Source organism: Carettochelys insculpta, chromosome 2 (assembly GCF_033958435.1).
Source record: "Carettochelys insculpta isolate YL-2023 chromosome 2, ASM3395843v1, whole genome shotgun sequence".
NCBI lineage: Eukaryota > Metazoa > Chordata > Testudines > Carettochelyidae > Carettochelys > Carettochelys insculpta.
In genome coordinates, this window is record NC_134138.1 from 237,801,541 (window position 1) to 237,873,428 (window position 71,888).

Below are 71,888 nucleotides of genomic sequence, written 5' to 3' on the forward strand. Positions count from 1 at the left end.
AGTTGCTAAATGTGTTCCTGGGGAAAATTTGGTTGTAACAGACATCCATGGAACCCAGCACTGCACTCATTTGCCTGCAAACTCGGAGGGGCAATACCGACATCTGTGAATTCTGTGGGTGCAGGCAGACCAGCATCAGAAAAGATACTGACTTCTAGAAGTCCTAAGTTAGATTTGGCCCATATGCCTTCTGAGATGTGTGGCTACAGTGAGGGACTGGAGAGGAGCTAAGAAAAATTTTGGAATAGTTATAGCCCCCAAAGTCCCTCCCTAGCACCACGCCTGGTGGTGACTGAGCATCAGCAAGGACATAAAGAATAAAATGGCGAGCGTTCTTTGAATTCAGAAGACATCATTCCCTCTTTGTAATGGACTATTTTTCCAAGTAGATAAAAATAACGTACTTTAAAGACATGTTATGGTTCAGTGTTATTGCAGAATAGAAAAGCATTTTTGTTCTCTTTGTTATTCCAGAACAACTGGTGATGGACAACAGATGAGAGTTCACTGCAGCAGAATTCAAGTCATTCCAATGAAGTATGATTTTGATAATATTGCTGGCAGCCCACAGTATCCACAAGCAAATAGAGAGTCTGAGAGAGCCACACGGAGGGTCAAGAAGAAAATACAGCAAGAAGACCTATTCCTTGCTGTTCTGAACAACAGATTAACACCACTGCATATAGTCTAGCTCAGCTCCCAATGGAAAGACAGCTCAGAGTCTTTTCCAAAGTTTCATACATTCTATCTCTAAAGTGGCCAGACATGAAAATAATGGCTAAACTGGAGAAAAAGTGTGGGAAAAAACCCCTCTTACAGACACATTTACAACAGATGTCACTCAGTCAGAGAACTGCCGCATCCAGAACCTGGTGACTGTGTTCATGGCAAACTGGATGGAGATGCCAGCTCTATCCACATATCTATATCACAGACACCACCACTGGACCTACGCACATAAGCCATACTGTCAGGGGCTCATACCCCTGCACATCCACTGATGTGATATATGCCTTCATGTGCCAGCAATGCCCTTCTGCCAGGTACATTGGACAAACTGGAAGGTCCCTGGCCAGAGGATGAATGGATGTAAATCAGGCATCAGGAATTGGAATATACATAAACCTGTAGGGGAACAATTTAACCTCCCTGGACATTCAATAATGGACCTGAAAGTGGCCATCCTGTTAATATGGGATTTTATCACAAGATTTCAAAGGGAGAAAAAGAGGAGCCAGTGCTCAGCCAGCTCCCCATCCCCTGCCTCCCCAGCAAGTACTGGCACAAAAAAAGCACTGTGTTTTGCAGTTGCACCTGAAGGAAACTGACAAGGAGCATTACTTCAGACAGATCTGTTTTTCTTAAAGTGACTTCCTCTAGCAGCAGATTGTTGACATAAGTGTGGTTTTGTAACCATCCATTTCCACAAGGGGTGGTTCTCTTCCCTAGTCCATAATTTTGGTCACCCAAAAAAAAGTTTTCACATTACTAAAATTAGTCACACGGGTGACTTCTTTTTCCCAGATCTAGTCATTTCGGTGCAGATGCCTCACAAATCCTTATGAGGCCATACGGACTTGTGACTTCCTACCATGCCAAAAAAGAAAGGGGAAGAGAGGGTCAAATTGGTGTAATGCAGGAGACCTCTATTAGAAATATGTATTGTACACATTTAAGAACCTGTAGCTGCACAGGGTTTAACCTTAGATACTAACCGGAAATGTTCTAGGGCATGATTATGAAATTAAAGGCATGAGTGAAACAGAGAGACCAGTCAGTAAACAGAATTGCCAAGACTTTACTGTAATGTGTCTCAATGTTTGCACTTCTGATAGCATCAGTGCCACTCACCCATCCCAGCATTTTCAAATCCAAACACTCTATAGAAGTTGATTTCCCTGTGCAGGAGATAGAGAGTTCATGAGTCTCCTACAAGAACTGGGAGCAAGCTATCCATTTTCTTACTAGATGGCTTTCAGCACATTCACAGGATTTAGTGACAAGCCAAATATTGATTTGCTATCTTAAATTTTGCATACTGGGGTATTGGGGGCCTCCAATTCCCTTCACATTGCAGTAGCTATAAACCTTACCTCCAAAAATGTATTTAATGTGAGTGGAATGTCGGCTCAGAGTGGGGCCAGACAGAGTTTGGAAAGAATTAAATATATCAAATACAATAAGAGACAAAAGGAGGGAAGAGGAAAGAAGAGCAGAGCAGAAGGTTATAGAGACTGTGAGGACAGGAAGATGGAGGGAAGACCAAAGAGTGGAGAGGAAAGTTGGCAAGGGGAGAATGTTCATTACAGCGTCAAGATCAGACACAGCAGCTTCTGGGGAAAGTAAGGGGATGGGCTGTGCCTCTCCAAGGAGTGTAGGGCTGCAGAACCTTTGTACAGTTTACAACACTTCAGTCCATGTTGAATGTGTGTGTGTGTCCCCTAAGAAACTTGAAAAACTCAGCAAGTAATTTAGCAAGTATGGGCCTTGGAACTAATGCAGAGCAAAAGCTGCAAGAAAACTTATTTCAAAACACTAGCTTCAGGAAGACAAGCCTTGCAGCACTCAGGCTCTGCGTTCTCTGTAGAATGAACACAGACAATGAGCACCTGGGTTGGAATACCCAAATTAGTTTAGGTTAGGTGTGAGCAGCCACACTGCAGAGCCAGACTCAAGTTACTGCAACCTCAATGGTTCTGTGTTCCTGGCGTGTATTGCTAGGACCCCGGGGGGCAGATGCCATGATTCTTTCCCAATGGATTATAAGTAAATATGTAGTCCTTTTGAACATATGTGGGAAATTGTGAGAAGACACTAGAAGGCAATCTGCATTTGGGTAACTTAGCCTGGGTGCTCACTGCAAAATGAATGGATCATCAGCCTAAGGTGAAATCAGAAGCTGCGATTAGCCTTCATCCTAGTGATGCCTGCTAGTCTGGGTTGAACAATGTACATTTGTTAATCAAATGAAGCACCCCTGCCAGCACAAGGTGACTCCTTACCTCCAGCTCTTGCCCCAGCATCCTGAGAACAAGTGAAACTAGTTCCAGCCCCTTTCCCCAAAACCCATCTTCAATGGCTATGTATCTGTATTAGCTTTGGGATCTTGCATTAATCACTCCCTTGTGATTCTAGATTCTACAGGGATCCTCAGCTGGGGTGAAATAAGGTGCTGGAACTCAGTTCCGGTGCGCTCCACCAGAAAAAAAGCCCTGCTACAAGGAAATCTGTCATCTAGGAAGGAAGACGCAAATACATATAACCTTTATTAAACATCTCTGAACATTCTGTGGTCCCGTGTTATCTGGCCCAGCTCAATCAAATGTTTTGGAAATTGTGCATTCAAGGGCTGGCTCACACACAGAGATACCATCCACAACATCAAATACTGTAGACTCAAGATAAATCTGTGATATCAATCACAAGAGGATTTTGTAAGTGTGTTGGTGAGAAGTTAGGGGCAACACTTGAGTAAGAACCTAACGATTTTTGCCGTGAAGACATAGCCCCAGAGTGACATAAAGTTTCACTATCATCATTTTCAAGTTTTTCTTTGTCGGAGCAAGAATCCATTGACAAGTCAAGACATCCGTGCTACTGAGGTAAAGAAGGAGTTTCATTCTAACTGTTCTATAGTATCCATGAGGATGTGCGTGAACACAAGCTTGTGTGTGAACAATACAAACTGACTGGTTAGAAGGGCAAAAGCAGCAATATATTGCTTCAATGGAAAACAAAATGTTGTAGGTGCAATCACTAGATCTTCCTCCGAAGAGCAGTACATTCTGCGGTTATTCATCTTTGTACATATATATGTGTATTATATATATGATATCAAATTTGATCTATAAGATACCAACATTTGACTAAATCTTACTATCTTGCTGTCAGTTAGAAACTATGAGTGGTCTTCAGGAAAGGGGCCAGGCCGGGGCAGAAGCAATGTTGAGGAGAGGACATTCTAATGATGGCCCTTGGTGATACTACAGAATCATAGACATGTATGGCTGCAAGAGGATCTTGAGAGGCCATCTAGTCTAGCCCCTGTGCTGAGACAGAACCAAGTATATAGAGAGCACTCCTGGCAGTTGATATGGAGAACAATCACTCACAGTCCTTTTTATAAAAGCCCTTTACATATTTGAAGATTGTTATCTGTTCCACCTTCATTCTTTTCTCAAAACTAAACATGCCCAATTATTTTAACCTTTGCTTACACATCAGGTTTTCTAAAACTTATATTATTCTCTTTGCTCTTCTGTCGAGTCTCTCTAAGGTCTCCACATCTTTTTGGTCACAGTACTGCCTCTGAGGCCTCATCAGTGCCATAGATAGTGAGACAATTATCACCTATGTCTTATACACAACGCAGCCCAGAATATTAGCCTTTGTTTGCAATTGCGTCCCATTGTCGGCTCATCTTCACTTTGTGATCACCTTTGTGAATCCCCAGATCCTATTCACAACCAGTAGCTCCCCATTTTGTAGTTCTGTTTTTGATTTTTCATTACTAAGTACATTTGCATTTACCTTTACTAAATTTAATCTTGTTGATTTCAGATCAGTTCTAAAATCCGTCAGGGTCATTTTGAACTCTAATCCTGCACACACATACACCCACAAAGTGCTTGATAACTACATTCTGACTATAGTCTTTTAACCTGTACTGGAACTGCCTTTTAATAGTTTTGTGAAGACAACATGTCCCTCGTTTGCCAAAGGGATTGTCACATAGGACCGTGTGAAAAGCCTTAGGAAAAGCAAGATAAATCACTTCTACAGATTCTCCTCATCCACTAAGCTAGTAACCTCATCAAAGAAGGCAATTAAATCCCACTGGCATAATTTGTTTTTGGCAGATCCATGTAGGTTATTCCTTAAAACATGATTATCCTATGAGTGCTTACAAATTTATTTTTCTAATTTGTTCCAATATCTTTCCAGCTAACAAAGTTGGGCTGACTGGGCCATAATTCCCCCAGTCATCTTAGTTCCCCTTTTTAAAGGTAGGTACTATATTTACCCTTCTTCAGGCCTTCTGGATCTCACCTGACTTCTATGAACTCCCAAAGATCATCACCAATGGTTCCAAGATTGCTTCAGCTAGTTCCGTAAATATCCTAGGAGGAATTTCATAGGGACCTGCCATTTGGAATACAACTTATTTAATTAAATATTCTTTAACCTGTTCTTTCCCTAATCTGTCTTGTGTTCTTTCTCCCTTGAGGTAATATTCACTATTCTCAAGTAATTTTTAGTTAAGACTATCACAAAGTAGACATTAAACACCCCTGTCTTCAGACATCCATTATTAGATCTCTTTCCCCACTAATTATTTTTCCCATTTTCCTTTTTCTTTATCTTACTTTAATGTATTTAAAGAACCTTTATTGCTTTCTATGTCCTTTGCTTAGGTATAACCTGTTTTGTGCCTTAGTCTTTCTGACTTTGTCTCTATGTGATTATGCTGTTCTTTTGTACTCATCTTAGCAATATGTCCATGCTTCCGCTCTTGGCTTTGTCTGCAATAGAGGGTTTTGTCAACAAAACCTGGGAAGCATCCAGATTCCCAAGGCCTTCTCTTGACAGTAAATTGACAAAGCACAGCACTTTTGTTGACAGTCATATCCCGGTCCCTATGAGGCACAACGCCTCTGTTGATAGAGATCTGTCAACAGAAAGCCAGTCTGGACATTCTGGGGGGCCCTCTATCGACATACAGGGCTTCCAGGATACCGGTCAGCCCTGGTTGCTGTGCTTCTGGTTGTCTGTTTTGTGGAGAGACCAGCCAGGCAGTCTGGCTGCTCTCTGTTGACAGAGCAGACTGCTCTTGTTATCCGTTTGGCAGTTTGGCCATGATCTGTCAACAGAAGTTTTCTTGGAAGATATATTCCGATAAAAGCTTTTGCCGACAAATCCATGTAATTTATACATAGCCTTTGAGTCACAAAAGAGCTCATGATGCAGCAATACTGGCCTTTTACCTATTTTTTCTATCTTTACTTTGGAATGGGATGGTTTGCTGTTATTATTTCTTTAACCTTGTCTCTTTGAGAAACTGTCTGCTCTCCTGAATTCTGTTTTCCCTTAGATGTTTTTTTCCCATGGGACTTTGCCTACCAGTTCTGAGATTTTTAAAGCCTTGCTTTCTTAAAGTCTGTACTTATTTTGCTTCCCTCACTCTTCTCTTTCTTAAAATCATGATCACTTTCATCCAAGTTATCTTCCACCTGCAGATTCACAACCAGTTCCTCCCTGTTAAACAGAATCAAGTCTGAAAGGGCTCCACCCCTGCACCACCTCCCCGTTATTTAATTTACCTCCTGAAACAACAAATGTCTCTAGTACATTCCAAGAACTTATTGGACATTTCGTCTTTTGCTATATTACTTTTTCATCAGAAATCTGGGTAGTTTAAATCCCTCATTAGGACCCCGTCTTGCTTTTAGTATTTCTGACACTTGTTCCAAAAATGCCTTATCAATTTCCTCTCTCTGATTTTATGATATCAACCTTCTACCATGATATCATCTTCCAAAAGAAGAAAAGTAGACATGGCTCTTTCGAAAGTAAACCCCATCTTCAAAGAACCCTTTTTCCCATAAAAAAAGAGAAGAAGGGTTATTTCAAAGATGGGGTTTGCTTTCAAAAAAGCCATGTCTACACTGCTTTTCTTCTTTCAAGAAAGCTTTTTTGAAAGAAGAATATGCAAATGAGGTGTCAGATATGCAAATCTACACCTCACTTGCATTTTTATTTCCTTCATTTGTATGCCTCTTTCGAAAGAGGAATGCAAGTGTAGACACAGGCTGTGTGTTTAACGTGCTGTCATCAAACATTATTTACCCATCTAAATATAGTTCATTTTGGCATAGTCTTAATATGCATTACAATATGTCTCTGAAATTATTTGTGTAATCACTAGCAGCACATCACATCCAAGTTCAGCCCTACTGAAACCGGCATAAATCTAATGACATCACTAGAACAGAATTTGACCCTATATCTTGATCTGTTCTGGCTGTGGCTACACTAGCCCCTCCCTTTTGAAAGGGGTATACTAATGAGCCACTTTGGCAGATACTAATATGCAGCACCTCATTAGCATAATGGCAACCCCATGCGTTTCAAAAGTGCTGCTTTAGAAATGCACGCTGCTTGTGTGAACAGGGGCCTTTTGAAAGGACCCTTTGGATTTTGAAAACTACTTCTTCCCAAAACCAAATGGGAAGAAGGGGTTTTCAGAGTCCAGGGGTCCTTTTGAGAGGCTCCCGTCTACATGAGCAGTGTGTGTTTTGAAAGCAGCACGTTTGAAACACATGTGGCCGCTATTATGCCTATGAGGTGCTGCGTATTCATGGCAGTGCCTCATTAGCATCTGCCGAAGTGGCTCATTAGCATACCCCTTTCAAAAGGCAGGGGCTACTGTAGACATGGCCTTCCTACAGCTTATTCCTTAGTTGAAAATTATGATCCTGTTTAAAACAGTAAGCAAGAGAAAGGGAAATGTAAAACATATGTGGTCATGAACAGCTGGCTTCCGAAAAGGATGTTTTTCAAACCACCCCATAAAACTTCAGCACTTAACTCCTTAGTATGAGAGATTTCCAGCAAGAAGGGTAGTATTGAAAATAAAATTTTCAGGAGTCAGTTGCAGGATGGATTACAAACAGTGAGCTAGATGTTTAGTTTGATTGCCTGGTCTAATTTTCAATATAGCTCCTCTTCACAGTGTAATTAATGTTTTTATTACAACTTAAGCTTAATCATTATATTTTAACTTCAAAGCTGCCAAATATACAGAATAAAATACCAGCTGTAGTTACAGCAGCACACACACACATTTGTGAGAACTAATAAAGCACAGAAATTGAGGGGGAAAAGCTACCAAGTGGCCTCCTGCTCAAATATAATTGTCATAATATATTAACAAACTCTCTCCAACATCTACATCCTGCCAAGTCAGGTGGCTTCAGAAAATTAAGAAGGAAACGAATGGGAAGGCATCAAAGCCAGGGTGAGATATGTCTTTCCCTAAATTATGCCAAAGTGACCGCATTCAAACATACTAGTATTGCTTTTCAGAACAGACCTAAAACCAGATAAAGGTACAGGTCGAATCTCTCCAGTCTGGCACCTTCAGAATCTGGCAGGCTCTAACCAGAGAATTTGCCAGGCCACAGGAGGTCAATACTACCTAGCAGCATTACCAATCCATAACTGCTGACTGGGCTCATAGAAGATATTTAGTGGTAAATTAGAGCTAAATAACAGCACAGAACACTGAAAGGCAGGACTGGTGGCTGTAAACAAATTTTAGGGGACCACAGGAAACTTGGCCAAACTCATAAGTGGTTGCCCAGCTAACTAAAATCATGTTAGATTACAGAAGTTGCCAGGTGAGAGAGAGCGCTGGCCTATAGAGTTTCAACCTTGTTAAAGAGAAGGAGAAAACACCAGGCTACACATGGACTTTGCTGAATAAACTTTAGTAGAAGATAGACAGATGCATTACGACACCTCTAAGCAAGTATGGCAGAGACTGACAGCAGTTGACAGGCTTCATTTATTCAGACATCTTTATGAAATAAGTCAGCCAATTCCATTTCAATCTCTCTTTTCTATTGAAAATGCAGTCACAAAACACAAATAATGTGTTCGATTGTATGAGGAGCTCAGCATCTACTGCTATCATTAATTGTTAACGATGCTCAGTACATTTCAGAACAAAACACTCACAGTATCAAACACCTTCACCACTGCACAGTAGCTTGCATCCCATTGCAAAATGTACCCCTCTACACCAGTGAGGGTAGGGCCCACCTTCACAGCCTAACTCCATCCCTGCCACTAAGCTTACGAGTTTTTACTGATATTTTATGCCAATTATTTTCTGCCATTTGATTTGGTGATGATGCTGTTCTAGTGGAACTTCCATTTCAGGGTCTTTGGTTTCCACCTAAAATAAAAAATACATACAGCTTCAAAACTTCCCATCAGACAGCATACATACCGTGAATGCAGTTTCAGAGGGGGTTGTAAAACCTAGAAATCACTTTTATGTAGGATGGCAATTATTTGATGGAGTGTGGAAGGCTGTTGAAAAGTCTTGCTATCAGCAAGGGCAGTTTATCAGTGTTGATGTAACGCTGTTGGTCCGAGGATATTTTAGAGCCAAGGTGGGTGAGGAAATATATTTTACTGGAACAACTTCAGTTGGTAAAGTTGGTCCAGTAAAATGTATCACCTCACACACTTTTGATCTCTAGTTCCTCTGTCCACAGCCTGCACTGTTTTATTAAACAGGGGCTAATTCCCCTTCCCACCTCTCTAATTTATTAGCTCGTGATTGGCATCAATCCCAACAGAGCTAGTTTGGCATAGAATACTTCTTCAAAGTGCTCACTATCGCAAACAGAAATGAACTCACACGCACACACACACACACACACACACATCCCACAACAGGGAGCCTGTGTTGCTGCTCCAGCCATGTGCCTCCCCCATGAGGTTGGAGTGCCACTGATGGCTTCCCATTGTGTGCATGGTAGGGGTGAGTCCTGAGCCTTGAAGGCCAGATCTGACTTGAGGGAGGAAGAAGTTGCTCTGCACCCAGCTGCTCCCCCCAACAAAGGGAATGGAAGTGCTGAAAAGTGGGAAGTTTTTCCTGCTGCTCCCACTCGGCATCCAACTGGAGCAGTAGGGGGCCAGGTAAGTAATCTCCATCCTCCTCCTACCCAGACCCCCACCATCAGCCCCCCTCCTGAACCCTCTGTCCTATCCAGACCCCCACCCTCAGCCCCCTCCTTCCATCCAGACCTCCAACCCCAGCCTGGTCCGCCACTCTACCTCCAACAGAGAGCCCCCATGCCCAGCCCCTTCACATTCCCCTACCCAGAACTCCAACCACAGTCCCTCCTGTGTCCTCCCTCCAAGCCAGCTGCCCCACTTTCAGGCCACTCCTGCACCCAATCTCTTAGCCTAACCTTCATGTCTTCTCCTGCATCCGCCCTTGTGACCAGCCCCCCTCCCCACCTCAAGGCTACTTCTGCATTACCCTTTCTGCCCAGACCTTTCCCTCTTCGACACCCCGCCTCCTACCCAGACCTTGCACTTTCACCCCATCCACTCCCCATCACAAAAGAAGAGGTAATCTGGTCGGTTGGAAACCCTGAACCTTGGTCCTCCCACTGCCTGTGGGGCTACAGGGTGAGGGGAGTGAGATGTCTCAGGCTGGGATCATATCAGTAACGAGTGGTGGGTTTCTGTTTGTTTTTCGCTTCTCATCTGTGTGTGGCCCCAGACTGATTTTTCTAAGGGTCAGTGACTCCAGACCCAAAAAGGTTCCCCACCCCTACAATAAATAGCATCAAAATCTTTTGTTTTTAAACAAATTTTTACTTTATTTAAACTTCCGTGATATATGTAATAAGATCTAAAGATACACTCCTCTTGTTATACTTGTGAATTTACGTTTTTATGTTCCAATAGCCTAATATGAGTAATTTACTATTTAAGGTATTTACAGACAAGCAAATTTTTGTCATCATGGGTGGTTGACTGCTGGCCTTTGGAAAAGTCAGTTTTGAGTGGTGTGGAACAGGGGTCAAAAAGTTGGAGAACTACTGCCTTACGGTGTAGTGGAACTCTGACAAAAAAAAAAAAAAAAATTGTTTTCCTCTCCTCTCCTTAACCTCAAAATACTGTACTTGAAAGAGAACAGTGACATACTTTATTGTTCTAGGTCAATGGCCAGGTTGGGCCAGAACAGTGATTTATTTAGATGAAAGTAGCTGGAAAAGTCACACTCTCTGCAAAGGAATAAACTGTTCTCTGGCCTTTAACATTTGAAAGTTCTCTGCAGATTTGTCTTTGGCCTGCATTACCATTTGTTAAACACACTGCTAAATGTTGTTTTCCTGTGTCCATTCGCATAGCACACCCACTCCAAACTGTTCCCATTTGGGAGTTTTACTAATAAATCTTCGGTGAAGAAACAGACCAAAGCTGGCCAACTTTCTGGACTTTGCATATACTAATTACTGGGAAATTCCCTCCATGTCAAAAACACTGGCATGTGTTCTTGGGCCAAAGCCTCCCTTATACTCTGCTGCCTTGCCAGAAAGCACAGACAAATTAAAAGGCTTTGCCCCTACCTGGGAGGGGGAATTCAGAGCTAAAGCTCCCCCAAAACAACCTGTTTCTCAAACCAGTGGACTAGCCCTTATTAGGGTCGCCAGATGTCTGCCACAAAAATACCGGACACCAGCAGCTGGGGGGAGGGTGGTAAAAAAATTATTTTCTTCATTACTTGCAAATTGGTTCATTAGATGCTTTATAAAATCAGTTAATTATATGGATAAATAACACTTTAACCAGGAAATAATGTTGCGACCGATTTACAAATAACATTGGAAACATTTCAGTATTAATGAAATCAACTTTATCTGCATTTAACTTTTATTTGAACAAAATTCCACAACATGCACAAAATTCCATCCAATTCAGCACTGTGAAACTATCCAATTCTTTACCAGATCACAACAGAAAACTAATTAAAATAATTATTGACTTTAAAAAACAACAGAAATTATGGATGTTTTTCCCCCAGCACCTCATTATCCTGGGGAACTTCTCGCCGGAGGGTGCTGTGCAGAGCAGGACTTTATCAGGGTCACAGCAGAGCTAGATCAGTCCCTGGAGGACATGTCCCTCTGTGGCCAACAGCCAGGCTGCCCAGCAGTGGTGTCCCGACCGCTGTGTGCCGGGAGGTAGGAATGGGCGACAGGGGCAGGATAACTGCCCCATGCTCATGTCTCTCTCTGCCCCTCAGTCACGGGGTCACTGTAAGAGGCCCAGGCGCTGCAGAGGGTGATGACTGAGGTGAACAAAAGCAGCACCACAGGTGAGAGTCCCCTGCCTCGTGGGGGAGTGCAGGAAGCCAGGACTTTGCTGGAGCTGGCCTCTGGAAATGCACCCAGGCTCAGCCAGGGACCTCCTCCACTGGCTGAGGCCTTATAATAAATTTGAAATACTGGACATTTGTGTCCAATATTCTTTGATATTTTTGTTTTAACCGGGCAGAGAGCCCAAATACCAGACTGCCCTGTTCAATACCGGACACCTGGCAAGTCTAAGCCCCTTAACCTCCTGCACCCTCCAGCTCCCGGGTGAGGCTTGGGAGCCAGGCAACTTGCTGCCCTCCAGCCGGGGCTGGCCACGGACACCGCACACCCTGCCACTGAGGGGAGAGGAGCTCTGCGGAATGTGGGGCGGATGTGCTCTGGGAACACACCGCGGGCTGCACTTGACCTCTTCTGGGCGCAAGCAAAGCCCCGCCCTGGCACCGGCTCGGCTGCTTCCAGAGCTGCCGGCCAGCTGCCCCGCCGGGAGCTGAGCCAGGCCCCAGCCGCGCGGCCCCGGTGACCAGCAGCGCCGCGGGCTTTCTCCGGGGGCTGTGCCGGGAACCTAGCGGCCCGCACCGAGCCCAGGCTTGCAACATCCGCCCCTCCCTCGGCCCGCCAGGAGATAAATGCCGGCCAGCCTCGGGCCAGCCCCACAGCTCGGCCGCTCCGCTCCCGCTGCGAGACACCGAGAGGGTAATCTTGGACACTGGGGGCGCTGCTCTGCCTCCTGCCGGCATCCCGCGCTGCGACGGAGGGAGGTGAGTTCTCTCGCCGGCCGCAGCTCCAGCGGCGGGGAGCGGCTCGCGCCTTGTTTCCTCGGGTGCGCCCTACTCCAACTTCTCCAGCGTCCTGTGGGAGTTTGCCCCGCTGTGCTCCCGCTGCTCGACCTACGCAGGGCGGGTGCCGCGTCCTTTTCTCTGTTACGGGCCCTTTATAAAAACGTCCCTCGCAGGCGAAGGAAAGCAACGTGCTGTGACTTTGTAAACTCGAAAATGGACCGGGGGCGGGAAAATGTCAGGTCAGAATTCATAGTTGAAACTACCCCGCAGAATCTGATCCCAGGTTTACCAAACCAAAGCCGAGCAAACCTTAGCACTTGGAGCAGAGACACCCCCTGGGTAGTTGATTGGCCTGTCGTTGTAACTCATCAGTTGTTGAAAGGATAACTGGATACTGCTCTTTTTTTTTTCCATTTGCAGATTCAGATATGGACTTCAGTGTTACTGTGATCAGAAATTGCTGTGCTGCTATTAATATATTGTTTAAAATGTATGTTTTATAACCTGCTTGTGTTGATAAGCAGGTGTCTCTGCTGTTGCAGAAGGAAAATAACTTTTCCTTAATGATTTTGCACTAGGCTGTTAATTCAGAGAGCACTTTAGGCTGTCAGAACTATTCTTATTTTTGATTTATGGAAATTTCATATTCCCTGTAAACTGGCAATCGTATAAAATGTCACTCAAAATACAGAATTTTTTTTCAAAGTATTGTTCTCATAAAACAATGCATTCAACTGGGGCTGTAATTTATTTTTATTTATATATTTTTGAGATGTGTCCTTTTCAAAGTTCCTGGATGTTTTGGTGGTAATGATTCAGACTAGCAGAAACTGTAATGACTAAAAAGGTTCACTCACTGCACCAAAATAGTTTATAGTCTCTGTGAAATCAAATTTCTTAGTACTTCCTTCTTCCAGAAGGAAAAGTACTTAGTGGGTTTGTATAGCAGTGGGTCAGACAGAATGTTCCAATTACTCCAATTCTTAGAACACAGAAGACAGACAGTTGGCTAAAGAAGCTCACTGAGTGACACGGAGAATTACATACAAGAGCATTGCAGAGGTCCTGACATTGCAAAGGGTGATATAAAGAAATAAGAGATCTGTGCTTTCTCAACCTACTCCTTTTTACTCAAATTCCTTTTCTTAGTTAATTTAGATATTGTCATTGGACAAATTGGAAGGAGAGAGCAGCTCCAAAACATAATCTCTATTAGAAATAGTAGGGGGGGTTAAACATTATTTTCATGGTTTTTCATATTTGATTTTCAGGAATTTCTCTAGTGACAGAAACATAGCCAGCATGTTAGTCTGTATTCTATCAAAACAAAAAAGCAGTTAAGTAGCACTTTAAAGAGTAACAAAATAATTTATTAGGTGATGAGCTCTCATGGGACAGACCCACTTCATCAGGAATTTCTCTGGATGACATGATTTTTATTTCCATTTGGAATCAAATTTTAATTACATTTTGATTATTGAAAATTAACATTTTTCCCCAGTTTTAGGCTATCCCTCTTCATACACACTTTCTTTTCCTTTTTTCTTGTTTGTGACTGAGTGAAATAAAACAAATGTCCAGGAATCATCCGATTCTACTGCCACCAACACTCCCTTTTTGCCCACTAACTAGTCAAAACTTCTCCATTTTTGGAAGAGTTACCCATTGTCAAAAAAGTAAAATTCTAAATTTACAAAAGTTATCACGTTGGAGAAGCTCTGAGAAGTTGAAAGCTGTGGGAGGAGAAGGAAAACAGGAAAAATAAAAATGTATGGGAGGGTAATCTTGGACATTATTCATGCTATTTTACTCAGTGCCTAAAACGTAGAGATAAGAGGGGACGGACAGACAAAATGTTCAAATTCTTTCAATATTTCAAAACTGATAGAAAATTTCAATGTTAAACGTTTCAAAATTCCAGGCGCCCCCCCCCCACCACCAAAACTGATGTTTCCCTATAGAAACATTTTTTTTTTTCCAATGAAAAAAAGTTTCAGCCAAAAATTCAGTAATACTCATTCAACTTCCTGTTCTCTTTGACGAAGCGGGGCCAAGGATTTTAAACCAACACCACCCATCTGAAAATTAACCATACATTGTATTTAAAATGCATGTACATCCACTTAGGACTAATTGTATATTAGTCCTGCTTTACGTGAGTTCAACATATGCATTAATTCTATTAACATGAATGTCGAAATCCTGGGTAGGAAGCGGACCGCTGGAGCCTTGGGTGGCATATGGCTTCCCCCTGGTTTCCCCCAGCTGGGAAGCTGCTCCTTTCACGGCTCACTGCTTCCTGGGGCTGAGGGGCTTCCCCCAACCCCCGCCTCCCTATTCTACCTCCTCTCCTCCTCCAAGCCCCTGGGGAGCCAGGAGCTGGTTGCAGTAGTGCCTGGTCAGTTTCTTGGCTCCCCGCAGCTCAACCAGGAAACTCGGGGGTTTTACCATAGGCTTGGAAAATCTGCTTTGTGGTAGAGGGCATGTAATGAATAGCTTAAGAAAAATTCCACTGTGGGAGACTTACTATCTGTTTATCCACAAGTGCCATAATAAGTATGAACCTTCATTGATTTATGCACTAAAATTCCATTGACTTTAACATAAGTTTCATATGTGTACTGATGATAGGCCTGTGCCACTACTGTTTTTTACTTTGCATTGCAAATAAGTGTGAATTGGAGTAATAATGGAATTGCACCTGACATCATCAGTCCATGAGGTTGGCAAGCTATCCATAATGTTATTGTGGAGATCTAACTTTCAGAGTGCTGTACCTCTACTGTACCTCCACACCTCCTGGGGAGCTTAGAGATGCCACCAAATTGCCAAGAGCAGAACAAACCATTTAAGCTACTTGTCTCTTAGGGTATGTCCTGACTTACCAGTCAGTGTTGATCTTCCAGGGTTCGATTTAGCGTGCTTGACAGTCGACCCTGGTACTCCTTGTGAGTAGTATGGGAGGTCAACAGGAAAGTTTCTCCCATTGAGCTGTCTCTATGTGGACAGCATGATAAATCAGTCTTAGATATGTTGATTCCAACGACATAATTGTCATAGCTGGAATTGCATATCTAAGATCCGCTTTAAGGTCTAGTGTAGACCTGCCTAAGTCAGGCTCATCCCTGGTTTAATTCCACTTATTTCTTTTCACTTGAAATTTGTGAAATCATAAGAGGTGATCCTTTCAATCTAAGAAGGTTGAAGGTTTAAACTATGCTAATTGGTGGTCATGGGAGTCTGAGTATGGTTGTCGCAAAGAAACAGTGAATGATATTAGAGTATGACAAGATGGCTGAAATGAAAACTTGCAAAGGCCTTGGTTTATGTGCACAGACATCTTTATGACTGATCTCATTTGATAAGGAAAGGAGGAAGAACAAAAATTTAAGGTGATCATAATTCAAACACAGCTGCTTGCTTGCTTTCACTTACCTCCTTGTCTTTTGACAAGTGGTGAATATTATGTGTATATGTAAAGCTATATTTTGTCTTAAATTAAGTAATGGCATGTTTTAAGATATTATTCTTTTTCTAAAGACTCTCTTCTCAATCTTTTTATCAACCAAAATGACCATTGATTGGGACATTCTTCTTAATAAAACACTTTGGCTACATCTACACTACAGAGATCTTTTGAAAGAACTTCTTTTAGAAGAGTGTCCACACAGCCCCCGCTCTTTCCAAAGAACAGGCCAGGCACTGAAAAATCAGGCTCCATGAGGACTGCTCTCTCAAAAAAAGGACTGTGGAGTGTCTACACACGTTTTCTTTCAGAAGAAGCTTTCAGGAGTGGGGTGCTTTTCCTGAAACAGAAAAGGAAGAGTGATTTTTTTGAAAGGAGCACCACACTCTTTTTCAATTTACTTTTGAAAGAACACTTTTTGCATCTAGATGCTCTGTGGGATCTTTGGAAAGAGCCCCCTTCTTTCGAAAAATCTTTCATAAGAACATGAGAATGGCCATTACTGGGTCAGACCAAAGGTCCATCTAGCCCAGCATCATGTCTGCTGACAGTGGCCAGTCCCAGGTGCCCCAGGGGGGTGGACCGAAGACAATGATCAAGCAACTTGTCTCCTGCCATCCATCTTCAGCCTCTGACAAACAAAGGCCAGGGATACCATTCCTAGCCCCTGGCTAATAGCCTTTTATGGACCTAACCTCTGAATTTATCTAGCTCTTCTTTGAACTCTTATAGTCACAGCCTCCTCTGGCAAGGAGTTCCAAAGGTTGACTGTGCGCGGTGTGAAAAGAAGGTGGGGAAGCTGCAGATGGAGGGCCAGCATTGGCAGTGAGGAATGGAGGACATTAACCTCGCCTGGCCTGGCAAAATCCCTTGTTCAGGACCACTAAGGTCCTGAGGGTGCCAGACAAGGTAGATGCAACTTGTATTGCGGAACAACACCTTCAGTCTATTATAATTGCTGCCATCTTTATATGAAGATCTACCATGATTTAGGCTGTGAGGTGTCCAAAAGTATTTGCGTATACACTGGCTCTTTGTCAACAGTAAAGGGAATTCTGTTTTAGAAAATATATGCAGGGAAAATGTCAAGAATTTCAAATAAAAATTAATTTAAACCTGCCACTTCCTAAATTCCAAAGTAATTAAAGTTCTTCTGTTCCAAACATAGAGATGATCCCCTCTTCCTTGTGTTTACAAATAACAAGCAGTCCTGTAGCACCTTAGATACTAACAAGTTTATTAGGTCATGAACTTTTGTGGATAAAACCCACTTCCTCAGAAGAACCCATGAAAGCTCATGACCTAAAAAAAATGGTTAGTCTCTAATGTGCTACAGGACTGCTTGTTATTTGATGCTACAAAGTAACATGGCTAGCTGGTAAGTAGAGAAAATGTCAAGAATTTCAAGTAAAAATTAATTTAAACCTACTGGTAAGCCAGCTGTGGCCTGACACCCAGGAATTCAAGAAAAGTAAAAATGTCTTACCCTGCTCACCTTTGCACTGACACTGCGCAAAAGTGGATATGGTAAGACATTTTTACACAGCCCAAGATTTTTTGCTCTGCTGGTAGCAGAAATCTTTCAAGGTTTGCTTGCTAAACATTTCGATTGTGTAACAAAATATTGAATAGTGACTCAAGGCAGTAGTCTCCCTCTTCCACGTTCCTTAAAATTGGCATAACATTTATTTTCATATTACACAATCAAGAGTTTCCTTAATGGTAGGGTGTCCATCCATCCCGTATTGGGCGAGACGGTCCTGTATTTGGGACGCCAAAAAGGTGTCCTGACTTATTTTTTAAAATGTCCTGTAATTGTCCTGTATTGGGCCCTCCCCCTGGCTGACCTCTTCCACCGGCAGCTGCGCCTGGTTATAGAGTCACTTCCCTGAGCCTTGAGGAAGTGGTGGGGAGCGTGGACAGGTGCCCTTTCCTGGGGATAGCCAGTGGCTGCCACTTTTCCAGGAATGGCTGGTGGCTGCTGTTTTCCCAGAGCGTGCTGGTGGCTGCCACCTCCTTCCCAGCTCCCCAGGGCTTGGTAGATCTGGGAGGAGCCACCCCTCCCCCAGTATCTCTGTCCCATATGTGGGATAGGGAGGTATGGTCACCCTACAGGGGGCATTGCCTACATTAGGTTAATAGAGGATGTAAATATGTATTATATTAAGCAATACCAAAAAGTTGAAGTCTAGGCTGTCTGGGCATCTTTACAAGAAATGACTCTTCTAGTGTGATCTAACAAAAGATTTGTCAACAGATGTTGCAATCAGATCTGTTGGACCAGTGCATTCTCTGATTCTCCCCAGTGCAGATAGCAAGCCAAAAGTATTGCAGCTGGTTCAACCTGGTTCTCTCACTTTGTCCCTTTGTGAGCTGCCTCACATTTGCAAATGTCTTCAAAGTCCCTGCTTTCAGCAATAGTACCTGGAAAAGGGTGCCTGGTTTGCAAAATGTCCCACACTACGCTGGTACAATCACAGTTGTCAGTTAAGCTGTGTGTGCACATACCAAAGTGGATTGTCAAGAATGATGTTGCTGCGTGGACACATCACATTTTTGCAAGGCCCAGGAATACATGTAACCTTTCATAACCTTTTGATTTCATAGGTATGCAACATTTGTTCACGCAATCTTTTCAGAAACTATTTGCAAGGGTGACTGTTTGCTATTGCTTGAGGCTTTTGTTCTTTAGCAGTTATTTTCCCAACTCTTCTGTCTGCAAGTAGTACAGGTTGTACTTACTCAGACGTGCCACCCTTCACAAGGCATCTAAAACACTGTACACAGCTGCAAAAATAAGTTAGAAGGAATGGGAGCCAAATGATTGAGAAGAGGAAAGAGGGAAGAAAAATGAAGACAGCCAATCTGACAAACAGCAGAAAAGGAGCAAAATCCAAATCCAGACAGGAAAAGGTGATAAAGGGACAGGGCTGCCTAAGGAGGCTTCATACCAAGCTTTGAAAACTATAGACGTTTGCTGATGAAAGCAGGAAAGAGGGATCATAGAATTTATATGTTGCTCCTCTGTCCATGTAAGACAGAGCTTTAAGGTGGATGGAAAACAAGGACAGTCCAGAGGATCAACGGTATCCTGAGGAAATGGTTAGATGGTGCCTCAGGCCTCAGTTCAAATAGTTGTACTAGATGACCAAATTTCAAGTTCACTTTACTAGTCTGACCAGGTTTCCATCTAAGTGCTGGTACCAATCATTTTTTAAGATTCTGGGAAGAAGAATGATCAGTTTGTAGGCTCTTTTCAGAAGAGTCTTGGTAATATTTTCAATGTTGTGATTACTTCTTACAGAAGTTATGGCAAAACAGGGTCTTTGCCCCTCAATTTACATTTGGAGCATAGGCTTTTGTGGGCAAGGACCCACTTTGTCAGATGCATGACGTGTCCATGTCATGCTTATGCTCCAATAAATCTGTTAGCCTCTAAGGTGCTACAAGACTTCTAATTGTTTTTGCAGATACGGACTAGCATGGCTATCCTTCCTATACTTGTCAATTTACCTTGACTTCAAAGTATCCTGAAGCTAAGCACGTTTTGTGGGTGCAATGTGACTGTCATGCAGGACCTAGTGAGAGAGAAAATGGATTATTTCCTCAGGGCTCTGTCAAGGACAAAGAAAATAAGGGGAAAGAAAGGATTATTGTACTTTATTTTAGAAGGTCTAAGTTACTGATTTACGAGCATGCAATTTTAACTTTCTTAAAATAGTATTTTATCAAAATATGAAAGTCCACATTATTTGCGAGCAAAAATGCAGATAAAATGAATGTACTGGAAGATCAGTTCTGGACTATATCCAGTGTGTCTTTGATCCTGCTCACGTGTTCTGTTTGTTTTGGCAGGCAACGTGCTTGAACTAGTTCTCTTTTTTTGATAATTCCCACTTGTTCTCCCTCCTCCTCCCATCCTGCAACTTTATACTTTGTGGTAGAGAGCCAAGAAACCCCATTGAAGCCTTTCCACATCAGTAGGGAGCCCACAGTTTGATTTTGTTTATTCATCTGCATTCCAGAAGCAGCAGGTAGCAAAAGCGGCATGGGCCTGATTTTTTTTTTTTCTCCCCCTCAGTTCCACCAGCACAGAAACAAGAGTAACTCACCTCAAGTCAACTATCGGAGGGGTAGCCATGTTAGTCTGGATCTGTAACAGCAACGAAGGGTCCTGTGGCACCTTATAGACTAACAGAAAAGTTTTGAGCATGAGCTTTCCTGAGTACAGACTCACTTCATCAGATGCATCTGATGAAGTGAGTCTGTGCTCACGAAAGCTCATGCTTAAAACTTTTCTGTTAGTCTATAAGGTGCCACAGGACCCTTCGTTGCTGTCTCAAGTCAACTGTTACCCTGGTGGAGAGGAAAAGAGAATAAAGCCCACAGTGTTCACATTGCTGAAGAGGTTGTTTTAACTCTGTGTATGGTTCAAAGTGACTAGTTTTGAACAAGCTGTGGGAGTAGTTATCTGGATACAAGAGTATAGCCAGATAGCTGGTTCATGGGTATGTCTTGCAATGTCCTACTGGTAGACATTCCAAGTATTCTACCACCTCATAGTTCTGTAGCCTCTGTAGAGACAAAAATAATTTAAGGCGCTCATCGTTCAGACACATTTGCTCGCTTGCTTTCACTATGTTCCTTGTCTTTTGACAAGCAGCGAATGCTATGTATGCACCTAGAGTGATATGAGCATCTCAGGCACTTTTAGGATACCCGTCATTATACTATTACTGAATGTTGAGCACAGATTTTTCCTACTGGCATAGCCCCACATTGAGGGAGCCTGCTCAGAGTCAAAGCAGGGACCTGTGCTCTCTGGGGCACAGGGGATTTGAAAATGTGAGTTTAGGTCACAGAGCAAGTCATTGGTCTAGTTGTAATAGACCACCTGCCTCTCAGTCCTCTGCTTTGACTAGGCCTGTCTAATTCAGCATGCAGTTCATTGAATTACATTTGTTCTTCATACTTTTAAATGCTGAACAGTTTCACAACTCTGAAAGTGCAGAGGAAATTACTTAATTTTTAGCTGGGTGTTGTGTATTTATGGCCGTGTCTACACTAGCCCCAAACTTCGAAATGGCCATGCAAATGGCCATTTCGAAGTTTACTACTGAAGCGCTGAAATGCATATTCATTGCTTCATTAGCTTGCGGGCGGCTGCGGCACTTCAAAATTGACGCGCCTCGCCGCCGCACGTCTCGTCCTGACGGGGCTCCTTTTCGAAAGGACCCCGCCTACTTTGAAGTCCCCTTATTCCCATGAGCTGATGGGAATAAGGGGACTTCGAAGTAGGTGGGGTCCTTTCGAAAAGGAGCCCCATCGGGGCACGGCAGCGAGGCGCATCAATTTCGAAGTGCCGCGGCCGCCCGCATGCTAATGAAGCGCTGAATATGCATTTCAGCGCTTCATTAGTAAACTTCGAAATGGCCATTTGCGTGGCCATTTCGAAGTTTGGGGCTAGTGTAGACGTAGCCTATGAGTGTAGTGTGAGGCAGTAAGATTTGCAGCTTTCTCAGTACTGTGTAATGATTAAGTTAATATTAAGCTCACCTGATAAGGCCTGTATTTCATTTATTTGAAGACCCTTCAGGTAGCTTTGGTGTTCTCCTAATAAAAGCAGAGATGTGAAGAATGGAATACCTGTGTGTTGGCTGTACAGGCTGCTGAACCTCTCTAATCCTACACTCTCTTGTCTGCAACATCATAATCTGGCATGATTTCACTTAGCCGGCTGACCTGTTAGCATGGATGTAGGCAACTTTCCCATGGCCCCATAAAGTTTATTTACAGCCATCAGTCCTGGCTCTGTGTTCTGTGCTGGAAGGGACCATAGGATGTCATCTAGTCCAGCTCCCTGCCTAAAGCAGAATCAACCCTAAATAAATCATCCCAGCCAAGACTTGGTCAAACTGAGACTTAAAGACCCCTATGGATGGAGATTCAACCACCTTTCTAGGTAAAGCATTGCAGTGCTTCATCACTCTGCTAGTGAAATAGTTTTTCCTAATATCCAATATACACCTCTCCCTTTATAACTTCAGATCATTGCTCCTTGTTGTGCCAACCATCACTACTGAGAATAGCCTCTCTCCATCCTCTTTGGAGCCCCACTTCAGGAAGCTGAAGGCTGCTATCAAATTGCCCCTCATTCTTCCTTTCTGCAAACTCAGTAAGACCAAGTCCCTCAGTCTCTCCTCATAGCTCATGTGCTCCAGACCCTTAATCATTTTCATTGCCCTCTGCCGGACTCGCTCCAATGCATCTGCATCCATTCTATACTGGGGCGGGGGGGGTGGCAGATCTGGATGCAATACCCCAGATGAGGCCCCACCAGTGCCACCTAGAGGGGAATAATAACTTCTGCTGGAAATACTTCTCCTAATGCACCCCAATATGCCATTAGCCTTCTAGGCTACAAGGGCACACTGTTGACTCATATCCAGCCTCTCATCCACCAGAACCCCCAACTCCTTTTCTGCTACATTTCTACTTAGTTTTGTTCTCTTCTCTGTGGGTTTTATATTAGAATGTAAGAATCCAGTTCAGTCACATATACATCTCCCAGTTATAGGTGAATTAAAAGATAACTGTATAATGTATAAATGAGGAGGGCAGGAACTGTTTTTATAATTGTGTGCTAATAAAAATAACTGAACACACTGTAATTTTATTTGTGACAAAGCCATGCATATTTTGAAATAGTAAAATTATTAAATGAGACTATCGATAAATATTGCATATATACACATTGGGTTGCTTTTTAGACTGCATTATTCCTTTGTTTTCCAAAATGCACAAAGGTAATTGATTAAAGTACACATGACAAAATACTTGAAGAAAGAAGCATTCAAAATGAAAGTACCATTCAATATACGTGTCAGATAAAATTACTCAATCTCTTTATCAAGTTGCTGGAAAAGAATTTAGTTTAAATGTATTCAGTCAGTTTGTCTAACTTGCATACCTGAAGATATCTCTTTTCCTTCGATTAAATTATTCAGACCTCAGACATTTCATCACAAACCAAGCAGCTCACTACAAAGAGCAGTCAGGGATTACTTCTGCTTGTGAGCATATGTAGGAATCTGTCCAAGTATTGTGACAAGGCAGGATTTATTTGCAGGGAAGGGGCATTCTGTTTGATTCCGCAGGGCATGGAGAGGGTCGGGGAGGGAGACTAGCATTGCCAACCAAGACAGATGAATTCCTCAACAAAAATGTGAGTGAGACAGGTTGTGCCCAGGCACTGCACAGATGTGCAAGGAGGTACCTCCACACAGAAGCCAGGCATAATCAGAGCCTCTTGCAACCTCGTAGGAGTCTTGTAGTTGTTGCTGTGCACTTTGGAATATGCTAATAAGGCACTTTCAGGAATATGCAGCTCCTCTTCAGCGTAATGGCAGCTGTGCAGGCTTCAAAACTGCCGGTTTCAAAATGCAAGCTGCCTGTGTAGCTCGGGGCCTTTCAAAACGGCGCCCTGACTTTGAAAGCCCCTTATTCCCAGTTGGTTTTGGGAAGAAGGGGCTTTCGAAATTGGGGTCATTTTGAAAGGCCTCTGGCGACACAGGCGGCGTGCATTTTGAAACTGGCAGTTTCAAACCCCGAGCGGCTGCCCTTATGCTAATGAGATGCTGCATATTCCTGGAGTGCCTCATTAGCATATTCCAAAGTGCCATATTATCATAGCCCCTCTGAAAGGAGTGGTAAGTGTGGCCTCAGCCCATGTATTGTGAACTAATAGTAATGAATCTTAATCTAAAAAGCAGACTTTATTTGGTAATTTGAACCAGGCAATTTAAACAAGCCACTTAATGTAATGAAAGAAGAGAATAGACCTTGTGAACGGGGATAGAATATACATTTCCATTTCAAGTACATGAACCACCATTTTCATGGGTCAGGATATGTGCAGCTGTGAGTGTCTAATGTCCTCGGGGGCAGAGTGCTGGGGGATAGCAGTGACCCTGATGCCATGAGGAAAGTTGAGGTGTTGTATCAGGAGGTCCTGATACTGAGTTCTCCATGGACTGCAGGTGGAGGCATGCATGGCACTCCTGAAACTGTGAGTCTACCAGAGTCTGTGTCCTCTCTGTTTGCTGCCTGAGAAGCCCCATTATGTCCTGCTGCACCTCACAGGAATTTCCTGCTTGAACACCTGGCTTGTCCCCTCTCTGCTCTTTCCTTCCCCCTGCTGTCTGCAGGGGTCATCCTCCAGACGTTGGGGATTCTTCAGTGATGCCGTACAGGCATCAGTCATCCCAAGTCCTCTTTTCTCTGCTCTCCTGGCTCAGTCATTCTGTGGGTACAGAGGGAGAGACCCTGAAGGCTATAGTGGCATTGGATGCAGGTACTTTATAAATACGATTGTCAGTGTATTCATGAGAGAAATCTTGTTTTTAGGATAACTCCCCTTGGCACCCCAAAAGACATTGGCATTGTATTCTCACTTTTCCATGGGACTGACACTACACCATGCCAGTCATAGCACCAGCGATGGGGAGTACGACCCTGGGAATCAGGTGAGGTTGGAGATATGAGGATGAAATAGCTCACAGGTCTGAGTACATTGCTGTAGCACAAGGGAACTGAACATTGACACTGTTTTCCATGAACTGTGTTGATTTTAGCTGCTGTCTCTCTTCTGTGGCTAACACAGCAAGAATGCAGCTGCTGCTGCTGCTGTCCTAATGTCACCTGGGCCCATATACTGCTAGTGTGCATACTGCAGTGGTGCTTCCTGAAGTACTTGCTGAGTGGCATGAGGAAGTGTCCTAGTGCAGAGGAAGAAATAAGGCAGCCTTCCCCAGAGATCATCAGCATTGAACCTCCATGAAAGTTTTATCAGGATCTCCAGGGAGGATTCACAGGACATCCTGGTGCACAATAAAGTACTCCACTTGCCCCTCTCTGCTGCACTCTAAAGGGGAATTAAAAATAGATAGCAACTTTACCTCTCTTGGTTGTTTTCACTCTCTCCTACCACAGGCAAAATGGAAAAGCAGTCCTGTAGCACTCTAAAGACTAGCAAATAACTTAATAAACACTTGCAGTAAGTAACTTTCTTCCCCCCCCCCCCCCCCGCCTTTGCCACACCACCAGCAGATTTGTCAGTTTTTTGGTCTTTGTTTTCTACCTTTCTGTTTATATAATCATCAGCCCAGTTCATTATTTCCAGTTCTGAAGAAGTGAGTATACCCCATGAAAACTCATCAGCTAATAAATTATTTTGTTAGCCTTTAAAAGTGCTACTTGTCTGCTTTTTTTGTTTTGTGAAGATACAGACTAACGCAGCTGCCTGTCTCTGACTTGCACAGGGGAAAAATAGTAAATCAACAGGTGTGTCCTGCTACTTTGGGGGGCGTGGGGATCCTCCCATGTAATTGCAAATCAAACTACTTACTCCCAGGGGCTCCTTTCCCAACATCAGCTGTGCTGATGCTCAATAATCAGGACTGGCTGGATTGTGGTGGAGTCAAAAACACAGAACCATTTGGTTGAGGGAACAACAAGGGTCATCTAGTCTTACTCACTGCCAAGATACAGAATTTGTTGTGTCTCAACCATCAAAGACAGATGGCTATCCAGCCTCCTTTTGAAAATCTCCAGTGAAGAAGCTTCCACAACTTCCCAGGGCAGTCTTTGATTTTTCCTGCTGTTCTTACATGCCCTGGCTCACAGTGCAGCAGCATCCCCTGGTTTCCCTTCCCTCTTCCTTTTCCACCTACTCTTCTTCCTCCCAGTTTGTGTGTCAGGCTTCTTCAACCTATCCAAGGTGCTCAGGGAGGTGGGGGTGCACACCAAGGGCGAATGGCATGCAGTTTTTCATAGAAGCAACAGGTCTCCAACTTCATGTTAGATTGTTGACCTCCCTTTCCTTCTGGTCTGTCTGCTGCAGCTCCTTAGCTTTCACAAAACACCACTGCATGTTCTTCTTGTATCCTTTCTCTCACATCCCCCATGCAACCTGCTCATAGCTGCCTATGTTTGTATGGCCAGATCAGTGCTGTTCCTTCACCGCAGATCCAGGTAATCCAATGCCTCCTGTGCACTTCTGGCAGAAGTGTATTTACTGCCTATCACCAGTTTGGTTAGCTAGACAGTTATGTGCAACAGTGGAGGGCTGCTCAGTGTGCTCACCAAGCCAGGCAGCCAGGAAAAGCAATGTCAAAAGTCAGACTTTTAAAAGGGGAGGGGCCAGTTACCCATGGGAGGCAGAGTTCACAATGTGAACTAGAGTGATCATTGGGGGATAGCTACTGGAGACCAGTAACAGTCAACATAAATGAAGCACACCTAAGCTGACGCTGTGTTGACCTAATTATATCAACCCTGAGTCTATTCTACCTGTAGAGGTAGAGTTGTCAGCATAAAGGGGCAGTTATGTCAGCAATAACATGATGTAAGTGTAGACACATCCACAGCTAGGTCAACATAAACTGTCTTGTGTCAACCTAACCATGTAATGTGGACCAGGCCTCAAGCCCTGAACACTACAGCTGGCCAAGTGCATTATGCAGACTCTTTGCCTTCCTCTGAAGTCTCAATAGAATAACCAATGGTCTGCTCCAGTCAGGAAACTGTTAATTATACAATAGCACAGCAAATTCACTGTTTACAAGAAGAATTTGAAGAATAAATGGTTAGTCCGGATACAAACAATGCATGTAAGATTTGAGATTTTAAAACAGCACCTTGTGGAAATTCATCCTTTTTATCTTGACCATCTTGTGACGACCCTCAAAATTACATTGACAAATTTGCAGACTTAATAATAAAGTATTTGAAGACCATAGAGGGAAGGATAAAACAGTCAGCATCATGAGACTTAGATCTGCAGCTGCCCCTGACATCTCCAGTTGGAAGTCCTGCCAATAAAATCTCAGGCTCAAGTGACATAGACTGATTATTTTTGATCTAAAGCCCAGTTCCTCCCCATACCATAGCAACACATGGTCTTCCAAGATTACAAATTTAGTGTCATTCCAACTCATGTCTTCTCTTATCCATCAACTTTCTTCTGCTGAAATTCATTCGAGCTTGTATGTGCCTTTGAATCAAGCGTTTTTTCCACATCTTGATAATTTGTTGCCCCTCGCATCTTCCCACAGCTCCTTTCCCTTCTATTTTGTTGTAAATGTGACTAAAGGTTGAACCTCTATAATCTGCCACTCTCATGCCAGACCATGGATGTTGCTGGACAAGATTGATTATTAGCCAGATGTCCATTTATCATGTGTGTGGCCAAGTTTCCCATGGTCCCATAAAGTTTGTTTTCAGCCACCAGTCTTGGCTCTCTGTGTTCTGTTCTGTTAATTAGCTCTAATTTACCACTAAATATCTTCTACGAGTAAACAGTGGAAGTGTTGGTAATGCTGCCAGACAATATTGACCTTCTGTAGTCTAGCAAATTCTCTCATTTGGCACCAGTCAGGTTCTGAGGGTGCTGGACTAAATAGGTTCAATCTGTATTAATGTCCGCCTTCGTACATCTCGAATCACATTGAATCTCTGCTGATTTCCTCTCTTTTGTAACAAATTCTATCTATCTCATCCTCCAAGGCTCTGCATAATTCCAGCCTAGCCTGTATTTCAACCCTTGTTTGTTTTATTCTCCCTCATGTTCTCTAGCTTCACAACTTCTTCCATTCCAGTGCTACTCCTAGGTACTTTCTACCTTTTCTTGTGTGCCAAGCAACATATCTCTTCATCCAAATTGCTCCATAAAACAGGATTCTTCCAGGAAACCTTTCAACAGGACTCAACCAAAGAAATATACAACTATTAAAAAGACTGAAATAACTATGATCAACATTGCTGAACCAAAAATTTTACTTTCATCCAGTTTATCAGATATGTCCGTAAAAGGTGGTTTGTGTCTGGTTTATACTTTTAAGCGTGAATCTATACTTACGAGAAAATCAACTGCACTGTGGTCAATCTTCCAGAGTTTGTGGGGGGTTTTTTGTTACAACACGTCAAAATCGACCTCTCTGCGATCGCATGGAGTAAGGGACATCGACATGAGACTTCCAAGCACCAGACTACACTAGGTGAGAAAGTCTATTCTGACACATCGATTCTAGCTATGCCGTTAGCATAGCTAGAATTGTGTGTCAGAAATTGACGTTCTACTCCATTGTAGATCTAGCCTAAGCTCCTTGGATCCCAGATTGCCTGTGCTTTTACTGAACAGATATTATATAGAGTTCAGTGGAAATATCCCACTAATTTTAATGAGAGTTGGCTAGGATTCTATATTAGGAAACAACCAACAGCAACACTGTAGAGCAAAAAGCAAATAACCAAATCATTACAGAATTTATACAGGGATTTTTTGCAAAGAAGTCCGTCTTTACCAAAAAAAAGGGGGGAAAAAAACATTATGGTGGGAAAAGCCAGATGCCATGCATTGATAAGAATTCATTTGGCATTTATCTCCATAGAATATGAACATTTAAATAAAAGAACTAAAAATAATTCCTATTACTTTTTCTCCTAAGCATTAGGACTGGTAAGACTAATATTGCAAATAAAAGCTAGGTTATGCTGCCATCTGCTGGGTGATTTTGAAATAAAGTGACAGTAAAATTTACACATCCAAATCCAAAAATTATGCAAAAGTGACCAGGGTTAGGGGTTTCACAAAAAAAGGTAAATTCTCCAAGAAAGGCTCCTAAACAAAGGCTAAAGATCCAGAAGAACCTGAAAAGGAATCCTCTAAATCCTTCCACCTCCCTTTCCTGTAGCAAGACTTGGATCTACTTGCTTTTATCTAGGGCTGGGTGAGGGAAAGGCAATGGCTTGCAATCACTTCTTCTCACATCTGACCTTGGTCTTTCAAGAAAAAGCCGGAAGCCTTTTCCTTTGGAACACAGAAAATTAGATGTGTATTAAAATTCTGTTTATTGTCGTGGATATCAGGAAAGTGAGTGTGATTCCCTGACTCTCAGCATTAGGGACTTGGAGGTTTCTACTCCCCTTTCCTCCAAAAGTAGTCTGGGGTAGAATATCGGTCTCAAATATTGGAAACCAATCCTATATTGGCAGAGAACTGGGCCATGTAATATAATAGGGTTCATTTAACTATCTTGTGTTAATCTACTTATATAGTTTAAATCAAACTGACTGTGCTTTAGTACAGGCTGAAAGTGAAAAAACCTTTTTTTAGTGGGATAAAAAATTGCAGTCACTTCCATTCTGCAGCTTTAGAAAAATATTTTGAATTTGTAAAAAGTTTTGTTTGGAAAAATTCTGTTTTCAGTTTTATTTTGGGGGTGAGGGACAAAGATCCACTGTTTTCTTTTATTCCCTCTTTCCCTTCATTCTATTTGACCGCTGAAAAGGGGGAGTGAATGAGACATAGGGTGACAAGTTAAACAAACTAAATATTCCTTCTTGCTTTTCCCCATTCCTCACACGTACTTTTCATTTTCTAGGGTGTTCAGTTTGGAGCGGGGTGGGAAATGTTTGAAATATTCTGAAAAAATATTTTGAAACTTTAATTCTTTTTTTCCCCACTTCACAAACATTTCAAGGAAAGACACCAAGAATTATTTCATATTAAACTACTTTCCCTGATGTATTAGAAATTATTTTCTCTGAAGTTTAGCAGAGAATAGGCAAGCTGATAAGTTACTGAATCGGTGGGGGGGCGGAGAAAGAGAGAGAGAGTGGTGGGGAGGGGGGATTCCAGGAAACAAAAGAATGTCACAGATTTCTCAAACACCTGTAAAAGCACCAGCCCATGTAAATATAAATGGAGTGTTTTTAGAACAAGTGAATTACATCTTCACATTCATTTTACCAATGGATAAATAGTTGAGAGTGTAAAGCATCCTGATGTAAGGTAGAATCATGCAAAGTATTGACCATGCTTAACTCTCAGATCAGAAATTGGAAGATAAGTTCATTGTATTAGGCTATGCCTACACTAGAGAAAATTGTTGACAGACATTTCTGTTGGAAGATATCTTCCAACAAAACTTGCGTCGACAGATTGCGGCTAGACTGTCAAACGGATCAAAAAAGCAATACACTCTGTGGACAGAGAGCAGCCAGGCTGCCCAGCTGCTCCCTCAACAGAACATCCAACTGAAGGCATAGCACATAGGTCTGTCCAGTGTCCCAGAAGCCCTGTCTGTCAATAGAGGGGCCCCCTGGAACATCCAGATCAGCTTTCTGTTGACAGAAATGTTCCACTTCATGGGGGAGTGGCAGAATGCTATCGACAGAAGTGCCGCATTCTGTCGATTTACTGTCAACAGAATGTCTTGGGAACGTGGACACTCCGTGGGTTTTGTTGACAAAATGCCAGAGTTGTCGACAAAACTCTTTAGTGCAGACATAGCCTTAGTGTTTGTTCTTGCTAAATGAGTATTCACAGACATGAAATGACATTTCATTTTACACTCTAAATTTAGCAGCAACACCTTAATATTTTCTCATGTCAAGTTAGTGTCAAGCACCCTAACTAATTTAAATCAATAAGGATTACACAAAGTTCCAGCCTTTAGAAGGTACTGAGCATCTCGGAGAATCAGGCCGTGGCTAACAGCATGAGAATTAGTTTAAAATCTCCAATTGTTTTGCATCAAACACACAGTCTGTAGTGTAGAACCAGAAGAGTATCATAGCTCGTGCTACTAAGTAGTTATTTGGCATTACTCCAAATGTAACAGAGTTGTCTGATAAAATATCTGTAATTTAGTGTCCATTTTATTATAGTAGTAAAATATCTTAATGAACAACATTTAGAGGGAAGTAACTAAATCCGTTTCCATTTTTTTCGATAGCTTCCCACGTTGCGAGCTATTTCATAAGATAGCAAATAATTTTAATTGAAAGAGTGATAAAATAAGCATACGTAGCCAGACCGCGCAAATCAAGAGTTGGTTGGAAGAAGGCTAAATTTAAAGTGTGTATCATTTTCTACTCACTTTTAAAAATAAGTGGTGGGACAAAACCCAGATTAATATCATTAATTGGATATTAGTTATGGCTATTTTGAAATATTCTAAAATGTGCTATTTCAGAACTCTAAGAATTAATTCTCTTTAAACACAAGTGTAAGATTATAGCCACGTCTACACATGCCGGCTACTTCGAAGTAGCCGCACCAACTTTGAAATAGCGCCCACCACGTCTACACGTGGCGAGCGCTATCTTGAAGTTGAAATCGACGTAAGGCGGCAAGACGTTGAAGTTGCTGTCCCCATCAGGAGATGGGAATAGCGCCCTACTTTGACATTGAATGTCGAAGTAGGGCATGTGTAGCCAATCCATGTCCCGCAACATCGAAAAAGCGGGGTCTGCCATGGCGGCCATCAGCTGAGGGGTTGAGAGACGCTATCTCCAGCCCCTGAGCTCTATGGTCGCCGCGTGCAGCAGCCCCTTAAAGCTCCCCGCCCCCTGCGTTCCTGTGCAGGAAGCTGAGAGTGCATTCAGGCAGCAGCGTTGCCACGCAGCTAGCCTGCACACACCTCTGCAGCCCCAAGCCACCCCCCCCGCTGCGATGGCCGCCCGCCAGCCCCCCAAGCGCCCCCAGGGCACCCCCCCAAGGGGAGCCAGGGCTCCCAGGCATCCAGCCAGCCTGGCAAAAGGCAGTGGGGCCCCTCCTGGACAGAGGCCGAGATCCGGGACCTGCTGGGGCTCTTGAGTGAGGAGGAGGTGCTCCAGGTAATGGAGAGCAAGAGGCGGAACGCAGATGCATTAGCTCGGCTGGCCGAAGGCCTGGCCACCCGGGGTCACCCTGCCCACACTCCTGACCATGTCAGGAGTAAGGTGAAGGAGCTGCAGCAGGGTTACACCCGGGCCCAGGATGCGGCCAGCCAATCTGCGGCCTCCCCCCCGACTTGCCTCTTTTACAGGGAGCTCAGGTCCATCCTGGGCCCCCGGTACACCTCCTCCCTGTCGGCCACTCTTGACACCTCGGCCAACGAGTCCCAGCAGGCCCCGGAGGCGGAGTCCGCCCCGGAGGCAAGCCCTGCACCCCAGGGGCCCCCCCAGGATCCCACCCCTGGGATGCCGGAGGAGGAGGAGGGGGAATCCTCCTCCAGCGACAGGGGGCTGCAGATCATCCTGCCGTCCCAGAGCTCCAGCAGGGTGTCCGCCCAGAGGGTGTCCCCCGACCGTGGGAGCAGACCGTCAGGTACGTACCCCCCCGGTGCACACTCCTGGGGTTGAGGGGTGGGGACAACAGACATGACCAGGGCCCTCCACATGCCCAGATGACCATGGCCCCAAGGACATCAGTGGTATGTCCCTCAGAAGAGTGCATCAGCCCCTGCCCCCCAGCAGGACGGTGCCATGCCCCATCCCTGGGGATGGAGGGAGCGGAACCTAGGGTCCCGCGGGGGGGAGCGGGTGGGACACCCATCAGCAGCAGCAGCAGCAGCATCTCCCGGGGACAGGGATGGGGAGCCAGCAGCAGAGGGGTGTGGGGACAAGGGCCATGGCTCGGGGGCCACACTAACAGCTGTCTCCACTCTTCTTCCCCCCCGTGTTCCGCAGCTGCACCATCGGAGGGCCCGGAGAGTGCCAGCGAGGTGTCCGTGGTCCCGGAGAGCCCACCGGGGCCATCCCAGCAGGCCAGCCCCTCAGCGGAGCACCGACCAGCCCCAGGATGGGGCCGACAGCGGAGCCACCACCACCCGAGGATGGCCACGGACCCCCCAGCTGCTCGCGACCCTCCGGCGTCAGCTGGAGGTGTCGGAGCGGCGCCTGCGGGTGGAAGAGTGGCGGCTGGAGCTACAAGAGCGGGCACTGGCCTGGCGCCAGGAGGCATGGGGGGCCTTTATGCGCACATTCGAGCACATAGCGGAATACCTGGCCCCCATGCCGCACTGCTCTGCTCGCCCTGCCCACCGCTCCACCTGCTGCTCCGACCACCGTCCCACCGCCGTCCGCCACCCCAGGGCCTTCCGCCGAGGGGAACCTGGGGCCTGCTGACACCCGCTGGCCATACCTGCCGGTTCTCCCGGCCCCCAGCCAGCCTCGGCCAGGGCTCAGGCCGAGGCAAGGGTCGCGCCCGCCAACCCCAGGCACCGGACAGTAGAGGGGTGCAGGGACCAGGACATGGCCCCCCTCCCCCTGTGTACATATCCCCCCCCATATAATATATTTGTATATAGTTTGTGTTACACCTGTTCTGTTATATGGTACCTGCCCCCTCATGTAAATAGTTCCCCCCTTTTGTTCTGCGTGCGCTCTCTCTCTCTCTCTCTCTCTCTCTCTCTCTCTATATATATATATATATATATATATAATATTTGTTGCTTGAATAATAAGACAAATCACTGTTTTTTGGTTTCAAAAACAGCTCCATTTTTATTTGCAAGAAAGGTGGGGTGCTCTTGGGTGCTCTGTGGTGTGGGCGTGGGGGCAGGGAGTGTTGTGGAGGATGGGGGGGTGCAATGGGGGGCCTGCCAGTGTTCACCCCGCAGCCTGGTCAAAATGGGCCCGCAGGGCGTCCTGGACCCGGATCCCCTCGGGGTCCACCTGGTGACTGGGGGCAGTGGGTGGCTGCACGTCAGCCCTGCCAGCCTCCACAGCCCAGCCCTGGAAGAATGCCTCCCCCTTGCTCTTGACCAGGTTGTGGAGTGCGCTGCACGCACCCACAACCTGGGGGATGTTGGTGGGGCCTGCATCAAGGCAGGTGAGCAGACACCTCCAGCGCCCTTTGAGGCAGCCAAAAGTGCACTCAACCACCTGGCGTGCATGGTTCAAGCGCGTGTTGAAGCGCTCCTGGCTCGCTGAGAGATGGCCCGTGTAAGGGTGCATGAGCCAGGGCCGGAGGGGGTACACCGCGTCTGCGACAACGCAGAGGGGCATGGTGGTGTCCCCCACAGGGATCTCCCACTGGGGGATGTAGGTCCCCGCCTCCAGCCGGCGGCACAGGCCCGAATTCCTGAACACCCAGGCGTCGTGGGTGCTGCCAGGCCAGCCAACATAAATGTCCAGGAAGTGGCCCTGGCTGTCCACCAAGGCCTGGAGGACCACCGAATGGTAGCCCTTCCTGTTCAGGAAGTGTCCTCCGCTGTGCTGCGGGGCACGGATGGGGATATGGGTTCCATCCAGAGCCCCAAAACAATTTGGAAAGCCCAGGCTGGCAAACCCCACGATGGCGGCATCCAGATCCCCGAGCCACATGAGCCTGTGGAAGAGCAGGGCATTGATGGCGCGGACGACCTGCAGGGGAAGGACATGGGAGAGCACCAGTGAGGGGTGTGCAGCGTGTGTCTGGCCCTCCACCCCAGGGCTGCCCGCCCCTCCCAGGTATGCCCTCCCCCGGGTCCTCTTACCTCCATGAGGACAGCCCTGATGGTGGCCTTGCCCACACCAAACTGCTGCCCCACGGATCGGTAGCTGTCTGGAGTGGCCAGCTTCCAGACAGCGATGCCGACCCGTTTCTTCACCGTGAGGGCACGCCGCATGGCGGTGTCCTGGTGCCTCAGTGCGGGGGTGAGCCACTGGCAGAGCTCCAGTAATGTCTGCCAGCTCATGCGAAAGTTCTGGAGCCAGTGGTCATTGTCCCACTTGCCAAGCACCAGCCACTCCCACCAGTCAGTGCTCGTGGGGTAGCTCCACAGTCGGCAGCGTGTGCGGCGGGGGTGGGGGTCGGAGGGCAGCAAGGTCTGGGGTTGCTTCCTCCTTCCCTGGGGGCAGCTGCTTTCCTGTGAATAAAAGGTGGTCAGCTGCCTCCTGCATAGCATTGAGCAGGGCAAGCACTGCTCCTGCATTGGCGGCTGTGTGGACCTCTGGCGGCGGCGGCGGCTGCTGCTGTTGCTGCTGCTGCTGGGGGTCCATACTGCTTCGATGGGTGTGTGCGCCTGTGGCTCTGCAGACCGCGTGCTGTGCAGGCTGAGTGGGTCTGGGAGGGGCCCTTTAAGAGAGCAGCTAGCTGTTGCCCCGGAAGTACTAGTCCGCCCTGTGACCCTGTCTGCAGCTGTTCCTGGCACCCTTATTTCAATGTGGGCCACTTTGGTGTGTAGATGCTCCCCTGCAGCGCCTACTTCGATGTGGTGCTGCCCAACGTCGACGTTGAACGTCGACGGCACCAGCCCTGGAGGACATGTAGACACTATTCATCGAAATAGCTTATTTTGAAATAAGCTATTTCGATGTAGCATACACGTGTAGACGTAGCTTATGTAAGACGTTATGTTCATCAGCATTTAGTAGGTTCTTTTGTTTTGGGTTTTTAGAGAATTACAATAGCATCAAGAAGCTTCAACAAAGATCAGAGTCCCATTATATCAGGTGCACTGCACACATGCAGCATGAGACAGACCGTGGCTTTAAGCCTAATAGATAAAGGAAATATTATTCCCATATGACAGACAGCTTTTGCTGTGTGAGGGACAGTGAGATTGCATAACTAGACCGTGGTCACAGGAAGTCTGTAACACAGGTGAACATCAAGCGCCATCCAAAGCCTGGGGGCTCGATCCTGGAAGGTGCTGAGCATTTTGGCCATCATCTAGCCACAAGATATACAAATGTTCTTCTGGATGTAGAGTTCTTGATATTAAAGTACACAGCTAGTGCTATGGAAAACTTACTACAGGTTGAACCTCTCTTGTCCAGTACTTTCTCATCTGGTGACATATGTAATCCAGCATGATTTTTAGTTAACTGGATGACCACTTAAGAGTGTGACCAAGTTTCCTGCAGTCCCATAAAGTTTATTTACAGCCACTGGTCCTGGCTCTCGGTATTTGATGCGGTTATTTAGCTCTAAATTACAACCAGATGTAACAGTGGAAGAGTTAGTAAAGCTGCTAGACCATATTGACCCTCCCATGGTCCAGCAATTTCTCTTGTGCCAGACTAGAGAAGTTCAACCTGTAGTTCTTCATTTTCATTGATTCTGTCAGATGCTGTTAGCTTTAATTTTCACACATTCAGTTTGTCTGAGTTTTAATTTTGAACCCAGTGTACACGACAAATCCAAAACTCAGAACAAAATCATTGCCTGTGGGTTTCTGAGGCTTGAGAGACCCATATGCCTGCCCTGTGACTTTATCACAGGAGATGCGTTACAAATTATAAATCCAAATCTAGAAAAGAAAACAATCAGGGCAATTAAGCAAAAACCAGAAATTTTACTGAATTTTACCAAAAGATCTTGTGGGCATAGTAAGACTGAAAAATGGCTAGAAGGAAGTCAGCTCATTTTATTTCGGAACTGCATTTGTTCTTTTATTTAGGCAAGTTACAGATGGCTTGGAGCTTCAGAGCAAACTTTTTCCATTGCACTTAGTACGGTATCTCATTCTTGGACTATGTTACAGAAACAAATATTAAGCTACACAAAGTTACCAAACAAGATTTTACAATGTGGGATATGTATGAAGACGTTGATTACTGACTAATTTATGTCTGGTATTTTGTGTGTCGTCAAATCATTAAGGTGGTAACAAGAAGCACCATCATCTTGCACTATGGCTGCGTCTACACGTGCACGCTACTTCGAAGTAGCGGCAGTAACTTCGAAATAGCGCCCGTCACGTCTACACGTGTTGGGCGCTATTTCGAAGTTGAAATCGACGTTAGGCGGCGAGACGTCGAAGTCGCTAACCCCATGAGCGGATGGGAATAGCGCCCTACTTCGACGTTCAACATCGAAGTAGGGACGTGTAGACGATCCGCGTCCCGCAACATCGAAATAGCGGGGTCCTCCATGGTGGCCATCAGCTGGGGGGTTGAGAGATACTCTCTCTCCAGCCCTTGCGGGGCTCTGTGGTCACCGTGGGCAGCAGCCCTTAGCCCAGGGCTTCTGGCTGCTGCTGCTGCAGCTGGGGGTCCGTGCTGCATATACAGGGTCTGCAACTAGTTGTTGGCTCTGTGTATCTTGCACTGTTTAATGAAAGTGTGTCTGGGAGGGGCCCTTTAAGGGAGCGGCTTGCTGTTGAGTCCGCCCCGTGACCCTGTCTGCAGCTGTGCCTGGCTCCCTTATTTCGATGTGTGCTACTTTGCCGTGTAGACGTTCCCTCGCTGCGCCTATTTCGATGTTGGGCTGCGCAACGTCGAAGTTGAACATCGACGTTGCCAGCCCTGGAGGACGTGTAGACGTTATTCATCGAAATAGCCTATTTCGATGTCGCTACTTCGAAATTAGCTATTTCGAAGTTGGGTGCACGTGTAGACGTAGCCTATGTCTGACACTTAGTGTTTCCTGACACACAAAGCTGAGTTCTCATTGCTTTTATTTATTCATGTGGTCTCACTGCATGAAATTGGGCTACTTGTGAGAGTGAGGCAAGCAGAATTTGACCTATCAGCTCCAAGAATCCAATCCTACAAGGTACTGAGCAACCTCAACCTTAGTGTAACTAATTGAACATGCTCAACATGTTAGACTGTTGGAACTTTGTTGGATAGGTCCCTAAATATTAAAACAAAAGAAAAAAAAATTTCTGCAGACATCTCTCTAGGGGAGAGGATGGGAGTGTTCTAGGAAGGGATGAAAGGGAAGAGCTCAGTGTGCTATAGAGGAAAAGGTGGACAGAAAGATTTCCTTAAAGGCATTTTAGGATCTGAGCCTGCCACCTCTGAAGTCAAAGATAGAATTCCCATTGACTTCATTGGGAAGAGGATGGGCTCTGAAATAGTCATTTAATTATCACTATTCTCTGACACAAGCCAGTTCAATATTTATCAGTCTATAAATACCTGTTATACTTTCAGCTCCTACAAAACAGTTGACTATGCCATAGACCAAGTGTGATTACTGTCGCCCTGAAGACTGTAAAAGACTATTGTTTGCCCTTTCTTTCAGATGTGGGTGAATTCAGTTACATAATCTCTCCCTCTCCAGTTCTCAAGATCATATGGCAGGACATACATCCATCACCTGTAAAATGAGGGTAGGGAAAAAATTACTCTATCACAGGTGTAGCGAGGGGATTCATAGGGAATTCATAGACTGTAAGCTCTTTGGGGCAAGGTCTGTCTTTTTACCCTCTATTTGTACATCTAATGTAGTTGGGGGGCCTGAACCCTGCAGATCCCAGATGATACCACAATGCAAATAAATAGTAAAGACAAAAAAATGACCGTGAAATGGCCCATGTAAGTACCCGTTAGATTAATATTTAAATATTGTTTATAATAGAATTATTGTTAGAGAAAATTCGCTCTAGTAACCTAGTGTCTTGCTGATCCCCTCTGCTGGGGTTCTTTCCCAATAAAGCACATTGGCAATGAAGAGCAATAACAATAAAACACTGAGGCTATGTCTAGATTACAGGGATTTGTCAGCAGACATTTGTGTCAGGTCTCTTGCAACAAAACTTTTGTCAACAGATTGCATCCAGACTGCAGGGTGGATCGAAAGAGCGATCTGCCCTGTCAACAGAGAGCGGCCAGCCTGCCTGACTGCTCCATCAACTAAACAGCCACATGAAACCACAGCAGACAGGGTTGTGCGGTGCCTGGGAGGATTTTTCTATTCACTGAGGGTCCCCCTGGAACGTCCAGACTGGCGTTTAGTCAACAGATCTGTTGACAACGGCATTGTTCCTCCTGTTGCTGTTGACAGAACATGCTTGGCAATCTGGGTACTCCTCAGGTTTTGTCAACAAAACCCTTCAATCTAGAGAGCCTCCATAAGGCAGGCAAGCTCCCAGCTTGCTGCTTTTTGTAATGTCTATTCTTTGAGTATTCCTGCAAAGAGCCTCCAGGTTTTAATATCTGTTGGTATATTTTGCTTTAACATGTTTCTGTCAACAAAGTAAGCAGAAATGAGCCAGAAATATGGAGCCGGTACTATTGATTCTCTTTATATTCAGCCCTCTTCTTATCTTCCCCTGAGAGAAGAGAACAGAGAAAGTTCTTCTGAATCTGTCTGCTGGGGGCAAGGCCCTGGACAGAAATTGACTTTTCTTTATAAAACTGCACAGTAAATCTTCTGACAATGTGTGTTAATTGTTACCATTTCCTGCTAAATGGTCTAAGAAGCAAAGAGAAAGCTAATATGGGTTTTGGTATGATCAAAACATCAAGCTAGTTTGTCTTTTTCATCATATTCCTGTATTGTTTTTTTTTTCTTTTTACTGTTTTTTTAGATATGGAGAAAAACTCTTCCAACATGATTCCTCTTGCAGAAAACTCTCCTAATAAACAACAGACTGTGTGTATTTTTGGAACAGGAGATTTTGGAAGATCTCTGGGGTATAAAATGCTCCAGTGTGGCCATCCAATAGTGTTTGGAAGCCGAAATGCACAAACTTCTAGTTTGATTCCCAAAGGCACAGAGCTGCTGAGCCACAGAGAGGCTGCACAAAAGGCCGACATTATTATTGTAGCAATTCAGAGACAGCATTACAACTTCCTCACAGAGTTAAGTGAAGTTCTCCGTGGAAAAGTATTGGTGGATGTAAGCAACAACCTCAAAATAAACGAGTACCCTGAATCTAATGCAGAATACCTTGCTCAGCTGGTGCCAGGCGCTAAGATAGTGAAAGCATTTAACACTGTGTCAGCATGGGCCTTGCAGTCAGGCACATTGGATGCAAGCCGACAGGTAAGATGAAAGAGCTTCTTGTCCATTATCATATGGGCAATTTTTAAATAATAGAGCAAAACACATGCCTGTAAGGGAGACCAGTGTCATACCAGGTTCAGATGCAACTTTCATTATGGTCCCCGGTGTTCAGTCAAATAACTATGCTAAACAAATCCTCTCATGCTCCAATATGATTGTTTGATCTTAGCGTAGAAATAAATCTCTATCCCCAACATTTAAAAATCACTGATTTTTCCCTGCCTTTTGATCATTAAGCAAATGTCCCACTCTGCACCTCAGGAAGATGTCAACAGAGATCAGAAAAGGAAACCGCTGTTACACATGCAACAGTGTTGGGAGGATTTTAAAATCATCTAAAAATATTTGTAAATTAAAAATGAACATTAAAAAGAAGGAGAAGCTCAGGATGAAATGAGGACTGTAAAGAGTTGTGGATTGGAAAGATTAAGGGAAGGAATCAAGAAGAACGAACCAAAGAAAGAATCAAGAGGAGAGGGGAAAAAGGAGAGGAAGTAGCAGAATCAGATAATGGAGGGAACTTGAACATAGCAGGAGAAGAACTGAGAGGTAGGAACATAGGATGGAAAAGAGATGTCTAATTTAAACTTCCATTCTGGCTTCTTTCCGGTAATGGATAAGTGTGGCAGGAAATATGTCATTTCGCACAGAGTTCAAAGGCAGGTTTGGACTTATCCAGAGTTCAGAGGTGGGGGAGAGACAGTGGGCAAGAAGGGCATAGATATTCTCATACAGAGGCAGTTTGAAAGGGCTGATGGAATTATGGGGTTTGTTAGCCATCTTCATTTTGGCTTTCTGCCCTATGGACCATTGCATGCTGGGCCAGACCTGAAAAACAGCTTAGTGCAATGTCAGAGGTTACTCTAAGCTGCTCTTGGTGCAACTGTTCCAAAGGAACTGCTCTGGCAGCCAGGAACCTTCAGAATGCCCAACTGGTTATTTCAGCCATCATTAAACCTGCTTTGTGCTGCCAGGACGGGGCAAAGTTGATATAACAAACAAAGATCTGGTGCATTGTGCTCATGTCCAGGCTTATCTCTGCACAGATGTGGCTACCTTCAAGTTTCACTTGTGGCCAGAAGTTTCAAAAATCCCCATTATTTGTGTTCCCAAACAAGAGCACAGATGCCTTTTTCCTCCAGATTCCAAGATGAGTATTGTCTTTCCCAAAACACACACCCTCCATCCTTCCGGCTGCCCTTTGTACAACATTGCCTACTGAGGCAAGTACCCTGCATACTTATACAATATTTGTTCTCAGGATCCTTGAAGAGAAATACTTAATGACCTCTGATCCATATTCCTATTACCTGTAGCTTCGCTGCTCTGGAATCTGTGTGAATTACTGAATTATATGTGTAGAACAAAAGGGCACAATTTTCCACATTTATATAAAACAGAGTTGTTTGCAAAACTTGTGCAAAAATCCAACTCTACTAGCTAAATACCATTAAGTGTATTACATTTTTGAAATGTATCACTTTAAACCTCCCATCTCTCCAGTTGAGAGATTAAACTTCTGATTGGAAATTCAATAAATTGTAATGTCAATAATTATAAAGTCTGTCCCAAAGATTTGTCAAAATAAAACCCATTCTTTTTGTTGCAGGTATTTGTCTGTGGCGATGACAGCAAAGCTAAACAAATGGTGATGGAGATTGTTCGGACACTTGGTCTTACACCATTGGATCAGGGCTCCCTTTTGGCAGCCAAAGAGATAGAAAATTACCCACTGCAGCTGTTTCCAATGTGGAAGTTTCCCATCTGCTTGGCTGTTGGCCTAAGCACATTTTTTTTCTTCTACAGTTTGATCCGTGATGTAATCTACCCCTATGTGTATGACAACAAAGATTTCTCATTTTTTGTTGTAATTTCCATTCCAAATCGGGTCTGCCCCATAGTGGCACTCATCCTTCTTGCTCTGGTTTACCTTCCTGGCATAATTGCTGCAATTCTCCAATTACACAGAGGTACAAAATACAGCCGTTTCCCAGACTGGCTGGACAAATGGATGCTCTGTAGGAAACAACTTGGATTAGTAGCCTTAGCTTTTGCTTTTCTTCATGTTCTATACACTCTTGTTATCCCTATTCGCTATTATGTAAGATGGAAACTAAATGGTTTCATCATATCTCAGGTAAGCTTCTGTTCATTGCTCCACCGAACGCAAGTTGTGTATGCTACTGTATTTTGCATTTGGATTTCACAATTTCATGTCAAAAGTCATATTTTATTGTTTTTTATACTATTGAATTTCTTTTCATGGTTGGGGTTTCTTCTAGGTATCGGTATTTCAAAATGCGATTGGTGCTGTGGTTAAATGGGAGACTTCTGATCTCAATCATTCTTCTAGCTAGTGTACTAGCTAACTATGTGCAGAAAAATATTATGAATAATTCTGAGAAGCGTGTTCCATCTTTTTCCATAGGCCTTAGAGAGTGGCACATTCACTGACATTTAGAATGTCATGTCTGATATTTAAAAATAACCATATTCTCACAATCATCAGTAGGTCTACAAAGTTGTATTAATGCTTCATTAAGACTGTATGCAACAGTGTATTCACTACCTCTGAATGGCACATGCTGTGGATTGCCCCTGCTTTCTGGCATTTCAGAGTACCTCACTCTGTTCAGGAGACAAGCTGTTCTGCTGTCTCAGAGGGGTAGTTGTGTTAGTCTGTAGTTTCACAAATTACAAGCAGTCCTGTGGCACCATAGAGACCAACAAATTTATTAGGCCTTGAGCTTTTGTGAGTAAAACCCACTTCTTTAGATGAAAAATGGAGAGGAAAGCCAGAACCCAGCATGGTTTATATAGCAGGAGGTGGGGTCAAGAAAAAATGACACATCTTACTTAATTTGTTTCATTAAGAGGTCCTACTGATGACCCCCTAGGAAGCAGAAAGAGCAGAGAAATGACTAAAGAACAACAAGAGCCCTAGAAATGATAAGATCACAGGAGAGATGATCAAATGCGATGGAGAAAGTATGATTCAGGAAATACACCGACAATGTAGTATAGCATGGAAGGAAGAGAAGGCACCTAAGGAATGGACAATATCCGTTCTAGTGACAATACACAAGGAAGGAAGTACAATGGAGTGCAAGAACTACAGAACAATTGCCCTAACAAATCATCTAGGCAAGGTGCTGATTATGATACTGACGAAGAGACTAAGATTGCAGATAGAAGAACATCTAGCAGATGAACAAGCAGGGTTCAGGAAAGATAGAAGTACCATTCAGAACATAAGAACATAAGAATGGCCATACTGGGTCAGACCAAAGGTCCATCCAGCCCAGCATCCCATCTGCCGATGGTGGCCAATGCCAGGTGCCCCAGAGAAGGAGAACAGAAGACAATGATCAAGTGATTTATCTCCTGCCATCCATCTCCTGCCTTTGTTCTGAAGGCTAGGGCACCATACTTTATCCCTGGCTAATAGCCATTTATGGACCTAACCTGCAAAAATTTATCAAGCTCTTTTTTAAACCCTAATAGAGTCCTGGCCTTCACAGCCTCCTCGGGCAAGGAGTTCCACAGGTTGACTGTGTGCTGTGTGAAGAAAAATTTCCTTTTATTAGTTTTGAACCTACTACCCATCAATTTCATTTGGTGTCCCCTAGTTCTTGTATTATGGGAAAAGGTAAATAATTTTTCTATATTCACTTTCTCCACACCATTCATGATTTTATATACCTCTATCATATCACCCCTCAATCGCCTCTTTTCCAAACTGAAAAGTCCCAGTCTCTCTAGCCTCTCCCCATATGGGACCCGTTCCAAGCCCCTAATCATCTTAGTCGCCCTTTTCTGAACCTTTTCTAATGCCAATATATCTTTTTTGAGGTGAGGAGACCACATCTGCACGCAGTACTCAAGATGTGGGCGTACCATAGTTTTATATAGGGGAAGTATGATATCTTTTGTCTTATTATCGATCCCTTTTTCAATAATTCCTAACATCCTATTTGCCTTACTAACTGCCGCTGCACACTGTGTGGATGTCTTCAGAGAACTATCCACTATAACTCCAAGATCCCTTTCCTGATCTGTCGTAGCTAAATTTGACCCCATCATGTAGTACGTGTAATTTGGGTTATTTTTTCCAACATGCATTACCTGACACTTACCCACATTAAATTTCATTTGCCATTTTGCTGCCCAATCACTCAGTTTGCTGAGATCTTTTTTGTAGTTCTTCACAATCCCTTTTGGTTTTGACTGTCCTGAACAACTTGGTGTCATCTGCATATTGGCACGAAGATTGATATTGGCACAACATATTGGCACGAAGATTGATATCAGAGAAAGCTTGATAAAAGAACAAGAACATCTACACTTGCTTCGTTGATTTTTTTTTCAGAAGGCATTTGACAGTGTAGATAAGTGACTTGGGCGGTGTTGGGGTTGTATGGAGTGGATAGCAGACTGATACGGCTGTTGAAGGACATCAGTGACAATGTGGGGGCCACATTGAGAATGTGCAGGGAGTTGGGAAGTTGGTTTAGAATGAGTAGAGGTACAAGACAAGGAGATCCAATATCACCAAGTATCTTCCTCACATATCTAGAGAGAGTGATGGGCAAGATCAAGGAAGGGTAGAAGGGATATCAGTGCACAGGAAAATAATTAATGATTTGAGGTTCATGAATGATATAGTTATCATTGAGGAAGATGAGGAGAAGCTAGCAAAAACGGTGCAGGTGCTAAACGAGGAAGGGAAGCAATATGGACTGATTATGAATGTCAAAACAAAAACAATGGTATTTGGAGATAAGGAAGTAGGAAGGAAGATCAGTGTCGATGGGATTGATCTAGAAAATGTAGAGAAGTTCATATCTGGGGAGCAACATAACGCATGATCTAGACTGTGAGAAGGAAATAGCAACTAGAATAGTGAAAACAAGAGCGAGTTTGAAGGTGATGGATAAGATCTGGAAAAGCAAAGCTAGTAGCTTAGAAACAAAGCTGAGCATCTTGAAAACGTGTGCATTCAGCAGCATGCTGTAGGGATGTGAGACATGGGTGATTAATGAAAAATTCAAAGAGAAGAATATTAGCATTTGAGAGGAGTTGCTCTAGAAAGATCTTGAGAATAGGATGGATGCAGAAGGTCACCAACAAGGAATTATATAGCACGATGCAGCTGAAAGAGAACCTGTTGCAGAAGATCATACAACGGAAATTACAGCTGTTCAAGCCTATTTGCAGAATGAATGACGAACAAAAAATCAAGACCCTGGTATTCAGCATGATGGACAATTTGAATAGGAGAGACAGACCCCAGAGAGAATGGGTAGATGATATAGTAGATTGGTGCAGAGCTAGTCTAAAGAAACAAAGCCACTCTGCACTGGACAGGGAAAAATGGAAGGAAATGGTGAGAAAGGCATCAAACTCCAAAGGGTGCTGAGCCCATGGTTGTTGATGATGGTGATCATTAGTAGGACTAGTCAATGAACCAAATTAAGTAGGCTGTGTCTCATTTCTGTGACTATCAAAAGTGGGGAAACTGTGCTTGTGATGCATGAGATAGTTATGTCTCTAAAGTCCTATGTTAAATGTGTCAAATTTGTAAATGAATTCTAATTTATATGTCTCCCTGTGTAATATTGTGGTAAAATTCTTTTGTAAAAGAACGGCTACTTTTAAATCCATTATTGAAAGTTCAGGGAGATTAAAGTTTTCCCCTGTAGGTTTATGTGTATTCCAATTCCTGATGTTGGATTTGTGTCCATTCATCCTTTTGGCATAGAGACCATTTGATTTGTCCAATGTACATGGCAGAGAGGCATTGCTGGCACACGATGGCGTATGTCACATTAGTGGGTGTGCAGGCAAATGAGCCTCTGAAGGAGTGGCTGATGTAGTTAGGGCCTTTGATGGTATTGCTTGTGTAGACATGCAGAGAGAGTTGGCAATGGGGTTTCTTGCAGGGATAGGTTCCCAGTTTTAGTGTTTCAGTGGTGCAGTGTGTGGCTGGGGTTGAGTATTTTCTTGTGGTTGGGTGACTGTCTATAGGAGAGGACTGACCTGTCACCAAAGTCTGTGATAGTGAGGGATCATTTTTCAGGATAGGTTGTAAATTGTCAGTGATACGCTGGAGGGGTTTCAGATGGGGGCTGGAGGGGATGAGTTGATGTATTCTGGTGTTTTTGTTTTTGTTTTTCCCCTTGTTGGGTCGGTCTTGAAGTAGGTGACTTCTGGGTATTTGTTTGTTTCTGTCAATTTGTTGCCTTATTTTCCCAGGTGGGTAATTGAGTTTTAAGAATGCTTATGCAAACCTTTACAATTCACCTTAAGAAAACTTCATTAGTGGGCAATTTTCTGTCCAGTGGTGCTGCAGCTACTGCACTATTAAAGTATATGTAATTTTCTTTTCTTCAGGTGAAGAACAATATAACCTTTCCATTTAATAACACTAACGGCTGGATTAGTGACTCTTACTTGGCTTTGGGTATCCTGGGATTTTTTCTGTTTATCTTGCTGGGAATAACTTCCTTGCCCTCAGTTAGCAACAATGTCAACTGGAGAGAATTTCGATTTGTACAGGTGAGGAATATATCTTCATTCAACTAGCAAACTAATTTCAGGTCTTTTGTCTCTGCTGCATTTCCTGAACTCTCCAATCAACAACTTTTATGTTTTCCTGGTAATTCATGATGGCAGCACTGAGGTCACTACTACATAAAGAAAAATTAGGAGAACTGAACTTCCAAACAACACATAAAAAGTTGCTATGACAAATTTCAGAAGATGGTTGTAAAATAGAGTGATAAATTACATCAAGTCAATATTCAACCTCGGATTTAAAAACCCTTCTCTTTCCCTTGGTTTTGTGAGATCATAAGCATCTCTTAACAGGAATTGGGTAAAACATGTCTCATTCCCTAGAACAAGATACTAGCTGAAAATCAACATATTAGCCCAAAGGATGATCATATGGGTGATAGTGTTAGCTTGTCCTTCACCCCCACAACTACCTCATTTTCAAAACACAGCAATTGAATATCTGTCTTGCATAGTACCTGGGGTTTGAAAATCAAGACTGACATTTGTGGTAGTAGTGATGCTGTTGTGCAGCTGTAAAGGAGCGGAGTGTAAGATTAAAAGGGCATTGTCCCTTTAAGAGGAACAGGCTGGAGCCTAAAGCCTGGAAATAATCAAAGAGACCTGGCAGGTCTGAGCTCTATAAAGAGGAACACGAAATACAGGGAGACATAGGTGTCAGGTAGGCTGAAGTGAGCAACTGTCATTCACATAGTCACTAGACGACAGTGATGGTACTGATTCAGAGACTTGAATGTGAGGGCCTGAGGAGCTGTTTGTTGTAAAGGCTGCTGGGCCTGAAGCCTCTTTTAAAGGAGGACATACTATTTTGTTTAAAAAATGTTTTGATTTTTCTTGCTTTGGCTGTTAAATTGAAATCTGTTGCTCCACCTGGGCACAGTTAAGCTGGGCCAATCTAGCAGTGAGGTATTGGACTGCAAAGCAGTGCTCATGGACTGCTTGGCACATTGCAGCATTCTAGTTAAATGAGATGTTCTGCTCCATTTTTGGAAGAGAATTTGAAGCAACAAAATTGTTTTAATCTCTCAGCTGTGGAATGATTAGTCCACTGAGGTGGTCAGTGACAGAGAACACGTTTGAGGACAAAGTGCCAACATTTAATTTTGTGTAACGCCATCAAGGGCCAGCCTCAGCTGGGCTGAAATTGCCCCTGTTCATGTGCACTTATTCTTTCTGCTTCCTCTTCCTCCTTTTCAGTCCCTCAGTGCCTCTTTTCTGTCTCTAGCATCTTTCCTCTCTCTGTGTTTTGAACTCTCTTGTATGTCTACCAATGGAACCTGTTTGGTATTCAGCCACATCATGTGCCACTACTGCATGCTTGTCCTGACACAGCTTGTCCCACCTACAGAGATGTGGGCTGCCCATACTGCTAGTCCTACCTCGCCAGATATCAGAGTCACTGAGGAATATTACAACTTGTTTGGCTGCTACACCAGCCACCCCTGCTGTTACAAACCCTGCCTCCCTGCTCTGTGTTGGACACCGCCAGGCAGCCTGCCTTTCCAATAAAGAACCTTCTGTTTTAAGGTCCAGCTCATGTGCAAGCAGAATGGGTGTAGCCACAGTACATGATATCATATGTGTATAAATAGTACAATGCTGATTACTGTCAGTGCTTCATTCACATGAAGCACTATAACCAGTGGCTAGCTTCAAAGTACCCATTCTGTGCTACAGGGTGAAAAGAATTTACTGTCAAGAATACTTTGGTATACTGGAAAAGTCCAAATGATATGAAGATTCTTTCTGAACTATCAATGTGGTCTTTAAAGACCTACGGCCTCAGGATTAATGATCGCCAATTTTCATAACATTTACAACTAGATAGATACATGTGAGGCCTGACAAATATTGTCAAAATTGCCAAGCAAGGATTTTGAGAACAGTTTCACCTAAACAGTCTCAGTTCATTCTCTATGTTGCTTAGATCCTGATAGTTTACATAGTTTGTAAATAGCATTTACTGTAAAGTTTATTTTACAATATTCTTAACCAATGTTTATTTTTTCTTGTTTCCTTCCAATAGTCCAAACTGGGATACCTGACTCTGGTTTTGTGCACTGCGCATACACTGGTCTATGGTGGGAAGAGATTCTTGATCCCTTCAATGTATAGATGGTATCTTCCTGAAGCATATATGCTGTCTCTTATTGTTCCTTGCATTGTCCTGCTCATTAAATTTGTTCTGATATTCCCGTGTATAGACCGACCACTCACACAAATTCGACAGGGCTGGGAGAGGGACTCCAAAGGCTCAAAACAACCATACTGCAATGATAGCAAGTCAACAGTATAATTACACTTATCCCTCATTAAACAAGTACATCGCTTACAAGTACTCACTTAAACGAGAGACACGTTTACTTACCTTAGTTCATTCTACGAGTGAACTCCCCCTGCTAATACAAGGATAATCCCCTCCCCGTGGCTCCAACCTGCCCTAGTCTAACCCCCTAAGTCCAGCAGCCCCACAGCAGCCTGACCCCCTGCCAGCCCCACAGTGCCTACCCACAGCGGCTTGACCCCCTTCCCAGCTGCCAGCCCTGCAGACCGGCCCCGCAGCAGCCTGACCCCTGCCTCCACAAGCCCTGCAGCGCCTACCCGCGGCAGCCTGACCTCCCTCCCCCGCTGGCCCCGTGGCAGCCTTAATGCCCCCCCGCTTCCCCTCCCTGCCCCACCCCACCAGCCCAGTAGACCTAACCTGCCCCAGCCTGACCCCACCCCTCCCCCCCACCAGACCACACACCCAACCTTCTGCAGCCTGAATCCCCCACCCACCCCACGGACCCAACCAGCCACCAGGTTTTAACCCTCCCTCCCACTTATGGCCCTAAACTGCTCCCAGCCTTTAATCTTTTCTAACCCCCAAACCCAAGGTCCACTTACCTTCCAAAAGCAGCACCACCTGCTGCTACTCCTTCACTCAGCTCTAGGAACCAATCAGAAATTTTACTTGTATTTTAATGGTAATTTAGTGTCCCTCTTATGAGTTTTCACCTATGAGCACAAAGTTGGAAACCAGTTGTGCTCAGAATGAGGGATGAGTGTTCTTAATAAACACCCAATCTGTATATCATTGCAATATCTCAAAAATTTAAACCTCTGTATTAAAGAAATGTCCTTTCCCATTTTATGTGTGGGGGATGGCAAAAAGGATGATACTTTACCAGGCCTGAGCAATTTCTCAATATAAAAAATAACTCGGGGCCAATCTTAAACACAAAGAAAGCCAGAAGCCACTGGGAGTGCTCTGTGACGCATTAGCTGGTTGCATCTCCCTCTTACACTCGATAAACTCACTGCTAGTTTGCCCCTTCCCACACTCCAGGCATCAATATGGGAGGAAGAAACTGCTTCATTTCCCTCCTTTTGTCAGTATGGAGTCCCGCTCTGGTTAGAGCACCACCAGTTGTTAGACTGGCCTGGCCTGGAAATGGGCAGAAGCAGCTCAGCTTTCTGACTTTGTTTGTTCTCCATTAACCTCCGTTTTGACAGAGGTCTATAGCTATACCCCATGTATACCTTAAAGATAACTGGCCAAGGTTTGTTTGGTTTGTGTACAGAACATTTTATTGTTGGAAGCAGTGTTCCCTTTAACTTTTTTTTCCCATGCGTGGGCAGAATAAATTTTGTTGTGTGTGCCAAGACATCTGCAGATGTGTACCACCAGTGGCATCACGTGGTGCCCATTCTTGGTGGCTGTGGACACTCTGCTAATCAGCAGGGTGGCAGACGAATCTCTCCCGGGCAGCCACCCAAGCACTCAGCTTACAGTGAACACTCATTGAAAGTGTTTGGGCCAGTGGTGGTCCTTGTACTGAACCACCGTAAACTAAGGCCTCGGGCACTGGGGAAGGAAGGAAGAAAGAACTTCCAAAATCATTTGATAAGAAAGGTGTTGTCAGGACAAGACAGACCTTGGCTATGGTGGTTGGAAATGTGTGCTTCTCCAGCTGGTGCATGTGAAGAGTGACCACTGACTGAAACTGTGGCCAAACTTGTAAGTGGCCAAATTTGTTTAGTCTATACTTATAATGAGTTATAATAACTGATGTAATATACTGCTTTATTGGAATTTTGTGTTATAAAGTCAATAAAGGTGAGGTCTTTTGCTTTCAGTCCTTGGATTTAATATGGCTAACTCACTCAGCAGCAGTTATACTGCACATATTTCAGTGACAATGAAGAAAATCCTTAAAATAATTGATTTCTGTGAGTCATTCTGGGGACCCTGTAACACACTGCTGCCAGCATGCTATAGATTTATTCTTTACCACTAAGTAGCCCATACGTGAACATGCTGCTGGTTAACAGGGAGTAGATGGTGAATGGTAACTTTGAGCTAGAACTGACTGACTAGAGAAATCTCCAGAACTCTTTGCACTGAGAGGAGAAAGTAAAGAATGAATAATTGGTTTTCACAGGAACAGACTTGCTCACCAATTCTTCTGTCTTCTCACCACTGTTTCAGTGACAAGATAAATACTATACACATGAGTAACCGTAAATAAATGAAATAAATAAGTGAAATTATAAATGGGTACTATCAACCAGGCCAGAATAAACAATCATCATCTGATGCTTTCCAAAACCTTCACAACAGCCGTGTCTACACGTGCACGCTACTTCGAAGTAGCGGCACTAACTTCGAAATAGCGCCCGTCACGGCTACATGCGTCGGGCGCTATTTCGAAGTTAACTTCGACGTTAAGCGGCGAGACGTCGAAGTCGCTATCCTCATCAGGAGATGGGGATAGCACCCTACTTCAACGTTCAACGTCGAAGTAGGGACCGTGTAGTCATTGCGCGTCCCGCAACTTCGAAATAGCGGGGTCCGCCATGGCGGCCATCAGCTGAGGGGTTGAGAGACGCTCTCTCTCCAGCCCCTGTGGGGCTCTGTGGTCACTGTGGGCAGCAGCCCTTAGCCCAGGGCTTCTGGCTGCTGCTGCTGCAGCTGGGGATCCATGCTGCAGGCACAGGGTCTGCAACCAGTTGTCGGCTCTGTGGATCTTGTGTTGTTTAGTGCAACTGTGTCTGGGAGGGGCCCTTTAAGGGAGCGGCTTGCTGTTGAGTCCGCCCTGTGACCCTGTCTGCAGCTGTGCCTGGCACCCTTATTTCGATGTGTGCTACTTTGGCGTGTAGACGTTCCCTCGCAGCGCCTATTTCGATGTGGTGCTGCGCAATGTCGAAGTTGAACATCGACGTTGCCAGCCCTGGAGGACGTGTAGACGTTATTCATTGGTAGCCTATTTCGATGTTGCTACATCGAAATAAGCTACTTCGATGTAGGCTTCACGTGTAGACGTAGCCAACATGGGAGTAATTTTATTTCACCATGTCTTCCATAAAAAGGAAAAAAACACAGTAAACCCTCGAGTTACACAGGGGTTGATGCAACCCCCAATAACTCAAATTTTCATGCAAGCCAGGGGTGGGAAGACAGGAACCAGGCTGCTGCCTGGTTCCGGGCTTCCCTGGGCTTGCAGGAGCTGGGAAACTGACCAGCCCAATAGGGCTGGTCAGTTTCCTGGCTCCCAATGTGGTGGGGAGCAGGGAATCAGGTGGCTTCCTGGTTCCTCACCACTCCCAGGACTGGGAAACCACTCCTGTGAGGGGCCACAGCCTGACTCTCAGCTGCCACCCCGATGAGTAGTTTTGTGCTCCTGTCAGGGGCCACAGTCGCGTTAAGTTTGCGTGTATCTTAAGGATTTACTGTGCTCAGTGTATACATGACTCCTGGGGAAATGTGTACTGAGGGTGGAATGATAAATGAGACAAATGGCCCAGACAGATTCCTTATGGCTTGGGTGACCAGATATCCTCCTAAAATTGAGACTGTTCTGATATTTAACTCTTTGTTCTGTGTCCTGGCTGATGTACAATCAGGACATCATTCATCCTGCTGTTCAGGTGAGGTGAGCAGAGGGGTGTCGGGGTAGGCGGTGAGGACTTGAGTGGTGAGATAAGAGGAGGTGAGCTGTGAGGTGTGCAGGGGAGGGGTGAGGGGCAGAGCAGGGAGCTAGTGATGGGAGTGGGAGCCAAGGAGTGAGAAAGCAAACTGTTAGCCAGTGGCAGCAGGGTGGGAGGGATAAGGAGGTGACCTATGAGCCAGTGGGGCAGGGCATGAGGAGGCAAGCAGCAGAGGGGGGTAAGTAAGGAGGTGAGCAGTTAGCCGGCATCAGGAGAAGGGGGGGGAGGCAAGGGGCAAGCAAAAGGAGTGTTTTTGAGGTGGGCAGGGCAGAGGAACAAGAAGAGTGATGGGCAGGGGTGAGGAGAAGAGGTGAGCAGGGTGTGGGGTTGCAGCAAGCCAATGGCATGTAGAGGCTGATGAGGGCCACAGTGGTTGGAACTCTGCTTTACTTGGGACCAGGGGCAGGGCCAGGGCAGAGTGGGAGTGGAGCAGGGCCTAGGCGGACGGTGCCCCACTGTGTCCCTATATTTTACTGTTGTGATCTGGTCACCCTCCTTATGTCTAATCCAACTCCAGTGTTATCCACTTGCTAACTACTGCCAGTAGTCACTGGTGCAAATTCAATACCTTAGTATGTGTTAAGCCATATGTACCACTGGAGCATTTAAACTTGTTTCAAATTAATGTTAAGAAATGACTGAAGAAAGTGCAAAGGTCAAAGACCTAGCACAATGTCCTTTTGGGCCTTAGCTAAATAAAAACACAGAAAAGATTATCCTTAAAATCCAGCCCTCTGACATTCCACAAGTAAAGTTGGAGGCTGTGAGAAGAAGAAAAAAACTGAATATAGTACAGTAATGGATAAGTAGAAATCTTACAAATGTGCACTCTCGATGCAAATTCTGTCTTCAGGAACACCTGTGTCAACATTGTTAGTTCAGACTAACAGAGCGCACAATTCTTCCAAGATACAGCTATTGCTTGTTCTACTAGTAACAAGGAAAATATTGCTAATAGCTCTGTAAATGTAGGTGCAGCTTCAGGAATTCCCCTTTCTACTGCTCATTGCAAAACTCTTAGGAAGTGGGCTTGAGTATAAACTTCATGAATGTGTGCCAGGTACCAGAAGTCCAGTCACTCTGATTTACCTAGTACAGTGTGTACTTCATTGCCCCTTGTTGTAGGGAACAGGGTTCTACGTCTTTGTGTCAGAACACTGAATACCCAGCTACAGCCAGTAACCTTTATTCAGGCAAAACTCCACTGACAACTGGTCCCTCTTAGTACAACACTACGTGATTTCATTCATTCTTTATACTCAGTAAGGGCTGTCACAGATCCACAGGATCAGTGTGATAGCCCCAGCTTTGGAACACTCCGTAAGGGGACCTTTACAGGGTGCTAGGCCCCCTATGCCTCCCACTCTTTCTCCAGGGTCAGCTTGCAGCTTCATTGCCTCTTTAGCCTGGAGCTTTTGGCCGCAGCACTCCTGTTTCATACTGTGAGTGCTATGCAGCAAGTCCCACTGAGGCAGACTTGTGCAGCCTGGGGACATAGAGAACCTCCGCAAGAATATGCAGTGACACTGCCCCAGCGGTGTGAAACAGTAGGGTTGAGTAGTGGACTGGAACACAGTATCGAAAGACTGTGGTTAACATAGGAAAATGAAGAGTACAGCACAGTCCATTCTGTGGTGCCAGAATCCAGCCAAGCTGCAGGGAACCTCCATTATTCAATTCTGTCCATCCCTCTGTCTGATCTATGTCGGCCTCCCCGATGTGCCTGGGAATGCATCCCACAGCCAGCCCTTAAGCTGCACTTCACACAAGTTCTCTGCTCCTAAAATGGAGCGATGCCGCTTAGCCTCCCAGCTGAGAACAGGGAAGTCCACAGCGATGAAGAGTGGGGGAGAGCACAAAGGGCCATGTCCACACAAATACTGGAGGGGGGGGCCAAAGGGCCAACAGCCATCCAACTGCCCTGGGTCCCCTGCTTTTGGGGCCCTGAGGGGCCCAGGCTGTCAGGTGGGGGGGGGGGCGGTCTGCTGCCTGCAGTAGATCACCCCTCTCCTTCCTGGTGGTGGCAGCAGGAAGTGGAATGACTCAGCCCAGCCTGCTCCACTCCCCTGGCTTCCAGCTGTGTCACTCTGCTCCTGGCCACCAGTGAGTTTGGTGGGGAGGTTCCACCCTTTCCCCAAGCCCTTTCCCCCGCAACATATCCCAGGAGACTAGCAGGGAGCCTGGTGCCAGCTGCAGGGGTTGGGCCACTCCTGCACTCACGGGCTCTCAGCTGTGTCACTGAGAGGAAGGGGTGGAATTGTCCCCACACTCGCCAGCGGCAGGAAGCGGAGTGGAGCAGAGCAGGCCGGGGGCAGGATCTTTCACTTCCCACTACCACCACCAGGAAGTACAAGGGTGGGCCCAACCCCTGCAGTCTGCACCAGGCCCTCTGCTAGTCCCCTGCGCTGCACTAGTAGGCTTAGGAAGGGCTGGAATGGGGGTGGAGCAGGGGTGGGGAAAAAGCAGAAGGGGTAGAGCAGGGGTAGAGGCTTGGGGGCAGGAGTAGGTGGGGCTCTTCCCCTGGCTAGGAGTGGTATGGGCAAAAGTCATGTGAGGGTCAATCACATGACCATTGCCCTCCTTGTGACCCTTCCCTGCAGTTGTCCACGTATGTCCATGTCTCCCTGGATCACTGGTTGCCAGGGTTCCAGGGCCAGGCAACTGGATTTGCCATTGCTTTCTCAAGCGCTCCATTGATAGTGGATCTAAGGCTCCAGAGAACTAGGCACCTTCTGCATCTGTTGTAGCCTGCTAGCAAATGGTCCCTTTTCACCTACTAAGTAACAATGCAGCTGTAGTACCCAGAGGCACTGAGACCTCATACTAGGGTGAGTGAAGTCTCTGCTCTGCAGCCTTGGCTCAGAGCCAGCTGGCCTTTGGCTCATGCAGTACAGCAAAGGGCTTTAGCCTCTCTGGTTGCAGCTTCAATCCCTAGTGCCAGCAATCTTTGTCTGTTGGCATTACACAGCATATAGGGGACACTGAGGCATGCATAGGCTTCCTAAAAATATACAATAAATTCACACATCTGGTCAGAATCTTTTTAGTGAAGGCCAAAGTAAAATAGATGTTACAGCCCTTAGACTTCTTGGTGTTGATCATTATGAGATGTCTTTTCCTGGTAAGTAGTAGAACTACACTTCCTTTTATTTAAAAGCTCTTATTGACTTTTGTGTCCCTTGCTAAGTCTAACTCTTTTTATGCCTTAGCTTTTCTAATTTTGTTTCTACATGGTTGCACTGCTCTTTTGCACTATTCCCATCCAAATCATTCGTCCATGTTTCCGTATTTTGTCATATTCCTATTTGATTGCTGGGTCATTAAAGAGATATTTATTCAGCCCTATTGGCCTCTTTTTATTCTTCCTATCTTTCCTTTGCAACAGGAGAGTGTGCTGTTGTATCTTTAAGGCTGTCTCTGAGAAACTGCCAGCTCTCTTGCACTCCTTTCGCCTTTAGATTTTTTTTCCCAAAAAACGACAGTATCTACCAATCCTCTGAGTTTAAGGTCTGCCTTTTTAAGTCCACTGCCCTTATTCTGCTGCTCTCAAACCTTTCTTTCCTTAGAATAATTGTGTCCACCATTTCAAGTGATAAAGTTACCTTCCAATTATTCACAATCAATTCCTCCCTGTTAGTCAGAATAAAATCTAAAATGGCTGGCTGGCTGGTTACTTTCTCTGCTTTCTGAACCAAGAAGTTGTCCCAACATATTCCAAGAACATTTTGGACATTTTGTGTTTTGTTGTATTGCAAAATTTAGGTACAGATCTAGCTAACAATATTAAAACTGTGGACTCTTTCACCCCATCTCTGGAACATATGGTTTATCATGATTATAGGCCAGATTATCTGTTTATAATGGATTCACACTTGATGGAAACCAGATCTGTGTGGTGTTCTAAGCAGTGTTTCTGGCCCTGAAGAACATTGATGCCATCTGTCTTGAGAAGAACAAGTAGAAATGCAAAAAGGAAAACATTGAGAAACTCTGCCAAGCACTTGAAGAGAAATTGTCTGACACATAATGCAAAGCTCTTAGATCTACAAAAGAGCCTCTCACATACACTGAAATGACTCTACTATTTGAGCACCTCACCTGAATATTTGAGCAAGACGCGCCCTCAGACCCTAGGAAAGAATTCAGAGAGCTTGTCTACACTGTTAGACTGCAGCAAACTAGGGTGAGACTTTACCTTTTTACTAGTCTTCAGTGGTCTAGCTGGTCATCTGCACCCCCGCTGAAGCATGGTACCAGTTTCTAGTGGGCTTTGTGCAAGCCAGCTGATGTGGGGGGAGAGGGAAGGAAGGCAGGTGTCCTGCAGCCTGGCCTTTCAAAGGGACCCGGACCTCTAGCTGCCATTGCTACTTCGGCAGTGGCAGTGACCAGAACTCCAGGCCCCTTTGAAATGCTGGTAGTGCTGCTCCACCACGCCATGCAGAGCTGTGGTCCCAGTGGCACTAAGGGCAACTGCCTTTGGCCCCGCTCTTCCAGCCTTAGCCCCTTTTCTTCTGAGGCATAGAGTCAGGCCTCTTTCCCACTTTGCTTTGGAGCCTGCGGTGTCTGCCAGCCCTTTTGAAGGAACCCAGTGTACATGGCTGTTTTTGATTCTTGAAAAGGCTCTGCCGGAAGTGAGATTGTATGAGAATATGCAAATGAGGTGTGAGATATGTAAATCTGTGCCTCATTTGCATGTTTGATCATGCTCATTTGCATTCCACTTCCAAAAGTGGAATGCAGTGTAGCCACAGCCTGACTGAACTGAATATACAAAGCTTGGTATAAATTATGAGTGTGATACAAATTAACACCTTTCATGTACTGTTCCAGGAGATCCTTAAATAAAATACAAATTAGGAAGAGACAATAGGGCATCTTGTAATATGTATCCTGTCTTAGCAAACTAAAGAGAAACAGATTTTCCTCTGAGCCATTTAGAAGGAAAAGTTTCAATGATCAATCCAAATCACACTTTAATGCTGGAGCTAATCCAATATTAATACTTAGAATAGTGACAGAGAGACAGCTGTGTTAGTCTGTATTCTAGCAAAACAAAAAAGCAGTCATGTAGCACTTGAAAGACTAACAAAATATAATTTATTAGGTGATGAGTTTTCATGGGACAAACCCACTTCTTCAGATCATAGCCTTATAAGGTTTTTGGCAAATGCAGTGGGTGAAAGGACACCATCTAGTGTAAACTAAGCAGTTATTACAAAAGAACACAGGAAGTAGTTTGATCACTGATGGCAGATCTACACTAGACCTGAAAGTCGATCCTAGATACGCAATTCCAGCTATGATGATTTTGTATTATCTAGGAATTGACTTATCTAGGATCGACTTATCTGGTTGTCCTCACTGAGGGAGGTCAGTGCTAGAAACTTTCCTGTTGGCCTCCATTACTCCTCACGATAATGGTGCGTACAAGTGTCCAATGTTGAGCCCTGATAGTTCAATCTCACATGTCCCCATTAAGTATGCGAAATAAAACCCCGTAAGATCGACCCTGCCCAGGTCAGTCTCCTGTTAATTGTAGATGTACTCTTATCTGTGGATGAAAGAAGAGGTAAAAGGAAATAACATATGTGGAAAGATCAGTCCAGTTAAAACACAATTTTAACCCAAATGTAATGAAGAGTTAACAAAAAACACACACTCTGTGACAATTCCCAATCATTGGGCCCTTTTCTGTAATGCAGAACACCTGTTCAAATACCTCTTTCTCAGCTGAGAAAGAGGAAGGTGAACTGAGGTCTCACACATGACGGAGTGCTTTAGCCACTGGGTTTAAGGTACAAAGGATTCTTCCGCCTCTGCCCCTTACCAGTTCCCTTCCCCCCAAAAAAACCCTTAATTTTGGCTCCAAAAATTTGACCTAAAATAGACTAATGTATCAATTTTATTTAATTTTTGCAGTTTTTACATTCAGTGCTACTTAAACTGATATTTTAAAAATTAAGACTTCCAATGAACTGAAAAAAAATTATTATTCAACAGCTCTAGTTATCAGAGCTCAATAAGTATTCTGCACTCTTGTGCTGATTTGACCAAGTATTTAAGGACGTACTTAAAGTTAAGCAGATGTCACTCGATTGGGACTAGACTGCTTGAATTAAATTCCAAAAGATCCATGTTATATATTGGGGAAAGACAACATAGCTAGAGAACAGAGATAAAACTAGAAGGGGAAGAAAGGGGGAAAGAAAACAAGGACACCAAACTTTTGAAGGAAAAGATCAAAGCAGCAGGGAGTGGAAAGGAAAATTTAAAAAGTTTGAATGATTTCAGTAATTAACAGTATTAACTAACGTTTACTGGTGATAGAAACAGTTTGTGGTTGTTAATTACAGACTTACTCAAATATGTTTGGCGTAGTGATAGGTATTTTTGTGTAAGTGGTGGATGAGAAGGTGCCACAGCCAAGTAAAAATATTTATGATTGGGGTGTGTGCAGCAAATAAAGAGCACGGAGTTGCATATTTTTAAACCTCTGGTAAATATGCAGGTAAAATGAAGTAAATATAGTGGAAAATATGCCCCCCTTGTGGTGGATAGCCATCATTACATGTGATTGGGGAAAATACAAGTTAAGAATACAGTCTGGATGGGGAACTCGGTTGGTGTAATCATGGAAATCCTAGATGAGTGGTGTCCAATAGTAATTTCAAGATCGCCACACTTATGGGTGTCAGCTTTCCATATTTGCCACAGCACACCCCCCCGGTAAATAAATGCCCTCTCCCCGCCCCCAGAACAGGCACCCCCAGCCCCCCTGCTCTAACTGAATGCCCTCCCCACAGAGACAGGGATATACACACACACACACACACACACACACACACACCCCTTGTGCAAACTCAGTGACAGCAACTCACCAGAGCCGCTCCCACTGCCACCACACACTTGTCCCACCAAGCGGTGGGGACTGTGCACAGAGGCCGGCAGAGGGCACTCTACATGTGCAGCTCTAAGGAGCCGCATTTAAAGGCTATGAGTGCTGCATGCTACTCCAGAGCCCAGAATCTCCAACACCACAGTGTCCTGTTTGCCACGTGTGGCAAGTAAAAAACATATTGGACCCCATGGTCCTAGACAGCAAGGTAAGTTATCATCCTAACACTTTTATATCATCAATATAATCTTCAGTGTCTCTACAAAAAAAGCAGCTGAGTGATTAAGAGAGAACGTGTATGTTTTCTCTTTTCCAGTACGGCTCCTACACAAACTGAACAGCTTGTCTTCTCATCCAATTTCCACTCTTCCTCTTAATGTATTCTTGTCCCAAAGTTATTCAGGCACTGCTTTGTCATCTTTAAAGTTGGCATCCATTCTATTGTCACTGTCAGGACACATGGTCCCCTTCTGGCCCAAATAACTAGCCTGTTTTCTTTTACTTTGAAATATTGTTGTAAGCCCTCAACTCTATTTAAATGATAACAGGCAAAAACACCTCAGGCTATGGGAGGTCTTGGGAAAATGTGCCTGCCTCACAATGTGGCAGATGCAAAAGTTTCTGTCTTTGCTTTAATAATCTTTTCTCTTTTAAGTGAAAGCAAAAAAATCCTTACACACTTTGACACAACATCCTGAAATGGTCAGTGAGCCCACACCACATCTCAATGACTTAATTGTTACTCCATGCAGACGCCAGAGTCCACACAAGTTTTATCAGTTGCAGGGTCAGGATTGTAAGGTTGAGAGCAGCTCTTAAGTTCAAAGCATATTTCCCAAGCTCCTATGACTGTCATCTGAGTGCCTTGTAATTCATTTTATATTGAGGAAATCTCAAGTGGAGTCTCATTTATTGCTGTCAGCTTCTGCAGGGCACTATAAAACAGAATGAGGCCAAAGAGTCTTTGCTCCTAACGCTTCATAATCTGAGCAGGTACAGTGCAGAAAACACAGCAGGATATCATGTGGTTACAATAACTATCCATAAAGATTCTTGGAGCAGGTAAGTTGTATCTGGGGCTGTGTCTACACTACGAGATAAAATTGAATTTATTTATATTGATTTTCTAAAACCAGAATGTATAAGTTCGATTTTGACCATCCTCACTTCCACTGTGCTTCCCACAAAGTTGAGTCATTGCTGTCACACATAAATTGGCTAACATCAACTGTTGCAGTAGTGCATTGTGGGAAGCAATCCCACAGTTCCCTCATCCCTGTAGCATTATGGATATGCTCACTGGTATTCACATCATCTTCCCCCATTGTATTTTCATCGTTCTCCTCCCAATCCCTGAAAATACGTCAACCCCTGGAAATAATGCAGAGACCCTCAAAGTTAGAAGAAAGAATTTTTGGTTTCCCCACACATTACATTGCCAACACGGGTGCAGCAACTGTATTCTGAACTGGCCATCCACTGAGTATCCCACCTCCCATGATTGCAGACATGTGATTCCTGAAAATAAGGCAGGGGCCTGGACTATTTTTTTTAATTGAGAGGAATGTAGGAAGAAAGAATTTTTGGTTTCCCCATACACTATATTGGTGTCGGGGAGAATCTTAGTGGGGGGTCCCAGACAGTATATTTAATTAGAAGAAAAAGGATAGAAAAGTGCGGGAAAAAAACTTTTGGCTTACCCTCGGCATCAGCAAGGCCTGGGCATGGGCAAAGGGAGGGTGTAGTGGGTGGCCAGTTGAAGTGGTTCTTCCCCCATGTCAGCAAGCCCCTTAGCCGCCAGAGGGGACTTTTCCCTGGCAGCAGCAGGCCCTGGTATGGGCAAAGAGGGCGGGGGGGTGCAGTTGGGGGCCAGTTGGAGTGGTCCTTCCCCAGCAGCAGCAAGCCTCTTGGCCACGAGGTCTGGTATGGGTGAAGGGGGAGTCAGTAGTTGGGGGGCCAATTGAGGTGGTCCTTCCCCCTGGCAGCATCAAAACCCTCCAGTATCTTAAGTTCCAGGAGAAACTTCCCCGCAGCAGCAGCAGCAGAGCCCCCAGTACCTTAACCACCGGGGGAGACTTCCTGACGGTGGCAGCAAAACCCAGAATATCTTTCCAGTCCTTGGAGCCCTAATCGCGACTGGCAGCATGGTCAGTACCAAACAGCAGGCACATCCTTTTATTGGGTTGGGTTGGGGGCTACCATGTGATGTGCCTGAGCGCGGGAAAGACCCAGATTGTGTGGTACCTTCTGGGGAGAGATGGGGGTTCACACACAAATGTAAAGCACTGAGGAGTTGCTTGGCGTGTTATGCAAGCACGACCCCCAGCACAACCTTGCTGACGTGGTAAGTCGGGTCAGGGCTGGCACCAGGCAGCGCAGAAAAAAATAGCAAGGGTACAGATACAGCCACAAACTTCCTGCAGGGGCTATTTGAATGGGTAGGACAGATGCACTTACAGCCCTAACAGCATAGAAAGCAAGAAGCCATTTCTCAGGCTGTCAGACCAACATGAGCCCACAGCTAAAGGCTCGCTGCTCCCACTTGGAAATTCATGTTCTTCCTGTTACTGGAGAGCAGTGGCCAGAGCGCAGCAGTAAGGGGGCATTGCGGGTTACATATGGGACACCTCTGGAGGCTAACAAATTCGATTTTAAGATGTGGCACTTCCACACTTGCCTTTAATCGAACTTCTGAATTTGAGCTTGACACTACACCTGTCAGGCAACTGCAATTTTGTAATCTTGAGATCAGTGCACCCTACATTGAGCTAATGCTCTTTACAGTGAAGCCAGTCACATGGTAAATCAAGCTAACTGAATTAAATATGATTTTATCTCGTAATATAGACGCAGCCAAGATGTGTATCGTTTTACACTGTACACAAATAATTATTAGAACAGCTACAATAGGAGCAATGTCTTCTACCTGCTTTTAAAAATGCCATAATTGAACCTGACAAGCAGCACGGCCAACAGCCACCGGGGCCCTCCCCAAGGGAGGAAGGAGCAGGGCCTAGGGCAGTCAGCGGTGCTGTCCCCTCAACACATATATACACTGCGGAATGCCAGAGCAGTGCTTCCTGCAGTTCAATTGGGCCCAGAGCAATGGTGGCAACCAGAGCTCCAGACCCCTTTGAAATGCCAGGCTCCAAGGCATCATCCCGTTCCCCGCTCAGTCCCCTACCCCCATTGGCAGGCTTGTTGGCAAGGCTTTATGATAGCAGACAGATGATGTGATACTGGCTCTTTGATTTCTGATCATCCTATGCATACCTCATCAAATGCCTGTCTTCCTTTCCTTAAAATGTACGTAAGTGCCTTATTTTATTTTCCCTGAAAATTCTAATTATTTATCCGTGTACATATCAGATGAAAAGGAGATAAAGGAGATATAGTAATAGACTATAATGTATGTGTTAATGAAGTAGAAAAAGATTCAGCTACAAAGAAATGAATAAAAAATTAAGTGAGAGTATGTCTAATAAATATTATGTGAGAAAAATCCAGTTATGTAAACTTCATCTGTCCCTAGCATTCATATGACCAGATTTTAGAGGTGAATCAAATAAGTTCCCCAGATATGATCTATGTTTGTCAATCTGAATATGTCTAAATATGTTGTCTACTACTGACATTCTTCAATTTGTCCAACCCTGTGAGCAGCACTGCCTCTCTCATGGCCTCGAGGGAAATTATCTACCTACTTCCTTGCATCCTTGCTACTGCAGGAGAGAAGATTCTTTTGATTCACAGAAGAGAAGAAAATCTTTCAAGTGACAGCTTTTCCTGTCTTCTCTGGACCAATTCAAGGAAAAGATCCAAGGAAAATGCAACTATCAGAGGGGTAGCCGTGTTAGTCTGGATCTGTAGCAGCAACGAAGGGTCCTGTGGCACCTTATAGACTAACAGAAAAGTTTAGAGCATGAGCTTTCGTGAGTTAACTCACTTCTTCAGATGCAGGCACTGCATTATATTAATCATCTAAAAAATATTTAAATTGAGCATTTAAGTCGTACCGTTCGCAAATTGCTTTCACCAAGATTTGCAAGAATTGGTGCCTCAAGTTAGGTTCTTGGGGGACTAGGATGTTAATGGCCAATTTTCAGATGTGCTTGAGCTCTGAGAAACTCCCACTGAAGTAAGTTACATTACACAAAAGTTAAATTACACACCTTCCACTGAAGTCAGTAAGTTACATGTGCTACTAATGGGTGAATGCACCAATGGACGTACCTAAAAACAGTTCTGCACTTCTGCTAGCCCTATTTTCCAAGAGAAATTTAAAATCAGCAGAGAAAGGGTTAACTGCGGTGATTTCCAGTTGTGCCAGGCCTGCAGCAAGGCTCACAGTTTAACTACACAGGTGAAAGGCATAAACAACATGAGGCAATATTTTCAAAAGACAGTGTACAACAGATCCCATTGTTCTCAATGAGACAGGCTGAACACTTAGAAAATCTGACCCCCCACTGTGTATGGATTGAAGGAAAGCCCTTATGGAAATTCTGGCCTATAGGTATCAAGCTATTTTAACATTTCTTGGAAAAGGAAAAGAGGCACCTATGAAGAAGTTCCTTTATGTAACTCTTTTGCTTCTTTTTTAAAAATTATTTCCATTAAAGAAATACGCAACGCCAGAAGTGAGCTGAGGTTTAATGTTAGAAATACGATAGTGCCTTCCACTGGAAGTGTCTATCAAACAAGTAAGCGCACAGTATCCTTATGAGACAGGTGTTACCTACATATTAGATATGGGAAAAGAGAGTCACAGGTATACAAGGCAGTGACTAGTCTTATGTCTGTGGCAGACCCAGGCATAAGCTATCAGGTTCCCAGTTCCCTGTGCCCCTCCCTTTTTTATAATTGTTTACAGTAAATGCAAAGTGCTACCAAAGGTGAACTGTGCGCCCTTTCACTGATGTAAATAAAGCACTACAGAGAGAGCAAGGCCAGGGAGACTCAGGGCTGGTCTGCACTAGAAAAGAATTTTGACCTAACATGCACCACTCCAGCTACAAGATTTGCATGCCTGGAGTTAATTTGCCTTAGGCTGAATTTCTGGCATGGCTCCACTGCGGGAGGTCAACGGGAGAAACTCTCTGTCGACTTCCCTTGCGCCTCACGACAGGTTAGGAAGAACGTGCTAAATTGAACACTGAAGACACTCCCAGGGGTCAATTTAGCATGTTCCTGATAGGCTGTCAGAAGGAGTATCGCAGTTGCTGAGGGAGCCCTCAGGGTTTTTTTTAATGTGTTCCTATTAGGCACGCTAAATAAATCCCCAGAAGACTGACCTCAGCAGAGTCAATCTTACTTTTAGTGTAGACATACCCTCAGAGACACTGCATCACCTGATTCCCACTCCTATGCTTAAACCACTGGACAGAGCTCCACTACTCATAAACTGCCTCTGGCTTCAGTTTTGCACAGAGTTCATGACAATTCTGGTCCAACTTTACCTAAGTGAAAGCATGAGAGTGTTTGGGTAAAAGATTGCGATTTTGGCCTTGTTTAAAACCCCCCTAACTTCCAGTATGAACTGAAGGTTTCTCCCTTCCCCCTCGGAAAATATATCAGGCAGGACCACATAGGCGATAATGTGCACCATAAGTAGATATGAAAATTGTCTTGGCTCAAAATATACAACTCTTCTGTTTTCCTATTTTTTTTTCTTTTAAAGATGCAGTACAACATGTTTGGGAACCATTAACCTACAAACGAGGAGCCTCAAAAAACAAACATTTCTGCCTTAGGACAGAAACACCATACTTTAGCTTTAATTTAGTTATCTTTGTATGAGGTTGACACTGGCCCCAGAGGAGTTTGAAAAAATATGTGTACAGTGCTACAAGATAGATGCTAAGTGTTATTATTTCAAGAACAACTGATCGCCTCTGCTGGCTCCTATATCAATAGGGGATAACAATACTGCATTATAGGAAAGGCTAGCTATGCCTCCTGTTATTAAGGGCCACAGCACTCCTCTTATCAGACCCTATTTTCAGCTGCTCATTATGTTGCCAAACATCAACTATTCAGGGTAAAATTGTGCATGCTTACTGTTTGCCACAGGGTGATTTTTTTAAGTGTGAGCCAAAAATAACTCAGCCATTTCTGACAGTATAGATAGTAGAAAATATGCTGTTTTACCCATGATGAAAACTTCCACAGACCTTTCCTTTGAACAGCTCAGTATCCCAATCTTTGGAGCACGGGCTTGAAATATGGCAAGGTGTGACCTTAGTGTGAGGGAATTGCCTTTTGCTCTTTCTATGAAAATTCACTCAAATTTATTCAAGGTACTGGCCTTTGCAACATTGCACAAGCTCAGTAGAAATTTTCAGTTTTAGTAGCTGAATATTCCAAAGATTCCATCTTCACTGAGCATACTCAAGTCTAGGATTGCCAGCTCTCCAGGAATGTCCTAGAGTTTCCAGGAATTAAAGATTAATTTTTAATTAAACATTATGTAATGTGCCAAAACTTCCAAGAATGTGTCCAACCAAAACTGGCAACCAGAGCCTCTTATAGCCTGTAATGCTGACCAGATTGCTCACGTGCCATCCCCACAGTACACACATGAGCACATACCGCTGCCTCACAACCTCGACCAAACTCTGCATCCACCATCCTCACAAAGCATTTGAGCCTGCCCTAGCTCAGGGCTGCAAGTTTTAAAGCTGTGTTTCCCCTGTAATAGATGCTTCTGTCTGGGCTGGTGCTAGGCACAGAAACTGAGAGCAAGATCCTGTCTCTCCTGTGCTCTCCACAATCCCCCTGCTGGCATTCATGCAGATTGGAAGAGGAAACCATTTGCTACAGAACAAGGGGGAGATAAGGTTACCACCCATCCCACATTTGGGATGCCAAAAAGACATCCCTACTTATTTTTTAAAAGGGACTAATTGTCCTGTATTTGGGCCCTCTGGGGCTTGTGGAGGGGAGCACCGGTGGCTGCCGCTTCCCTGGGGCTCCAGGGGGATTGGTGGCAGCAGCTGCCACTTCCCCAGGGCTCTGAGGGGGAGACCATCAGCTCCCCAAGGCTTGGTGGAGCCTGAGGAGCCACCCCTCACCCCTCATATCTCCCTGTCCCGTATTTGGGACTGGGAGATATGGTCACGTTAAGGAGAGAATAGGAGTAGATTGGGACAAGGAACAGACACTGTTACGGGGATTGGATGGATGAGGATAGTGGGATTCAGTGCTAATGGGGAGAGGAAGACAGACTGGTTGGGCCAGGAGACTGGGACCACTGGAGGAGACTGGGACTGGGAGAATGATTCTGTAAACAGATGGGGCAGACGAGGAGCCAGTTGAGTGGTCCAGGAACACTGAGATCAGATGACGAGTTGTGGGGAGACTGCGAAAGGACGGATACAAGAACCGAGAGCAGGAACCACTGGTGGTGAATCATGTGGCTGTTGGCATGATGGAATACCTATTGAGGGTGGGCAGGGGGCTTATGTAGGAAATTACACACAGAAAACTTGGTTAGAAGTAGTGGGAGATCATGTAATTAAAGACTATAATGTGATGCATGCACACACTGGAAGAAATTAGGATTGCACAAGCAAACTTAATTCTAGAGCAGAGGTCAGCAACTGGTGCTGAGAGTGGCCTGCAAAGCAATTTTCATTGGCACATGAGGCAGGAGCTTAGCCCTGTTCCTTAACCCCATGCAGCCAGGAGCTTGCTCAAAGGCTGTGGATTAACAAAAGACCAGCCACTGCTTCCAACTACCACCTAAATGGCACAGCTCAGCAGCTTAATTTATTTATTAATGCAGCTGTTGTAAGTAGGACTATTAAGGACTTTTAAAATTATCACCAACACTTGGATAGTACATAGAGGTTAAAAGGTCAAATTTTGGCACTCCACCTTGGAAAAGTTACTGACTCCTGTTCTAGAGTGGCCTAACTTTGAATGCTTGGTTTTGTAACCTTAATAATGCTCTTTTAACACAGCTTAGTGTGTAGTTATTCCTAACGCTAGCCTACTCTTACTGAATTTACATTTCAAATATATCATTATATCACCTCTGAAAATTATTCCCCAAGATAACCCTTTCTATATAAATATTTATGTAAAAACACCCCCAGGGAAAATCAGTCATCTGTTTGCTGGAGAGCAGTTGAAGCAATTGTAAAAGTAATCTGCTTTTTTCAAGTAAAAATGCTATGGCTTGCTGTCTAATGCCTTAAATATGCAACGTAGGCATGTCAGCTGACCTGACCTTTAATCCCTCCTTTCGTTTCCATTCTTGCTCCACAACAATTTGTACAAAAGGGGTGAGAAGGGCAAATTCCTCACCCAGCTTGCCAGTTAAATAAGAGGCCTCAGCATGCAGTCCCCAGCTCAGGCTATTCAGGTAAACTATGAAAACAGTGCAGATTAAGGTTTTTAGTTCAGGGCTTTTGATTTTAAGGTTTGTATCTGAGCCTGTGTCACGTTTAAACACTAATCTTGTTGATTAATTATGAGCAATCATGGGGGTAAGCAAAATTAATGTCACGTGTAAAAAAATTTGCTAATACTGCTTCCCACTATAAAAACTCCTGCCTTAAGACTTGATGCTCACTTTTCCTATTAAGGCTGGGGACTCCTCTGAATCAGTAGCCAATTTACTCTTAACCTCCTTCTCTATGTATCATAAAGAACCGAGCAAAAAAATCATGTTTTTTAAAAAAATAAATAATAATGTTCTGTTTCCTGAGGTAAGAAATTGTTCTCAGTTGTAATTTTTAAAGGTCACCTTAATATGGTACTGGTGAAGACAGATGCTGAGCTGACATAAACTGGCTTATTGCCTGTTTTCAGCCTGCCCCATCCTGCCTAAGGCAGCCTGCCTCCTCCCCACTGGCCTACAGTGTAATGTAAAAATCTAATTAAAAAATGCATTGAGACTAAAAGATGCCTGCCAGAGAAATAATCCAGATGATGATACATTACTTTGTTACATCTTCTTCTCAATTCTTTCACCTGTATGTTGTCTAACAGGCGCTAATCCACACTAATGAGTTTTTTGGAAAAAGCTAGGGCTCTTTCAAAAAATATCATGGCATGTCTACATATAAAATGCATTCTTTTGATATTAAATGGGAAGAACACAGCACTGTTTCCAGCAGCCTTTTTCCACTCCTGGACGAAGAAGACCACCTTTTTCCAAACGATTCTTTCAAAAAAAATGTGTCTAGATGCCCCAGGGGCTCTTTTTTCAAAAGACCAGTTCTCATGGTGCCAGGTTTTTCAATCCCTGGGGTTTCTTGGCCCATTCTTTTGAAAGGGCAGCTGGGGTGTGGCCGCTCTCTATCAAAAGAGCAGATTGATTTTTCAATCCACTTTTTTGTGTGCAGTCATGATCTATCAAAAGAAGGTTTTTTTGGAAGAGATCTTCTGAAAGAACTTCTTTCAAAGGACTGCTATTGTGTAGACATAGCCTTAGAGTACAACCCCATGAACATTTACTGCCAGGTATAGGCTACGTCTACACTAGCCCCAAACTTCGAAATGGCCATTTCGAAGTTTACTAATGAAGCGCTGAAATGCATATTCAGCGCTTTGTTAGCATGCGGGCGGCCGCGGCGCTTCGAAATTGACGCGGCTCGTCCCGACGGGGCTCCTTTTCGAAAGGACCCCGCCTACTTCGAAGTCCCCTTATTCCCATCTGCTCATGGGAATAAGGGGACTTCGAAGTAGGCGGGGTCCTTTCGAAAAGGAGCCCCGTTGGGACAAGCCACGCGGCGGCGAGCCGCGTCAATTTTGAAGCGCCGCGGCCGCCCGCATGCTAACGAAGCGCTGAATATGCATTTCAGCACTTCATTAGTAAACTTCGAAATGGCCATTTGCGTGGCCATTTTGAAGTTTGGGGCTAGTGTAGGCACGGCCATATTGTTCTTTAGCAGGATAGTCCCACTGCAATCATTACACTTGTTAGTACATGTTTGCAGGATCAGACCTGTAAATTGTCATTTCTTTTGGACAGTGACATTATTTTCTTTCTTTGTTTATATACTGCTTTGCACATTTGTGACTATACCAAGGCTGCCAACAGACTTTGCTGGACAATGTGTGTGTGGAGAAGGAGGGGCTGTGCTATGGGCCCCCAGGAAAGGGTGGGGTTTCAGACAGAAGGTGTAGAAGTAGGGGTAGCCAGCCCTCAGCATTACCCAGACCACATTGGGCCTGCCCTAGCCAACCTTCTGTGCCACCTAGACACTGGTGCATGGGGCTCTAGCAGTGATTTAAAGGGACCAGGCCATGGGGCAACTCTCCTTTTTGCCCCCACCCCCTTCAGTGGCCCTAGACTATGTATCATTCATGCAACTTCAACCCCTTTAACTTTTCATTCATAGATCTCAAAGTACTTGACATAATGACAAACATTTGCATGGAATCTGCCTCCTACTGTCACATCTCTAGATGCCACATTTCACTCAGCAATGATGTGTTACATAGCATAGGTAACCATGTAATCTGTAGATTGTACTAATGTTCTAATATGGCAATTTATTTTCACTTGGGACAATAGAAAGACAGACAATTAACAAAGTGTGGCTTCTTTTATGATGCACAGTTATGTCTGATATGATCAGCTACTTCAGTTCACATCCACAGGGCCAGATTTTCAATTGCTCAATACCTCTTGTTGAGGCCAGACTTTCAAAAAGACACAACTCCTATTTAGGTAGTTAAACAAGTGCCTTGTTCCAGAGAGCACAGTATCAAATAACATGTATTGTAACACCAAAAGCCAGTTTTGCTGAAATTTTGCACAACATTGATTTTATCATGTTTTATAAGAGAAACTGCTTCACTAAGAAAAATGGCTCGTTTTTATAAAATAAGATTTGCACACAGAGCAATCAGTACATTGTGGCATGTTCAGAAGCAAACCCTATATGTGAAGATAATGTCATATATATACTGCCTTATTCTACTATATTAGAAACGTGTGTGTGTCTGTCTATCTATCTGTGAGCCTGTTTCTTTAAGAATTCCTCCTAAACTGTAAGGCTACAGTTACACTACAGCGCTCTGTTGATAGAAGTCACCATTGGAAGAGATTTCCCAATGAAATTTCTGTCGACAGAGTACAGCCACCCACAAAAGCCGATCAGAAGAGTGCTCTGCTCTGTCAACAGAGCAGCTGGATTGCTCAGCCACTTTCTGGACAAAACAGGCACCTGGAAGCACAGCAGACAGGGCTGCCCATTAACCTGGACATCCTGTCGAGAGAAGGCCCCCCCAGGGCATCTACACAACTTTTCCGTAGACAGAACCTGTTGACAAAAGGTGTTCTTCCTCATCTGGGAGAGGTAGAAGGTTGTCGGCACAAGTGCCAACTTTTGTTGACATACTGATGACAAAATGCATTTTGTGTGTGGACGTTCCACCGGTTTTCTTGGCAAAACCAGGCTTTTGCCGGCAAAACTCGCTAATGTAACTGTAATGTAAGAGTTAGGACCACCAAATTTGATATGTATCTTCTTCCTACCATAATTTAAAGCAAGGTCAGGGTTTGCTTATGTCAGGATAATGGGATGTGCATGGAATGTGATTGCTTGATATCAAAGGGAAGGGAAGGATTTGAGAGCAAGGACAGTTATATTCACAAGTGACCATAGGGGAAAAGCAAGTGCTCCAGTGATCACTCACTAGCTGCCAGCATGACCGTTGCTCCCTGGGCTGCCCATTGTGAGTGCCGGTGCCCAGCCTGCATAGTCCCCCACCTACCCCCTGGATCAGACCAGGAGAATGCCATCTGTCAGACCAGTGGCCTCCCCTGCCACCAGGCCAGCCTCAGGGAGCTCTGGTGGGTGGACTGTGTGGTCCTCTCCCACCTCAGGCAGACAGGCCAGCCCCAGGGAGAAGCCAGTGGGCAGTGTGTGAGCCCCTCCCTATTCATCTCCCCTCCACAAACCAGACCAGGGCAACATCTGGTGAATCTACTAGGTATATATGTGGATTTTCAAGAACATGACTACTGCTCTGGATTCTTGTTTTCGAATAAAAATAAGGTAGAAAAAAGTCTTTAATGGAGGTCACAACTAAGCTTAGCTATGAAACTGATATGCGCTGCATACATGATCAGTGTTCTGTAACTAGGTTCCACACAGATCCTCTTGCAATGTGTATGCTATGTACAAATTAAATCAAATTATTTGCCTGTTACATCCTTTGATATCCATGAATGCTAATCTAACAATTTTGTGAGCCAGAGAAATATTTTAACAAGAAAAAAGAGCTAAATTTTTCCCATCTGTTTTGTCATTTGGGTTTGTTACAGCTTGTGTGGGAGGAGGTATCAAATAATGAATTATTTCTTTCAGTCTATTGTGTTAAACTGCAAAAAATAAACAAGCAGTCCCTAAGGCTGTGTATACACGTGCCACTTCTTCTGGAAGTGGCATGGTAATGAGCTGTCCAGAAGATGCTAATGAGTAATGGATGTAAATTTCTCATGCCTCATTAGCATATGGGCATGTAGTTCAGAGTCCAGAAGATGCTCTTCTGGACTCCGAAATACACATGCAGATGCGCGACGCTCAGGGATCTCCCAGAAAAAAGCCCTCAAAGTTTTGAGGAAGAAGGGGCTTCCGGAAGGAGCGTTTCCTTCCAGGAGAGCCCCGCAGGCACACTATTAGTGCAAACAGGTCTGTGAAGATAGAATGATACTCTATGGAGGTATGAGCAGATAGCCATGTTTATAGGATGACCTGGAAGCTGGTTCAGAAAAGTCAAATAA

The 71,888-nt window shown here is 44.4% G+C and overlaps 2 protein-coding genes across 3 annotated transcripts; both read left to right on the forward strand.

The window, feature by feature from the left end:
* The first annotated feature begins 12,311 nt into the window (after positions 1-12,311).
* STEAP4 (STEAP4 metalloreductase) lies at positions 12,312-50,399 on the forward strand. 2 transcript variants are annotated; one of them, XM_074984769.1, is made up of 5 exons: positions 12,312-12,664; positions 39,224-39,681; positions 41,312-41,839; positions 46,096-46,260; positions 48,305-50,399. In XM_074984769.1, the coding sequence occupies exons 2-5, from the start codon at positions 39,226-39,228 to the stop codon at positions 48,572-48,574; spliced, it is 1,419 nt and encodes a 472-aa protein (XP_074840870.1). In that variant the 5' UTR covers positions 12,312-12,664; positions 39,224-39,225; the 3' UTR covers positions 48,575-50,399. The 2 variants fall into 2 exon arrangements, with proteins under 2 accessions (XP_074840870.1, XP_074840871.1); XM_074984770.1 differs by lacking the exon at positions 12,312-12,664 and adding an exon at positions 37,999-38,023.
* LOC142008014 (uncharacterized) lies at positions 29,884-33,347 on the forward strand. Its single transcript, XM_074984771.1, has 2 exons — positions 29,884-32,304; positions 32,667-33,347. The coding sequence occupies exons 1-2, from the start codon at positions 31,836-31,838 to the stop codon at positions 33,269-33,271; spliced, it is 1,074 nt and encodes a 357-aa protein (XP_074840872.1). The 5' UTR covers positions 29,884-31,835; the 3' UTR covers positions 33,272-33,347.
* Positions 50,400-71,888: the final 21,489 nt, after the last annotated feature.

What these genes read in the sequence shown, in the direction of transcription:
- LOC142008014 (XM_074984771.1), top strand. Translation starts at nt 31,836, where the DNA reads ATGGAGAGCAAGAGGCGGAACGCAGATGCATTAGCTCGGCTGGCCGAA. An exon ending in CCGTGGGAGCAGACCGTCAG is followed by an intron (nt 32,305 to 32,666) that starts GTACGTACCCCC and finishes CGTGTTCCGCAG; the next exon opens with CTGCACCATCGGAGGGCCCG.
- STEAP4 (XM_074984769.1), top strand. Translation starts at nt 39,226, where the DNA reads ATGGAGAAAAACTCTTCCAACATGATTCCTCTTGCAGAAAACTCTCCT. An exon ending in CATTGGATGCAAGCCGACAG is followed by an intron (nt 39,682 to 41,311) that starts GTAAGATGAAAG and finishes TTTTTGTTGCAG; the next exon opens with GTATTTGTCTGTGGCGATGA. An exon ending in GAGAATTTCGATTTGTACAG is followed by an intron (nt 46,261 to 48,304) that starts GTGAGGAATATA and finishes TCCTTCCAATAG; the next exon opens with TCCAAACTGGGATACCTGAC.